The sequence below is a fragment of the Salvelinus namaycush genome, chromosome 34 (assembly GCF_016432855.1).
Source record: "Salvelinus namaycush isolate Seneca chromosome 34, SaNama_1.0, whole genome shotgun sequence".
In the NCBI taxonomy this organism is placed as follows: Eukaryota; Metazoa; Chordata; class Actinopteri; order Salmoniformes; family Salmonidae; genus Salvelinus; species Salvelinus namaycush.
The window spans coordinates 30,405,685-30,467,227 of NC_052340.1; the positions used below are offsets into that span (position 1 = coordinate 30,405,685).

The 61,543-nt window shown below is 44.9% G+C and overlaps 3 protein-coding genes across 3 annotated transcripts; 1 reads left to right on the top strand and 2 right to left on the bottom strand.

The window, feature by feature from the left end:
* Positions 1-20,515: 20,515 nt before the first annotated feature.
* LOC120028481 (2-acylglycerol O-acyltransferase 1-like) lies at positions 20,516-25,583 on the bottom strand. The gene is made up of 7 exons (XM_038973685.1): positions 25,554-25,583; positions 24,161-24,281; positions 23,851-24,029; positions 22,528-22,732; positions 22,086-22,260; positions 21,294-21,493; positions 20,516-20,670 (listed from the first exon to the last, which is right to left on the bottom strand). The coding sequence occupies exons 1-7, from the start codon at positions 25,581-25,583 to the stop codon at positions 20,516-20,518; spliced, it is 1,065 nt and encodes a 354-aa protein (XP_038829613.1).
* A 7,531-nt stretch (positions 25,584-33,114) lies between these two features.
* On the top strand, positions 33,115-43,764 carry LOC120028638 (phenylalanine--tRNA ligase beta subunit-like). Its single transcript, XM_038973852.1, has 16 exons — positions 33,115-33,242; positions 33,751-33,806; positions 33,914-34,068; positions 34,210-34,282; positions 35,593-35,708; positions 36,188-36,338; positions 36,459-36,567; positions 38,081-38,213; positions 38,407-38,458; positions 38,602-38,663; positions 39,677-39,884; positions 39,980-40,060; positions 40,189-40,281; positions 40,528-40,645; positions 40,876-41,028; positions 42,820-43,764. Exons 1-16 carry the CDS (start codon positions 33,185-33,187, stop codon positions 42,969-42,971), a joined length of 1,770 nt encoding a protein of 589 aa, XP_038829780.1. The 5' UTR covers positions 33,115-33,184; the 3' UTR covers positions 42,972-43,764.
* Positions 43,765-44,536: 772 nt separating this feature from the next.
* On the bottom strand, positions 44,537-59,129 carry sgpp2 (sphingosine-1-phosphate phosphatase 2). Its single transcript, XM_038973686.1, has 5 exons — positions 58,878-59,129; positions 51,787-51,948; positions 47,446-47,625; positions 45,621-45,710; positions 44,537-45,082 (listed from the first exon to the last, which is right to left on the bottom strand). The coding sequence occupies exons 1-5, from the start codon at positions 59,127-59,129 to the stop codon at positions 44,537-44,539; spliced, it is 1,230 nt and encodes a 409-aa protein (XP_038829614.1).
* Between the last annotated feature and the right edge of the window lie 2,414 nt (positions 59,130-61,543).

Here is a 61,543-nt window from a genome sequence, read left to right on the forward strand (position 1 = left end):
CAGTAAACATACCAGACAACCACCAAAACAACTAGCCTAATCTGAAACTAAAGGTTCTCTATGATATCTTTCTCTGCCATCTCCCTCACTGCTGAGTGTAGGATACATTAGCCTGGATGCAGGGGTGCAGACCATGACATTTAGCCTATCTATGCCATGCTGACAAGCTGATAGACCTCAAACTTCTGGTTCAACCAAAATATATAACCATACCCTCTGGTGAATGATATGGGCCTATGACCAACCCTCTGAAACCTATTACATAAGAAGAATGCTCCACAGAAGAACACTCCACAGAAGAAAGCTACTGCAGACAGAAACATGGCATAAGAGAGGAGGGGATAAAACTGTGCATCTCTGTGCACATATCCCATCGGACCATCCCTGGCAGACAATAGATAGTCTGTGTATAAGTACAAGCTCTCTCCAATAGACCACCCTGATTTGATTGTAGTTGCTACAAGCCAAGTAAATGACTTCAGCAGTACAAACAAGCTGAACAGTGGACAAGATATTCACAACTTGAGTGCACAACATTTGTCAATGGTACAGTTCAAACTTTGTCAACCAAAATGTTGATTATGGTGTCCATACTAGGGTTGGGGATATTACAATATAATCGTAAATCAACGATGTTTGACAGAAATCATCCATGATATTGTGATGTGACAGACGATAGTTTTATATATTTGTATTTTTTTACAGACAATAGTTTAACCTATTTGAACATGACTGGCACCGCCGGAGTCGGACAGCGTACAACAGTGCAGCTCATAGCCGGGCGACACGCCAAATGACCTATTCCTATTTGCCATAGACTTTCTCAATAGATATGTAGGTAGACTTAGCCTAATAGTAACATAATGCAAGAGCAGGCCTACAATGTACACTCTAAAAATTAGGGCTTCAACAACGGTTCTTCTAAGATCCTTACAGTTCTTCAAAGAACCTTAGGGTTCTTAGCACTGAAAATTGCCCCCAAGAAGTTCTTCCAAGAACCCCATAGGAGGTGGGGTTCATCGAGGAACCTCCTTAGTTGGTGGGGGTTCTTACAGGAACCTAAGTGCCCAACTGAAACACTTGGGTTTGAATGTGAAAGGACAGCAGGTGCAGGCACTTAAGTGAAAAATGTAACGATCTCCTCAATTGAAGGTAAGGTTTGTCCCTTGTATGATCTAAATTGATATTGTTTTATGATTATACCATCTATCTTTTCATATTTGTGCAAATCTTTCTAAAACAGAAAATGGACACAATTCAACAGATAATCAACAAAGAGGTAAGAATATGTAGTCTATAAGAATATGTTGAAGGCTGCGGTAGCTGTATTGGGTGCACATGACTGAACTGCTCAATTTTGTGTCTGTGTCTGCAGGTATACAGACAAGGAGGCGTACAAAGGTATGTCAATTGGTATTGGTATGTTATGCAGATCACATGTACCATCCTCCTCCCTTACCTCTTCAATGAATATCCCATAGGCCTCTACATTATGGACAAGGTGTGTGTATGAAAACCATTATCAAAACTGTTTTTTTCATTCACATCCACTACAAAAAGGTATGAATACTGTTGTGTGCATATTTTGTTAATCATCTGTATAATTACTATTTTTTGGATTCACAGACTTCACCCTCCCTACATCTCTGATGATTAAAACATGAAACCTGTTTGATCACCATGCACTGCAAAATCATTCTGTCTATGGGTCAACATGCCAGATACCCATTGGACTAGGGGCTCTGCTGGGAGTTTCTCATATTTAGATTTTTTTATACTGCTTTGCCACAAAAATCATAATAAACACTGAGAACTAAAATAGTGTATAATTGTTGTTGTTATGAGTATTATTATTCATATTATTAATAATATTAATAACAGGGGTGGGAGTTAAAAAATGTACCCCAAAAGGTTATTCGAGGATCCATTAAAAGGGGTTCTTTGAAGAATCCTGTCAGATCACATTTCTCTCGCTCACCTCTCCAATGTCTGATGATCATGGGCCTTTTGCAGCGGACACTTCGTTGTCTGGCCTGTTTTAAAAGCTTACTTTCCCTTTTTGTCCCAATCCCCATTTTATTTTAATGTGACTTGTTGGTCTAAGCATATCTTTCATGTTCAACTTTCAAATGAATCTAGGAGGCCAGTAACAGAGATCTATCTCAGATAGTTGTTTGTGAATAGCTTAAATAAAAACATGATATTGTAATAATGAAAGAGAACCAACAATTGCTAAATATAATAATCGAATGGGAAGTTTAAACAAACCTTATACGTTTCTGGCCTCCACTTGACGAAAGCTTTAGGAAAAACAAATTGTGTACACCAGAAAACCCTTGCAAAACAAACATCCAATAATATAATATACACTAAATAAAAATGTAATTCAATACAATTTGCAGTAAACATTTGGATTCTGTTCTATTCTGTCAGATAATGAACAAAGGCACATCAGCAAGTAATTATTTATGGAATTATTAATTAAAATCAATGTGAAACTTATTTTTGACCATTTGAAGTCAATGGGCTCACTGCTGACAAATGTTATCTGCAAGGTGTGCCATTTGTACACTCAACCAGCATGCAACAGGGATAATGAAAATCATTTAAAAAGGGAGTAAAATTGGTTGAGCAGAGAAGATACAGGCTTGTCAAAAAGCCATTATCTCCTATCTGGAATATATATTATGTAGCCTACAGATAACAATTTACTCTAGGTGACCGGGACGCTCAGTCTTCCATCCTCTGCTCTGCCTCGTAGCCTACCGCGCGCAGCAACTGGCTGGATGCACAGAATCAAGCACATCAGGACCTCGCCGGCTACCGCTAAGCGCGCATCACCGAGAAAGAATAGTTTATCAAGACACTTACCTTGAATAAAACACCTGGTGTATCAGCGACGAAAGGGAAAGCGTTCTTTTATTTCACCAATTTGGTATACAAATGCACGAATTTCAATTGAATTCCCGCATCGTCCGTCTGGTGATATTGGTCGCTGCTCTCAACCCAGAAGTGACAGGCGCGTCGTCATGGTATTATTGCACAGGAGGCATTCCCTGGCTTTTGATTGGACTCGTTGAGGTGGCGCGTGCTGAGGGCCGGTAGATGATGGAAATTAAAGGTTACTCTCAGTCAGAGCGCACTGAGTGGAAGCTGAGAAGTGTTTCAGACAGTAGCCTACTGTCATAATAAAACGTATTAGACAGACTACACATAGGTTTGTCAATGGTCGGGTTTTTGTACCGCAGAGTGAAGTCATACATATGTGCATGATGCTGCTTTGGGGACACCTGTTGGATTAGATCGACCTTCAAATGCTATCAAACCGGTCAGCAGGGTTGTCACCACAGTTTCAGAACATTCGGTGCTTAGCCACTGAGGTATAGGGCTCAGCCCATTGTCTCATGATAGATGGCTTCACTCCTGCAATAGCTCTTCCCTCAACTGATCTGTCTTGTAGGAGGTGGAATTCATCTCTAAAAATCGAGATTTTGCTAATCTGCCTAAAACTAGTTCCCTTTTTTTTTTTTATAACTCCACTCCTAGGACTCACTGGCTACTAGTACTCTGGCAAAACATGCTCAATCAGCTGAGCAAACTTCTGTAGCTAGCAGCCTAGTGCAAGGCCATAGAATAGCTACTGCTAATGTTCTTTACCATTCGGCCATCAGATTTGCCACCAATGCTCCTTATAGGACACATCACTGCACTCTATACTCCTCATCTCTGTCATCTCTGTATATCCGTTGCAAGACCCACTGGTTGATGCTTTTTATAAAACCTCTTAGGCCTCACTCCCCCCTGTCTGAAATATCTACTGCAGCCCTCATCTTCCACATCCAACACCCGTTCTGCCAGACACATTCTGTTAAAGGTCCCCAAAGCACACACATCCCTGGGTCACTCCTCTTTTCAGTTCACTGCAGCTAGCATGAGCTGCAACAAACGCTCAAACTGGACAGTTTTATCTCAATCTCTTCATTCAAAGACTCAATCATGGACACTCTTACTGACAGTTGTGGCTGCTTTGTGTGATGTATTGTTGTCTCTACCTTCTTGCCCTTTGTGCTGTTGTCTGTGCCCAATAATTTTTGTACCATGTTTTGTGCTGCTACCATGTTGTGTTGCTACCATGTTGTTGTTATGTTGTGTTGCTACCATGCTGTGTTGTCATGTGTTGCTGCCTTGCTATGTTGTTGTCTTAGGTCTCTCTTTATGTAGTGTGTTGTCTCTCTTGTTGTGATGTGTGTTTTGTCCTATATTTATATTGTATTTATTTCTTATTTTTAATCCCAGCCCCCGTCCCCCGTAGGAGGCCTTTTGCCTTTTGGTAGGCCGTCATTGTAAATAACAATTTGTTCTTAACTGACTTGCCTAGTTAAATACAAAACTAAAAAAACTGTAGTTTGCCAGGTTGTTGATGAAGTTATACTACAGCAAAGTTATGGGACTGTTCTCAGAAATCAGTAAGCATGTAGTGCTGTAGAACTAGGTGCACCAATCACAGCAGAACAGATATCATATTTGCGGGCCAAGAAAAAAATGTTATTTTCATCTTGCAATTCCACACGACTGGAGACATTAGAAGGATCTTTTTTAATAGCACACAACTGACCGAAATGACAGGCTACTCTGACACTGACATAGGCTACTGAGATCAACAAAATGAACAACCCTGTCTTAAATGCCAATGAAAAGAGTGGAGACAAATTTTACAGTATGAGGAAATTATAGTCCACAAACCTTCCAGTGGCATTGACACATCTAAACTGTTTTTCCAGCAATTGTATTTTGAAATATTGCAAAAGGCCTTTTAGCTGCTGCCTGCTGTTCATTGACAGCCACAACTGAACAATCAGCTGTTTGATATTTTCCAGGCATGCTGCCCAATTGCAGGTGCTGCCAACAGTAGGCTTACATGTGCCCATGATGTGATAAAACACAATACACAGCATTTTAAAAAACTTCTATTGATCCTCTGTGGCTAAATTATGTTCTTGTGTAGTATTTTCAATGATTTCATTTATTTATGTACAGACAGGAGTTATTATAGTATTTGGCAAATTCATTTCAATGTATCTGCAGCACCAACATGCCACCTTCCCAGGGCTATGTTTTCTTCCATGCGCTGTGCTCTCCCCAATGCCCAAAAATCAACACTTTGTATTACTGATTCAATGGATTGTGGTCAGTAACCCCATATGAGGTTATTGCGTAGGGATACGTAGGCCTAGTGTTAAAATGCTATTTCAAGTAATCAAATCAGCATGTAGCCTACAATTACCAGTGAATAATTTCAGTAAGTCAATGAACAAGTGTTTCTATCTAATCACTTTTCCCCATGTTTAGCCAATAGTGGTTTTAGCTCAATTGTTATAGAAACGATGTGGGCCCAGTGGCCTTTTTAACCATTGTAGCACAGAGACTGCCCCAAGTTAATATGCTTATAAGGCTAATAAGAAAATGTTTCAAATGACTTGAATAGCCTATGGGAAAAGTGTAAAAATGTGTATATGCATCAGTAGGCTAAGTGACTGAAAAGCATCAGAAAAGTCTTGGAAAGTTCAGGAAAACATCATGGAATGAAGGTATTAAGCCTAATTGTGTGTGTAGAGAAGATCTGCATTGCTTTCAATTGTGGTTGTCACAGTGCCTTTAGATTCGTTTTTTATTCAGTCACATGCACCACATAGCAGATGTAATTTCATTGTACAGTGAAATTCTTGAACTCCGAGCTCCACAGTGCAGGTGTGAATGAAACAATAATAGTAAACATAATAATACATACTAATAGTACTACTACTACTAATAATAATAATAATAAACACATGTTTACAACTGTGACAATGACATTAAGGACAGCTGTGCTTTCCATGACATAGATTGACCAGGTAAATCCAGGTGAAAGCAATGATCCCTTATTGATGTCACTTGTTAAATCCACTTCAATCAGCGTAGATGAAGGGGAGGAGACAGGTTAAAGAAGGATTTTTAAGTCTTGATACAATTGAGACATGGATTGTGTAGGCTGGGTGTGCCATTCACAGTGTGAATGGGCAAGACAAAATATTGAAGTGCCTTTGAACGGGGTATGGTAGTAGGTGCCAGGCTCACCGATTTGAGTGTTTCAAGAACTGCAACGCTACTGGGTTTTTCACACTCAACAGTTTACCGTGTGTATCAAGAATGGGCCACCACCCAAAGGACATCCAGCCAACTTGATGAAAGTGTAGGAAACATTGTAGTCAACATGGGCCAGAATCCCTGTCGAACAACTGTAGAGTCCATGCCCTGACAAATTGATGCTGTTCTGAGGGCAAAAGGGGGCAACTCAATATTAGGAAGGAATAAAATGTCCACAGGGAAGTAGGAGTAGTGATGGCTATTCAGCATGATTTTTGTAATTGTGTTTTTTTACTTTTATTTATACAGGGTGGGTCACCATTGAGACCAGGGACCCAGTTGCAAAGGGATGAGTTCAGTCCCAGTGCTGTGAGCTTTATGGTGATCTTAGAGGGCACAATGGTATTGAATGCCGAGCTATAGTCAATTAACAGCATTGTCACATATTCTTTTCTCTTGTCCAGGTGGGTGAGGGCAGTGTGCAGTGCAATGGCGGTTGCGTCGTTCATGGATCTGCTGGGCTGTAGTCAAATTGGAGAGGGTCGAGTGTGTTGGGGAGGGAGGTGGTGATGTGGTCTTTGACAAGACACTCAAAGCACTTCCTGATGACGGAAGTGAGTGCTACGGGTCGGTAGTCATTCAGTTCAGTTACTTTCCCTTTCTTGGGCACGGGGAGGATAGTGGACATCTTGAAGCAGGTGGGTTAACGGCCTGAGCTAGAGAGAGATTGAAAATGTCCGAAAACAGCTAACTGATTTGCACATGCTCTGAAGGGGACGGCTAGGGATGCCGTCTGGGCCGGCAGCCTTGCGAGGGTTAACATGTTTGAATGACTTCCATACGTCCTCCGTGGAGACCGTAAGCACGTAGCCCTCGTTGTCCTCAGCGGCTCTCGGCAGCTCAGAGTAGTTTTGCTCGAAGCGTGAGAAAAAGGTGTTTAGCTTGTCCGGTGGGAGGGTGTTGGTGTCCGCCACATGACTGGCTTTCTTTTTGTAATCCATGACTGTTAGAAGCCCTTGCCATATACGCCTCGTATCCGACCCGCTGAATTGCTCCTCCACTTTGTCCCTAAACTTGTGTTTCGCCATCTTGATCGATCTGCGTAGGTCGTATTTGTACTGTTTAACCATACAATTGTCCTCGGTCACCTTGCAGCGTTCAATAAGCAGCATCTCAATCCTTCAGTTTACCGACAAGGCTGCCATCAATCCATGGTTTTTGATTCAGATAAGTGTATAAAGACACCATCGGTATCACATCATTTATGCATTTTTTTATGACTCCGACAACTGAGTTGGCTTATTCATTGATGTTATCCCCAGAGGCGACCCGGAACATATTCCAGTTCATATGATCAAAACAGTCTTGGAGCATGGAATCTGATTGGTCAGACCAACGTTGTGTAGACCTGACCACCGGAACTTCCTTCTTGAGTCTTTGTTTGAAGGCGGGGAGGAGCAAAATGGAGTCATGATCAGATTTGCCAAAAGAAGGACGGGAGATGGCCTTATACCCGTATCGAAAAGGTGTGTAACAGTGGTTCAGCGTAGAATCTCTGCGAGTTGGACAGTCAATGTGTTGATTGTAATTCGGGAGCACGGTTGGGAAATTACTTTTGTTAAAGTCCCCTGTGACAATGAACGCTGCCTTTTATACGCGGCCTCCAGTTTATTCAGGGTCCAATGAAGATCTTTAAAAGCATTTATTTAGTTCATTATCTTGGTTGTTGGTGCACTGGGGGGTTCTTGGGGGTGGGGAATGGAATTAATTGTATTTTTTATTTTTCTTCTTGGGGGACTGTGGAGGGGTCTCAAATGGTTGAGGGACAGCTATTGGGGAACTGTGGGGGGGATCTTGGAGGGTTCGGGTTCATGTTTTTTGGCCTGGTGGGAGATCTGTCAACATGCCCTTGAGCAGGGCATAGACCCTGGATGCTTCTAATTGTACGGACCAAGGCGATGTACGAGTTTACGTGAGTTTACGTTACATGAAAGGCATTGCAATTTGTGTGAGTAAATGCAACCAACCAACATTGATATGTAAGCAACTCTATCAATAACAAGATTATCATCATTAGCTAAATGCTTGAATCGAACTTACAAACAAATATTTTCCAAGGCTGTGACAAGAAATAACTACACTGAAAGACCTGCACCGTAGCATTGTTTTTAGCTGCTTCTATGCTGCTTCTAACAATTCTCTACTTCCTGTTTGCGTACAGTCTAAGTACCAGAAAGCTCCACTAGGAACACAATGAAAATCCATCTTAATCATTGTAATAAAATAATCTGTTACCTTCTAACAGGATGGCAGCACACTCCCCGCCTGGTATAATGAAATTGTGCCACTATGAAGTAAAACATATCAAGAAACACATAATGTCCTTTCTATTTGTATCTTTTGTCTCTAGGATGCTTCAGAAAGAAGAACAACAATCTCTGAGATTGGTCTCAGAAACACCTTAGCAGCTCCTTGCTTGACAATTTTTAGTTCTACTTTCCTAACCTTTTTGTCAGTACTGGGAAAGGTTTTGACCACAAGCCCAACTGGCCAGTCATTTCTGTGTGCCTGACTGTCTTTCAATAAGACAACGTCTCCCACTTTTACATTTGGCTTTTCTGCTGTCCATTTTCTGCGTCTGCGTGAGGCTCTACAAGGTCAAAATGTATGTTCTCAGGCTCACTTGAGTTTGTTTGGGTCAGGAAAGGTGGACCTGAGAACCAACTGGTGTACTTTAAAACCTGTTATGGCTGCAAGGGAAAGTATTGAGTAGCCAGATAAAAGATGCCCATTTCAAACGGCCTCGTACTCAATTCTTGCTCGTACAATATGCATATTATTATTACTATTGGATAGAAAACACTCTAGTTTCTAAAACCGTTTGAATTATTTCTCTGAGTGAAACAGAACTCATTATGCAGCACTTTTCCTGACCAGGAAGTGGAATGTCAGAAATATATGCTCTGTTCAACTTCCTGCCTATACATGGTCATGATACGTAAGAGTCTACGTACACTTCTTATGCCTTCCTCTGGGTGTCAAGAGGCTGTGAGAGAAGAAATTTTGTGTTTATCTTGGTCTGAGGTGGAATAAAAGCTATTTCTTTGACGTGACCGTCCACTTCCGGTACTCTGAAGCGCGCGACTTAGACAGTGGGATTGCCTTCTGTTTAGCTGTCGTTATGAACGACTAACATCTCCGTCTTAGATTTTATTTGATACATGTGACCATATCATAGTAACGTATGTTTTTTCAATATAGTTTAATCAGATTATTGAAATTTTTTCGGGAGTTTTGCCGTGTTCCGTTCTCTGACTTTGTTTACGTTGGAGAGATCCGTACCACTTGGCAAGTGCCCATGCTAAATGAAGAGGGATATTTGCCGTTCCAGATCAAAACAACGACTCTTCTGGACAAAGGACACCTTGTCCAACATTCTGACGGAAGATCACCAAAAGTAAGAAACATTTTATGATGCTATTTCTAATATCTGTCGTGCATGTGAACTGGTCGTGGGCGCCCAAGTGTTTCTGGCTATTGTGGCTACGCTAATATAGCGCTACATTTTGTTTTCGCTGTAAAACATTTAATAAATCGGAAATATTGTCTGGAATCACAAGATGCCTGTCTTTCAATTGCTGTACACTATGTATTTTTCAGAAATGTTTTATGATGAGTAATTAGGTATTTGACGTTGGTGTCTGTAAATATTATGGCTGCTTTCGGTGCAATTTCTGATTGTAGCTGAAATGTAAACTATGATTTATACCTGAAATATGCAAATTTTTCGAACAAAACATATGCTATACAATAAATATGTTATCAGACTGTCATCTGATGAAGTTTTTTCTTGGTTAGTGGCTATTTATTTCTTTATTTGGTCGAATTTGTGATAGCTAGTGATGGAGTAAGAAACTGATGGAGTAAGAATAGTGGTGTCTTTTGCTAACGTGGTTAGCTAATAGATTTACATATTTTGTCTTCCCTGTAAAACATTTTAAAAATCGGACATGTTGGCTTGATTCACAAGATGTGTACCTTTCATATGCTGTATTGGACTTGTTAATGTGTGAAAGTTAAATATTTTAAAAAAATATCTTTTGAATTTCGCGCCCTGCACTTTGAGCTGGCTGTTGTCATAAGTGTACCGGTGTCGGGCTTGCAGCCCAAACAGGTTAAGAGTGCAGCAAGTATAGGCCTGGTTGCATGGTCTGCTGGATTGCTGTCATTGTTTACATAACACCACTGATCTGGATGGGTAGACTTCCTGATGTGAGTTACCCTATTGGCAACATACACATAGAATCTTTTGGTGACATTGTGGATGTAACCGAGAACTATCTTACTGTCTGTGTAGAACTTGGCCGCATTTACATCAATGTCAATTTCGTCTCTGATCAGTTCATACATCTCAACAGCTAGCAAAGCCGCACACAGTTCTAGGCGTGGGATAGTGTGGGCCGGACGAGGGGCCAATTTTGATTTCCCCATGACAAATCCAACATGGCGTTGACCTTCCGAGTCAATAACTCTCAGGTAGGCTACCGCTCCTATGGCTACTGTAGAGGCATCCGAGAAGATGTGTAGCTCTCTTCTTTGAGTGGTAGACAAGGAGACTGGGATGTAGGTCCGCTGAATAAACATATGTTCCAACTCCATCAAAGATTCCTTCCACATGTTCCACTCCTCTTCTTTTTCTGTGGGGAGAGGGGCATCCCACTCACTCTGATCAGAAGAGAGTTCTCTGATTAAGGCTTTACCTTGCATTGTTATTGGAGCCACGAACCCAAGGGGGTCATAAAGACTTGGCCGCACTGTGGACAGGATGCCTCTCCGCGTAAAAGGCTTCTCATTGTGGGACACCTGGAATGAGAAGCTGTCTGTTTCCAGGTTCCAGGAAAGTCCCAGACTCTGTTGAAAGGGGAGAGGATCCACTCCTAGGTCCATATCTTTTAAGTCTTTTGCACGGTCCTCCATAGGGAAGGCTTCCATAACTGTTTTGCTATTGGATGAAATCTTGTGTAGTTTCATGTTGGACTCCGCCAACATTGCTTGTGTTTTTCTTAGAATTTTGATAGCTTCTTCTGTAGTAGCTACTGATGTCAGCCCATCATCGACGTAGAAGTTCCTCACTACATATTGCTTGGGTTCTGACCCGTGTTCCTTCTCTGTAGCGCTGCTCATCTCATGCAGTAGATGGCTACGGCTGGTGAAGGGCTGTTCCCAAATACATGGACTTTCATCCTGTACTCAGTTATGTTTCTATCTGGGTTGTTGTCTTCATACCAGAGAAACCTTAAGTAATCTCTGTGATCCTCACGTACACCAAAACAGTAAAACATTTGTTGCCGTTAGTGCAATGCAATCCTTGCGGAAACGCATTAGGACACCCAAGAGTGTGTTGTTTAAGTCTGGACCACTGAGCAGAACATCGTTAAGTGACACGCCTTGACACTTAGCACTGGAGTCAAATACTACTCTTATTTGTTCAGGCTTTTGTGGATGGTAAACACCAAATACGGGCAGATGCCAACGTTCTTTGTCTCCCTCTAGTGGCGGAGAAGGTTCGGCTTGGTCGTTATCCAGCATCTTTTGCATGAAGTCAATAAAATGATGCTTCATGTCAGGCTTTTTGTCTAAAGTCCTGCGAAGTGATGTGAGACGGTTCATGGCCTGCTCCCTGTTATTAGGAAGGTGACGTCTAGTGGGGCGAAAGGGTAGTGGAGCCACCCAGTTGTTTCCATCATCCTGGAAAACCTGTTTGTCCATAATGTCCAAGAAGGCTTTGTCCTCCACTGATGGTGCTGGTTTATGATCGTCTTGTGTTTTGTCGAACACGGAACATCCCAGGCTGTCTGTGTTCACAGTTGTGCTTGGATCTCTCGAGTGCACTGTAGAGGGAGAGATGTGTTTCTGAGCTACGCTGTTGTAGTTCTCTTTTACCTGGATGATGTCAGGGCAAGGGCTCAGATAGGATGTGCGACCATTTTGAAGTATGTTTGCCCTGAACACGTTAACATTGGCTGGTCGGTGAGCCATTCCCAGACAGACCTCACCCACGATGACCCACCCAGGTCGAGTCGCTGTGCATAAGGAGTGTCGTGGGGCCCATTGATTTGCTCTCGTACCTTGTGTACCCTTAAGATGTCTCGTCCTAAGAGCAGGAGGATGGGAGCGTCTGGGTCCACAGCTGGAATTTTTTCCATAACTGGTTGCAGATGGGGATGGTGATACGCAATGTCGGGGGAGGGAATCTCCATCCTATCGTCTGGCATCATATCACACTCTATCAGAGTAGGGAGAGTGAGCTGCATGTGTCCATCTATAGACTCCACTATGATGTTGACGGATCTCCTGCCTGAAGTCTCTGTTACCCCAGAACAGGGCTTCATGGTGTATGGAGCAGAGTTGTCATTGATGTTGAAGAGATTGAAAAACTCTGTCTTGGTCAGAGATTTGTTACTCTGTTCATCAAGCACTACATACATTTTGACAGCTTTGCATGACGCACGAGCAAAGTAATACAGCTAACTGCATACATGAGTTAGTACCCCCCCCCCCCCCCCCCCCCCAATTGACGCGCGGCTCCAGCAGCGCACCGACACCGACCTCGGGGTCGACCCGGAGGACGAGGCGCAGGGCGATCCGGATGGAGATGGTGGAACTCCCACAGCAACGAAGGGTCCAAGACGTCCTCCACCGGCACCCAGCATCTCTCCTCCGGACCGTACCCCTCCCACTCCACGAGGTACTGAAGGCCCCTCGCCCGACGCCTCGAGTCCAGGATGGCTCGAACAGCTTACGCTGGGGCCCCCTCGATGTCCAGAGGGGGCGGAGGAACCTCCCACACCTCAGATTCCTGGAGTGGACCAGCCACCACCGGCCTGAGGAGAGACACATGGAACGAGGGATTAATACGGTAATCTGGGGGAAGCTGTAACCTGTAGCATACCTCGTTCAGTCTCCTCAGGACTTTGAATGGCCCCACAAACCGCGGACCCAGCTTCCGGCAGGGCAGGCGTAGGGGCAGGTTTCGGGTCGAGAGCCAGACCCGGTCCTCACTGCGGTGACGGTCGGCGCTCACATTCTGCCGCCTCACGGCCCGTTGCAGGTGCACATGGGCGGCGTCCCAGGTCTCCTCCGAGCACATAAACAATTCGTCCACCGCAGGAGCTTCGATCTGGCTCTGATGCCAAGGTGCCAGAACCAGCTGATACCCCAGTACGCACTGGAAGGGAGAGAGGTTAGTGGAGGAGTGGCGGAGTGAGTTTTGTTCCATCTCTGCCCAGGGGATGAACGCCACCCACTCCCCCGGCCGTTCCTGGCAATATGACCGCAGAAACCTACCCACATCCTGATTTACTCTCTCCACCTGCCCGTTAATCTCAGGGTGAAAACCTGAGGTGAGGCTGACCGAGACCCCCTGACATTCCATGAACGCTCTCCAGACCCTGGACGTGAACTGGGGACCCCGATCAGAGACTGTCCTCAGGTACCCTGTAGTGCCGGAAGACATGAGTGAACAGGGCCTCCGCAGTCTGTAGGGCCGTAGGGAGACCGGGCAAAGGGAGGAGATGGCAGGACTTCGAAAACCGATCCACAACAACCAGGATCGTGGTGTTTCCCTGTGAAGGAGGAAGATCCGTCAGGAAGTCCACCGATAGGTGCGACCACGGCCGTTGTGGAACGGTTAGGGGTTGTAACTTCCCTCTGGGCAGGTGCCTGGGAGCCTTGCACTGGGCGCACACCGAGCAGGAGGAAACATAAACCCTCACGTCCTTGGCCAAGGTGGACCACCAGTACTTCCCACTAAGGCAACGCACTGTCCGACCGATGCCAGGGTGACGTGTGGGCCCAATAGATCAAACGGTCGCGGACAGCAGACGGAACGTACAGGCGCCCAGCTGGACACTGGGGGGGGGGGGAGTGGGCTCTGTGTGTAACGCCCGCTCGATGTCCGCGTCCAGCTCCCACACCACCGGTGCCACCAGGCAAGATGACGGAAGTATGGGAGTGTGATCCATGGACCGCTCCTCTGTGTCATACGTCCCTGGACAGTGCGTCTGCCTTAGCATTCTGGGAACCTGGTCTGTAGGACAGATTGAAAACAAAACGGGTAAAGAACATGGCCCACCTTGCCTGGCGAGGGTTCAGTCTCCTCATCGCCCGGATGTACTCCAGATTGCGGTGGTCAGTCCAGATGAGAAAAGAGTGTTTAGCCCCCTCAAGCCAATGTCTCCACGCCTTCAGAGCCTTGACAACAGCCAACAGCTCCCGGTCCCCCACATCATAGTTTCGCTCCGCCGGGCTGAGCTTCTTTGAAAAGAAAGCACAGGGGCGGAGCTATGGTGGCGTGCCCGAGCGCTGAGAGAGCACGGCTCCTATCCCAGCCTCGGACGAGTCCACCTCCACTAGGAATGCCAAAGAGGGATCCGGATGAGCCAGCACGGGAGCCGAGGTAAACAGAGCCTTCAGGTGACCAAAAGCCCTGTCCGCCTCAGCCGACCACTGCAGCCGCACCGGTCCCCCCTTCAGCAGTGAGGTAATGGGAGCTGCTACCTTACCAAAACCCTGGATAAACCTCCGGTAGTAGTTGGCAAACCCTAGAAACCGTTGCACTTCCTTTACCGTGGTGGGAGTCGGCCAATTACGCACGGCTGAAATGCGGTCATTCTCCATCTCCACCCCTGACGTGGAAATGCGGTGCCCTAGGAAGGAGACAGACTGTTGGAAGAACAGACATTTCTCAGCCTTGACGTACAGGTCATGCTCCAACAGTCGACCAAAACACCCTGTGCACCAGGGACACATGCTCGGCACGTGTAGCGGAGTATATCAGAATGTCGTCGATATACACCACTACACCCTGCCCGTGCAGGTCCCAGAAAATCTCGTCAACAAAGGCCTGGAAGACTGATGGAGCATTCATCAACCCATACGGCATGACGAGGTACTCATAGTGCCCTGAGGTGGTACTAAATGCCATCTTCCACTCGTCCCTCTCCCGGATACGCACCAGGTTGTAAGTGCTCCTGAGATCCAATTTTGTGAAGAAGCGCGCCCCGTGCATTGACTCGGTCGCACTGGCGATGAGAGGCAGCGGGTAGCTGTACCTCACAGTGATCTGATTGATACCTCGATTGTCAATACACGGGCGCAGACCATCCTTCTTCTTCATAAAAAATAAACTCGAGGAGGCAGGTGAAGTGGAGGGCCGAATGTATCCCTGGCCCAGGGATTCGGAGACATATGTTTCCATAGCCGCCGTCTCCTCCTGTGACAGAGGATACACGTGACTTCTGGGAAGTGCTGCGTCTACCAGGAGATTTATCGCACAATCCCCCCGTTGATGGGGTGGTAGTTGAGTCGCCTTCTTCTTACAGAAGGCGAGAGCCAAATCAGCATATTCTGAAGGGATGCGCACGGTAGAGACCTGGTCTGGACTTTCCACCATAGTCGCACCGATGGAAACCCCTACAAACCTCCCTGAGCACTCTCGTGACCACCCCTTGAGAGCCCTCTGTTGACATGAAATAGTGGGATCATGACAGGCCAACCAGGGTAGGCCCAGCACCACGGGAAACACAGGAGAATCAATAAGGAAGAGACTGATTCTCTCCTTGTGACCCTCCTGCGTAACCATGCTTAGTGGAGCGGTGGCCTCCCTAATCAGCCCTGACCCTAATGGTCGACTATCTAGGGCGTGCACAGGGAAGGGCATATCCACAGGAACAAGGGGAATCGCTAAACTATGGGCAAATGAACGGTCAATAAAATTCCCAGCTGTGCCTGAATCTACGAGCGCTGGGAATGTGGGGAAAACTCAGGAAATTTGATAAACACATACATGTGAGCAACAGGGGGCTCTGGGTGAGCCTGGTGCCGACTCACCTGGGGTGACACAATAGTGCCCTGCCTGCTGCCTCGACTCCCTGAGGAACCTCCCCAGCACCGACCAGCAGTGTGCCCTCTGCGGCCACAGATGGTGCAGGGAATGGCCCCTCTGGTCGCCCTAAGCGCAGCACCTCCCAGCTCCATGGGCATCGGAGCGGAGGTGCTGGGGGATGGAACTGACAGGCCCCGATCCGGACGTCCGCGGGTAGCCAGCAGGTTGTCCAGCCGGATGGACAGGTCCACCAGCTGGTCCAACTTGAGGGTGGTGTCTCGACAGGCCAACTCCTGACGGACGTCCTCGTGCAGACTGCACCGGTAGTGATCGATCAGGGCCCTGTCGTTCCATCCCGCACTGGCGGCCAGGGTCCGGAGGTCCAAAGCGAAATCCTGCGCGCTCCTTGTCTCCTGCCTCAAGTGGAACAGATGTTCACCCGCCGCTCGACCCTCAGGCGGGTGGTCGAAAACTGCCCGAAAGCGGCGGGTGAACTCTGCGTAATGGTCCCACTCCAGGGCTTTGCCTGAGAGGCAGGAGACGAGGGCGGACATGCTCTCACGTCCCGAAGGAGCCGGGTGGACGGTCGCCAGGTAGAGCTCAGGCTGGAGTAGGAACCCCTGGCATCCGGCAGCCGTCCCATCATACTCCCTCGGGAGCGCGAGCCGAATCCCGCTGGGACCGGGTGAAGGAGTGGTGGACAGTGGGGCCTGCTGTAGTGGGACTGGTGGAGGTGCTGGACGACCTCCTACTCTCTCCCAACGATCCATCGTTTGCAGCACCTGATCCATGGCGGTGCCCAGACGTTGCAACATGGTCACGTGCTGCTGGACGCGTTCCTCTACGTTCACAGGGAGGGCGTCTGCTCCTGCTGACTCCATTCTTGATGAGTAATTCTGTAATGAGATCTGTGTGTAGCTGGTGTAGAGGAGTCAGGCGCAGAACAGCAGATATGAGTAAATAAACGTACTTTACTCAACATATATAAATGCAATACAAAAAAAAGAGCCCACATTAACGGACCGTACTACATACAAACAATTACTCACAAACTGACATGGGGGAACAGAGGGTTAAATAATGAAAAAGTAATTGGGGAATTGAAACCAGGTGTGTAAGACAAAGACAAAACAAATGGAAAATGAAAAGTGGATCGGCGATGGCTAGAAGGCCGGTGACGTCGACCGCCGAACGCCGCCCGAACAAGGAGAGGGACCGACTTCGGCAGAAGTCGTGACACATAGTCAATGATGTGTTCAATCGAATAATGCATTGAAGAGTTGTTAAATGCCCAATGCATACATTTTTATATCAATATCAAATCATTTCTGAGTATTAAGTGCCTTACTAAAATAGATTTCCATTAAAATGGGCAAAAATAGCTTTTTAGCAAAAAATTATTTTGCTAGGACTGTCTAGGAGTGGTCCGAGTGGAGGGGAAACTGAAAATATACCGGCAGAAAGGTTGGGAAATCATTGTTATTGGTCTATTAACCAATTAACCGAATGGTGATGTCACCATGGAAAGCCGAAACTCCCGCCTTTGCAAACCTGCTGATTAGAAGGTCCTGTGTAGAGTGTATTTTCAACCAGCGACTATCAGGAAATAACACTAATAAAAACAAAACCACACTTTTACAGTGTTAGTTTCTTCAGCTGTGTACAATGTGATACAAAACACAGGGAAACGGAATTTTGACTTCACTGGGCCTTTAAAGGTTTAAGTAAAGAAAATATGTTATGAGTAAATAGATTACAAGAGGACAACTCAAAATCTGACAACAGTATCTTTGTATTTATACAAAATGAATAACATTTGGACTTTAAAACACAGTTATGCACACGTAACAGCCCTACATTAGTTTATTCTCACATCTAGAAATATATTAGCCAATCCATGTCTTGGGAATTTAGTAATATCTTTGAGAGAGTAACCACCTATGACGTCTACACTTTCCACAGAATTCTGTCCATGTCATGATCCACTGAGTCAAAGACTCTACATGTTCTAAATGTTAAATCCAAATCCCATTGCTCAATGTTCAATCCCTTACAATGCAATCCTGACCTGATTCCCTTTCCAATCCGTATTTCATGCCATTAACAAAATCTCACAGCACATTACCTGCGATCTTACAACCTATACTGTATGTGGCACTGTCTATTTATCATACAGGTTTAAGACAATGGCATAGCAGGGGTTCATCTTGGCAGCATCTCTGTGCAGTAGCTCAGACAGTGTGGTCTAAATTTAACGCTAACGTCATGTGACATGAATGTCTGCTCTATTTTAGAATTGCTGCCTGCTCCCCTCAGGCAGAAAGAGAGACTGGGAGTAGAGAGAAGCACGACACACTTCCCAGGACCGCAGAGAGACTAGCACGCAAACATCACCTATGAAGCCCTGCATGCATTCCCTTGGTGCAGCAAACACAACCTGACATACCCCATTTGTGTCTTGAGGTTAGCAGGAGGAAAGAGCTGGTCATGAATGGAGCGTGATATCAAATGATTTTCACCCAACTGTACAATATTTCTCTACACTATATACCTATGCGGACTGTATAAGAGAGCGAAGGATCAGAGTGATGGCCTTTTGACTGTTTATATGTGTGCAGACAGTGCATATGGAAAGTATTCAGACCCCTTGACTTTTTCCACATTTTGTTACGGTTGAGCCTTATTCTAAAATGTAAAAAAAATCCCCCTCATCAATCTACATACAATACCCAATAATGACAAAGCAAAAACAATCTTTTAGAAATGTTACCCCATCATTTTTACCCCTTTACTCAGTACTTTGTTGAAGCACCTTTGGCAGCGACTACAGCCTCGAGTCTTCTTGGGTATGACTCTACAAGCTTGGTACACCTGTATTTGGGGAGTTTCTTCCATACTTCTCTGCAGATCCTCTCAAGCTCTGTCAGGTTGGATGGGGAGCGTCACTGCACAGCTATTTTCAGGTGTCTCCAGAGATGTTCGATCGGGTTCAACTCCGGGCTCTGGCTGGACCACTCAAGGACATTCAGGGACTTGACCCGAAGCCACTCCTGCATTGTCTTGGCTGTGTGCTTAGGGTCATTGTCCTGTTGGAAGGTGAACTTGTGAGGTGTGGAAACACTTTGTTGCTTTTATGGATTTTGTCTTGTTGCTTTTTCTGCTATGTTCTCTGTCTGTCTGCTACATCTTGCTTGTCCTATGTTGCTCTGCCTGTGCTCACTGCTCATTGATTGTCTGTATTGTTAATGTAATTGTTTTTAATAACCTGCCCATGGACCGCGGTTGAAAATTAGCTGGCTGGCTAAAACCGTCACTTTAACTGAAACGTTGGTTAATGTACACTGTCCCTGTAAAAATAAAAATAAACTCAAATAAACTCAAATCTTCTTTCCCTCGATCCTGACTAGACTCCCAGTCCCTACCGCTGAAAAACATCCCCACAGCATGATGCTGCCACCACCATGCTTTACCTTAGGGATGGTGCCAGTTTTCCTCTAGACGTGACGCTTGGCATTCAGGCCAAAGATTCAATCTTGGTTTCATCAGACCAGAGAATATTGTTTCTCATGGTCTGAGAGTCCTTTAGGTGCCTTTTGGCAAACTCCAAGCAGGCTGTCATGGCTTCCATCTGGCCACTACCATAAAGGCCTGTTTGGTGGAATGCTGCTGAGATGGTTGTCCTTCTGGAAGGTTCTCCCATTTCCACAGAGGAACTGGAGCTCTGTCAGGGTGACCATCGGGTTCTTGCTCACCTCCCTGACCAAGGCCCTTCTCCCCCGATTGCTCAGTTTGGCCGTGCAGCCAGCTCTAGGAAGAGTCTTGGTGGTTCCAAACTTCTTCAATTTAAGAATGATGGAGGCCACTGTGTTGTTGGGGACCTTCAATGCTGCAGAAATGTACCTCTCCCCAGATCTGTGCCTCGACACAATCTTGCCTCGGAGCTCTACGGACAATTCCTTCAACCTCATGGCTTGGTTTTTGCTCTGACATGCACTGTCAACCGTGGGACCTTATATAGACAGGTGTGTGCCTATCCAAATCATGTCCAATCAATTAAATTTACCACAGGTGGGCTCCAATCAAGTTGTAGAAACATCTCAAGGATGATCAATGGAAACAGGATGCACCTGAGCTCAATTGAGTCTCATAGCAAAGGGTCTGAATAGGTGTGTTTTTATTTTTAATATATTTGCAAACATTTCTAAAAAACTGTTTTCGCTTTGACATTATGGTGTGTTATGTGTAGATTGATGAGGAAAAACACTTATTTAATCAATTTTAGAATAGGGCTGTAAAGTCACAAAATGTGGAAAAGGTCAAGGGGTACTTTCTGAATGCGCTGCACAATATGTGTGTGCAAGTATGCACATGTGTCCATTTTCTGTGTGTGCTTATATGTATGTTTGCATTATGTTTGTTTGAATGTCTGTATCAGTGTATATGGGTCAGGAGCTGGTTGAATGGTCCAATCCTACAGTGTAGGCTATCTGAGCTTATCTGGTCTGGTCAGGTGAAGATGAGGTGCTGGTTCTCTAGGATCCCGTACTCAGCCTTGTGCTGCTCAAACAGCTTAGCCAGCGCCCCCAGGTAACAGCCATGCAGCCTGTCCACCTCATCAGACGAGGGGCTCACGTTCCTTTCCACCACTATGGGCTCTCCCACTGAGAGAGATAGAGGGAGGAAGGGAAGGGGTGGAATGGAGAGAGGTAAGGAGGGAAAGATCGAGTAGAAATACAGAGGGGATTCAGTGAGAGCAGAAAATGAAAGGCAGAGGAATTATAGAATGTTCAAATGTAGTGACTCAGAGGAGGAACTGGAGAGAAAGGGAGAGGAAGGATAAAGGAAGTGGAACAGAGGGCAAGACTGAGGACAAAACACATGAGGTTACAGCTCTGAGGTAATTTGATTGGCTGTAGCCCAGTGACCCTTCACCGTGGGTGGCTCTGTTCCAGCTGGTCATGATGTCCTGGCTGACAGCTGCTGCCACAGTTACTGTTACCCATAACACAGTCACCTATGAACCAGTTTACCAGTTTGTCATATGTCGGCTGTTCTCTCAGTGAGCTTTTATTTGACCATCTGGGTGATGACTAGCTAACTAGAGGAATTCATACAATCAGAGCACTGTGACTGCACATTGTTTCTGAATGTTGTTTGTAAATAGTTTTTGGAATATGTTTCCCCATAGACAGAAATGGGTCATATTTTAGTCTCTATTCCCTCTCGTCACCCATCTCTTCCCGTCACTTTCCACCCATATTATCTCCCATTCCCCACCACTCACCGATGGTGTAAATGGGTTGTCTGAAGGGCATGAAGCCCAAGCTGTACTGGAAAACCCCCCGGGCGTGGAACAGAGGCAAACTGAAGCCCAGGGTCTTCCTCATGCCCTCCTGGATGGTACGGACCAGGGAGCCCTTTGGGTTCTTCAGCTGATTAAACAGATCATTCTCCCCAAAAGAGAACACTGGCACCAGATGAGCTCTGCACACAGGAGAGGGTGAGAGAAGTCTGCATTTTTACCAGCGGCATAATTTCACGTTTGACTGCAACCTTGTAATTTTACATTTGTGGTTGTTTGCAAAATCTATGTATTTAAATGAGATCTGATCCTTTTTGGATGTTTTGTTATTAAAAAGAATATATGTTCCTGTCATTATTGCTCCAACTCCAAAGTCATCTTCGGCTCACACCAATCTATCTGAAGTGGAATGTGGAGTGCCTACCCATAATCCTCCTGACCCGAGTGTATCTTAGTTCTGTTTTTAACAACTAAATGCCGAGTCAAATTAATGATTCTTTCAAACCTCTGAGCGGAGGCATAAATCTTTTATTTTAGCAGGTGTGTGTGTGTACAGGAAATATTACAGTGCATTTCCTTTCACCTCAACACATCTGTCATTAAAAGCCCTGGGGTTAAGATTCATAGTTCACTTCATGGCCTACAGTACATTCAGTAATGGCCCTTACGGAGGAGGTTTCAGTCAACATGAACATTTCTAATACTTGATTATAAACGAGACGGTTATAGATGAGGAGTAGTTGATAGGAAATAAGGCAGGAACGATGCACTCACCCACACCTGAGAGCAATCTTGACGAAGCCCTTCCTGTTGAGGGCCTCCAGGACGAGGCTCCCAGGCCTGGCCTCCAGGGACTCTGCCGCCCCACCAATCACTATGATTGACACGTTTCCCCCTCCCTTCTGGCTCAACACGTGGGTAAGACTCTTCTTGGAACAAGAGACAACCCCTTAGGGGAAGTGCAGCACAGTATATTTAGAACAAATGTGGGCCAGGATTTTTTTTCTTCACATGACAGGGTTTATTAGAAAAAACTTCTAATATCTTCAATATGAAGAAAGAATTGTTGACAAACTAAAACTGCACTACAGTGTGCACACACAATGTTTGGACCTTTAAATGTAATTTAACAAACCTTAAAAGCCTATTGATAGTGTTTAAATCAGAAAAAACAGAAGCATTGTGGTGGAATAAATAAATCCCTAACAAGGTTCACCTGAGGACATGAGATAGTCCCGGAAGAATGGGAAGCTGAACCAGATGCCGAGGGTATGCAGGTAAGGAGTCATTCCTGGATAGAGCTCCCGGAAGCCTGTGTATTCAGTACAGAAATTCCCAAACGCTCCGGCGACCAGGATTCCGTGAGGATGGAACCCCATCAGGTAGTTCCTCTCTGGGTCTAGGTCACATGTCTTAATCAGCTGACCACAGACAAGACATGAATAGTGAGAGGACAATGGATAAGACACAGGTTGAGTTCCTGCCTGACTAGATGTTAGCTAATATGTTAAATACATAACCAGGCCTTGTAAGATCAGCGGAGGCTCCTCAGAGGAGGAAGGGGAGGACCATCCTCCTCAGTGAATTTCATTTAAGAAAGTGATAGTTTTAGATAAAATTATACTAAATATATTCACGTCACCAAATAATTGATTCAAACTTACTTAGCTATCAAATGCAGCTAGCTAGTTTAGGCTTTGGCTTGGAAAGGTTTTTTCACCTGGTCACATATGCCTGGTCACATCAAATGTTGTGCATTGAAGTCCACAAGCGAAGGGAAAAGGTAAGAGGAAGGGAGCGCATTGATGCGAGAAGGAATACAGTGTGACTGTTATGAAAGTGAACTGTGTTTACGTGTGATCAGGGGTGTATTCATTCCGCCAATTCTGTTAAAAAACTTTTCTTAAACAGAACGAAACGGGGATAAGCATACCTGTTTTTTTCCATTAGAAACTTTTGTTTGCAACTGTTGGACTAATGATTACACCCTAGATCAGCTAGGTGCAGGCATGAGTGTGCAAGGCGGTATTTATTGTGTCACTGTCTGTCCATGTGTCACTGTCAGTCACCTCAAATGTTTTTACACTGCAATGTAGTCGGGCAGGAACTCAACCACAGAATGGCTGGATGTGACAGGGGGCTGGGCCTTTAGCCATGGAAATACCATGATGTACTGGCCAATGACCTCTTTACAATGGCTTTGACCTATTTGAGCTATTAATACACCAAAGGGCAGTGGATAAAGAGTAGGTAGGCAGTCATGCTTGCTTTGAGACAAACGTCCTCAATTATATTTTCATCAGTCAGTTAATCGGCATTTGTATACAAATTTTGTTATTGTTGTATACAAATTGTGTTATTATTAATCCAACATGGAATTCAATAAGGAATTCTGAGTGTCTTTACACAGTCTAAATTATAAAAAGAATGGTGTTATAACCTATTACTGTTGATAATAATGAGGCTTTATATTAATTGGCCTCCATGCATCATAAAATGCATTGGCTAAACAACCAGAAAACGTCATAAGCCTACTTACATGGATGGGGAAATAGTCTCCGAAGTGTTTCCACACGGTCCAGTGGCGTACCCAGTCAGACCTGCGGCCCCCAGCCTGAGGTGTGTCCCAGTCCAGGTAGAGCCACAGGGCATACAGAGCAGCCACGTGCCAGTATCCATTCAACACGATCACAACGTACACACAAAAACAACACTGCGCTAGACAGATGGATGTGCAGAAAAATATGGGCATCACATAAGCAAGCACTGACTTGAATTGACCTCAACCCTAGGCCACTATGGTTATGATTTGCTGAAGATGAGGAAGTGCGCAGTAGCCTACCAGTTACCTCCAAAGAGAAAGCAGAAGACCCATTGAAGAACTGCAGCTGTCTGGAAACGTCGGTTGAGCGGGATATTCAAGGGTGCAAACTCAATCTTCACCATGTCTGCGTTTCCCACTCCCGGGTTCTAAAAGGATATCAGGGGAACAGAGCAGAGGAAGGGTCACAATCTTATGCCCCTGTCCTTGCCAAAATCTTTTTATACTTAGCAGCTCTAACAAGGCGGTCGTCCAAGTTCGTGGCATTTTGGCGAGACTTCAGGCGCAGGACTATTCAAGTCAAATACAAATGATAGGCTATACTCATTCTTGTGTGCCTGGGTGCTTACAATACACTTTACTTTATCAACTTCCAAAACACTACTCTAAACGTGATTGCTAGATCAGGCTTCGGCCTGTTGTTCTAGCATCATCTTGTGGAAAATGTGAAGTACAAGCAAACAGTTTAATTAAGTACACCCAGAGAAGAAGAGGCGAAGCAAGGTTTTACTCTGCCTAAACTCTGTCTACAAAAATAAGCCCACGAATGAGGAATTTTTGAATGGAGGTCAATGAGAGTGTGTCTAACTTGGTCTAGAAAAATGTAATTGCCAATTTGCTAGGGGAGTCTTATTTGATTGAATAGAAGTTTCGTAATGGTTAGGTTGTTATGAATGCATTGATACACTTGGCATTTTGGCGACTTACCCAAAAATGACTTTATATCGGAGTTGTACCTGTTGTCATCATGGATATAAATCATTTTAGCATGGACATTGTCATTGAGGGCTTCCACCATTTTAAAGTAGTCAATTGGGTGGGGATTCCTACGAGTTGAGAGCATTCAGCCAATGAAGAAGAAATTGACTACATTAAAATGGAGAGGGTATCAATGGCACTGTCCATACTGTCACAGATGCTATAATGGCACAGACATAAAGATGAGTTCTCTATCAATTTAATTCAAATGGCTTTATTGGCATGGGAAACATGTGCTTACATTGCCAAAGCAAATGAAATAGATAATAAACAAAGGTGAAATAAACAATTAAAAATTAACATTACGCTCACAAAAGTTTCAAAAGATTAGTGACATTTCAAATGTTATATTATGGCTATGTAGTGTTGCAACAATGTTCAAGTAGTTGAAGTACAAAAGGGAAAATAAATAAATATAAATATGGGTTGTATTTACAATGGTGTTCATTGTGTGTTCAACAGGTCACAAATCTTGATGCTGTGATGCCACACCGTGGTATTTCACCTAATAGATATGGAAGTTAATCCAAATTGGATTTGGTTTCTAGTTATTTGTGGGTCTGTATAATCTGAGGGAGATCTCTGTCTCTGTCACGCCTACTCCCGCTCCCTCTCTCCCCCCATCATTACGCACACCTGGACTTCATCATCACCTTGATTACCTTCATCAGGAAGTATTGGTTTGCTTTCATGTTCAGTACACATCCAGTACACTGCTCCCGCTACCCCTCCCTACCGCTCGAGGGCGCCAGGCTGCCCATCATTACACCCACCTGTCACCATCATTACGCGCATCGGCGCTTTATTGGACTCACCTGGACTCCTTTACTTTAGTGATTGCCCCCTCTATATCTGTCTGTTCCTCAGTTTGATCCCGGTGTCAGCATTATTGTCGTTATGTTTTCCTTGTCCAGACGCTGTCCTTGTTTTGTTTCATATCCGTTATACATTAAATGTTCACTCCCTGTACTTGATTCTCAAATCCCAGTGTCTGTCCTCACAGTTTAGTTCATTTGCCTTGCATCATTGTTACTAAACTCTCCTTCTGCACCTGCTTCCTGACTCCCTGCATAACAGTCTCTAATATGGTCAGACATTTGGCAGGAGGTTAGGAGGTGCAGCTCAGTTTTCCCCTCATTTTGTGGGCAGTGTGCACATAGCCTGTCTTCTCTCGAGAGCCAGATCTGCCTGCGACGGCCTCTCTCAATAGCAAAGCTATGCTCACTGAGTCTGTGCATAGTCAAAGCTTTCCTTAATTTTGGGTCAGTCACAGTGGTGTGCAGGTGCGGGTTCCGTACACAGGGCCTGCTGTATGTCGGCATCTATGTCCCACACCACTAGCGCGATGATACGGAAGGGAGGGATGATGGAGGTCTCCTCTCCCTGCCTCTCCTCTGCATCATAGAGGTGAGACAGGGCGTCCGCCTTCATGTTCTTCGAGCCTGGCCTATAGGAAAGTGTAAATTGTAACCTGGCGAAGAATAGAGCCCACCTGGACTGTCTCGGGTTTAGCCTTTTTGCTGCCCTGATGTACTCCAGGTTGCGGTGGTCCGTCCACACCAGGAAAGGGTGTTTGGACCCCTCCAGTCAGTGCCTCGATGCCTTCAGAGCCTTCTTAACCGACAAGAGTTCCCGGTCCCCTACGTCGTAGGGTCCCCCTACGTCGTAGTAAAAGGTGCAGGGTTGCAGCTTTGGAGGGGTTCTGGTGCGCTGGGACAGCACTACCCCGACTCCTACCTCGGAGGCATCCACCTCGACGATGAAGGGGAGTGAGGGGTCGGGATGTGCCAGCACGGACGCAGAGGTGAAGCGTGCCTTCAGCGTCTAGAACGCTCTCTCTGCCTCCGCCGTCCAACGAAGCCGCGGGGGACCTCCTCTCAGCAGGGAGGTAAGAGGCGCGACCACCGAACTGAAGCCCTGGATGAACCTCCGGAAATAGTTGGCGAACCCCAGGAATCGCTGGACTGCTTTCACAGAGTTAGGGATGAGCCATGACCTGACTGCGTTGACGGGTTGCTCCTCCATCTCCACTCGCTCCGTGGATATGAGGTAGCCCAAAAAGGACACGGACGGCTGGAAAAACAAACATTTTTCTTGTTTAACATATACAGTTGAAGTCGGAAGTTTACATACACCTTAGGCAAATACATTTCAACTCAGTTTTTCACAATTCATGACAATTTAATTAATCCTAGTAAAAAATTCCTGTCTTCGGGAAGTTAGGATCACCACTTTATTTTAAGAATGTGAAATGTCAGAATAATAGTAGAGAGAATTATTTATTTCCGCTTTTATTTCTTTCATCACATTCCCAGTGAGTCAGAAGTTTATATACACTCAATGCGTATTTGGTAGCATTGCCTTTAAATTGTTTAACTTGGGTCAAACATGTCGGGTAGCCTTCCACAAGCTTCCCACAATAAGTTGGGTGAATTTTGGCCCATTCCTCCTGACAGAGCTGTTGTAACTGAGGTTTGTAGGCCTCCTTGCTTGCATACGCTTTTTCAGTTCTGCCCACAAATTTTATATAGGACTGAGGTCAGGGCTTTGTGATGGCCACTCCAATACCTTGACTTTGTTGTCCTTAAGCCATTTTGCCACAACTTTGGAAGTATGCTTGGGGTCATTGTCCATTTGGATGACCCATTTGCGACCAAGCTTTAACTTCCTGACTGATGTCTTGAGATGTTGCTTCAATATATCCACATAATTGTCCTGCCTCATGATGCCATCTATTTTGTGAAGTGCAACAGTCCCTCCTGCAGCAAAGCACCCCCACAACATGATGCTGCCACCCCCGTGCTTCACGGTTGGGATGATGTTCTTCGGCTTGCAAGCCTCCCCCTTTTTCCTCCAAACATAACGATGGTCATTATGGCCAAACAGTCCTATTTTTGATTCATCAGACAAGAGGACATTTCTCCAAAAAGTATGATCTTTGTGCCCATGTGCAGTTTCAAATCGTAGTCTGGCTTTTTTTATGGCGGTTTTGGAGCAGTGGCTTCTTCCTTGCTGAGCGGCCTTTCAGGTTATGTCGATATAGGACTCGTTTTACTGTGGATATAGATACTTTTGTACCTGTTTCCTCCAGCATCTTCACAGGGTAATTTGCTGTTGTTCTGGGATTGATTTGCACTTTTCGCACCAAAGTACATTCATCTCTAGGAGACAGAACGCATCTCCTTCCTGAGCAGTATGATGGCTGCGTGGTCCCATGGTGTTTATACTTGCGTACTATTGTTTGTACAGATGAACGTGGTACCTTCAGGCATTTGGAAATTGCTCCCAAAGATAAACCAGACTTGTGGAGGTCTTTTCATGAGGTCTTGGCTGATTTCTTTGGATTTTCCCATGATGTCAAGCAAAGAGACACTGAGTTTGAAGGTTGGTCGGAAATACATTCACAGGTACACCTCCAATTGACTCAAATGATGTCAATTATACTATCAGAAGCTTCTAAAGCCATGACATAATTTTCTGGATTTTTCCAAGCTGTTTAAAGGCACAGTCAACTTATTGTATGTAAACTTCTGACCCACTGGAATTGTGATACAGTGAATTATAAGTGAAATAATCTGTCTGTAAAGAATTGTTGGAAGAATTATGCAAAATTATGTAGATATCCTAACCGACTATAGTTTGTGGTTGAAAAACGAGTTTTAATGATTCCAACCTAAGTGTATGTAAACTTCTGACTTCAACTGTAGATTATGCTCCAACATTCTTCCCAGAACAGACCTGACTAACGAGACATGCTGGGCGCGGTCAGCAGAATAGACCAAAATGTTCTCTATATAAACCACTATGCCCCTTCCCAGCATGTCCCGAAACTCTTCGTTAATAAAGGCCTGGAAGACGGAAGGAGCATTAGACAGGGGAAGGCCGTTTTACATTTGTCGCCTGCACAAATGCGCATCAGATTGTTGCCGTCCCTCAAGTCCAGTTTCGTGAAGTGCTGCGCCACATGCATTTGTCCGATGATGGTTGGGATGAGGGGTAAAGGATAGCTGAACTTCACGGTGGCTTCAGTGTTCGATAGGTAATGCAGGGGCGCAGTCCCCCATCTTTCTTCTTAACAAAAAATAAGCTTGAGGAGGCTGGTGATGTAGAGGGGTGGATAAAACCTTTCTGGAGGCTCTCCTGTATGTAGGTCTCCATGGCCTCTGTCTCCACATTTGAGAGGGGATAGACGTGTCCTCTTGGGAGGGCTACGTCAGACAGCATGTCAATGGCACAGTCCCAGGAGCGATGAGGAGGCAGGCGTGTAGCCTGGGTCTTAGATAAAACCCGGTGCAGATCCTGGTATTCCTCCGGTAAATCCACTTGAGGGGCGTGGTCTGGAATTTCCACAGTAGTGGTGTTGACAGACACTGCGAGACACCTCCCCTGACACTCCTGCGACCAACCCAGCAGTCTCCTCTAGGACCAAGAAATAACAGGGTTATACCAACTCAACCAGGGGAGACCTAAAACAACGGGGTGCGTGGGGGTGTCTTTAATCAAAAAGGTGACCTGTTCTAAATGAGTGTCATGGGTCAGCAGAGAAATGGGAACAGTGATGTGATGTACGAGCCCTGTCCCTTTTGGATGATTATCCAGGGCTCAAACCGGAATGTGTGACTGTCGGGGAACCAAAGGAATGCGTAATGCAGTGGCCAGTGCTCTATCTAAAAGATTCCCGGCAGCTCCGGAATCAATCAGAGCTAACGAGAGTGAGAGGCTAGGGTATTCAGGAAATTTAATGGGGAAACACACTAGTTGAGTTGACAGAAAAGGAGAGGAGATCTTGCCTCCTACCTGGGTTGGAGTAGGGGAATTCCCTGGTTTGTCACCTCACCTATTATTGGATAGAGGGCAGGTAGGGGAGAAATGACCCATTTCTCCACAATAGGAGCAGAGGCCCAGATTCCTCCTTCTCCTACGCTCTACCTCGGGCAAACGTGCAGAGCCCACCTCCATCTGCTTTGAGAACAGAGCAGGTGTAGCCATGGGCTCCGGATTCCCGTGCAGGTCTTTGGCGGACCGCAGGAGGTTGTCCAACCGGATAGCCATGCTGATGAGCTGGTCAAGTGACAGATGGTCATCACGGCAGGCTAACTCCATCTGTACCTCCTCCCGCAGTCCGCTGCGGGAAACGGTGACTCGTTCCATCCGGTGGAGGCCGCGATTGTCCGGAAATCCAGGGCGAACTCCGAGGCGGTCCTAGATCCCTGGTATAGTCGGAGTAGGCGCTCAACCCCCTCTCGGCCCTCCACAGGATGATCAAACACCGAGCAGAAGAGGAGAGTAAAGCGCTCATAGGACTCGACCTCGGGTCCACCCGTCTCCCAGACCGCGGCACCACAGTCCAGGGCTCGTCCTGTCAGTGCCGAGATGACAGTGGCAACCCTGTCTCTCGCAGAGACAGCCTTAGCGTAGGGAGCGAGGTACAGGTCGCATTGCGGAATCCCTTGCATCTCGCTGGCGCGCCGTCAAGTGCTCAGGGGTATTCCGCGAACCGGCTCAGATGGGACAGGGGCAGGTAGTGGTGGTGTGGAGGTTGGTACCAGAACCAGTGCTAGAGACTAGAGGGACTGTACATTACCCTCCAAACGCAGGATGGTTGCCAGCACGCTGTCCATAGCGCTGCCGAGTCTGGAGAGACAGTCCTCGTGATGCTGGACTGTCCCTACGATGGTCGCCAGCTCTGACTTTCCCGCTGTCTCCATTTATATTGGGTCGATCATTCTGTCGCGTTGCATAAGGGTGGGAGACAGGCGTAGGAATACGTTTTTTTTTTTTAAGTCTCTACCCAAAACAAAAGAGCTAGGTGTAAACCTCTAAATAATTCACAGGACGAGACCCGTAATAACAAGTGCACAAAATACACGTAACACCAAAAACCCAAATAAAACAGAGCACAGGTACTCACAAGACCAACGGGCATAGGACAATGATCGACAAGAACAATGGGGAACAGAGGGCACATATATACAAATACTAATCAGGGGGAATGGGAACCAGGTGTGCATAAAGTCCGGGGTTGGTGGTGATGATCCAGTTCAGAGGCTGATGACGTAGACTGGAGCTGGAGAACGTAGACTGGAGCTGGAGAACGGAATGAGCAGCAGTAATGGGGGGATCCATGACAGTTGGGGACAGATGCACCAGATCAGCAAACAGTAGACATTTGACTTCAGATTCTAGTAGGGTGAGGCCAGGTGCTGCAGAGTCTTCTAGTGCCCTTGCCAATTTGTTGACAGAGCTATATGTTGAAGAGGGTGGGGCTCAAGCTGCATCCCTGTCTCACCCCACGGCCCTGTGGAAAGAAATGTGTTTTTTGCCAATTTTAACTACACACTTGTTTGTGTACATGGATTTTATAATGTTGTATGTTTTTCCCCCAACACTGCTTTAAATCAGTTTATATAGCAGACCCTCATGCCAAAGCATGAGAAGACTTAGCTTTTATTTTGGTTTATTTGTTTGTCTATCTATCTCTATGCCCTGTTGTTCACACGTATCTGCCGTCTCATTAGCTAGAATGGTCCCACCTGACCTCACCTCCTCCTGCCTGCCTTCCATCTTTGAGGACATGCATTTCCATTGATAGAGCAGTCACTCAAATATCTTGTCAATATAATAGACAATCTTTTGTACACCGCACCACTTTTCAGCAAATAGGTGGGGTATATTATAGTAGTAGGGGCCTTGGTCACACCTACAATTTTTGACACCAGCCTCCACTGGTCTTCAATAGGGCATAATCTAACCGCTTTTACTATCACAGTCAGATGAATTAGGCTAGGCATAATCCAGTGTGATTGTGGATTAAGAAGCCTAATATTTGATAGCCTATCGCAATTATATAACATCAAATATGTTCCAAATACCCGTAGCAATACATGGCTTTTGTTATGAACTGTTTGGTGTAACTGTGTTAGCCCTACATTTCCACAGTCGGCCTATTCCTAGCCCAGTTTAGACCCCAGTGGGACTCTGATCTATCCTTATAACACCACCTTGAGAGTTATTTACCGACCCTTGCCTCTGCCTGTTTGGCAACACTTTTCCCACTTCCGAAGATATATCTGTAATAGGTTGAAGGTTCTGATTAGGAGGTTGTCAATTACTTCGCCGAGTGGGTGCCCAGGAAATAATGAAATACAATTGTTAGATGCTACCACCCCCCTCAAAATCAAAGCCAAACATGGTTTCCATGTTGTGTTTTCACTTTGCGTACACACACCTGTCTGTCCTAGCTAATCAGCCTCGCAATACGAGCACCATGCTACCGCGGACAGGAAGCAGAAAAGAAGTAGAATGAAGCGTGTGCGTGCAAACATTGACGTCCATGGCTGCTTTCAGTATAAAAAAATGTACAGCAATGTTCAATTAAACGGAAACAGTGCTGTTCTGTACGAACAGTTGAAAAACAGGTGGATTTTGGGAACGCTCCGCTGCCCTTTAAATAGGATGCTCATTACTTCAAGCTACACCCTGCCACATCCATGTATCTGTCTGTTCAATAATGTTTTGAGGGAAACTTGTCATATGGGGATGATTTCTGTATTTTGAAAGTTACATAACTTGAAAACTTGATTGTTGACAAGCAAAACATTTTGGGACTATGTCAACAATGGACTAATGAAACAAATACCAAAATATAGTTTTTGGCAGCCCCCACACCTCTCTGATTAAGAGGGGTTGGGTTAAATGTGAAAGACATTTCATTTGAACGCATTCCGTTCTGCAACTGACTAGTGCCACGTTCAAAACAACTGGGAACTGGGAAATCGGAAATCTCCAACGTCCGACTTGAGTGCATTTAAGACAACTGGAACATCGGAAAAAAACGAGCTCTGACTGGGAAACATCTTTCAAACGGTCATCCGACTCGGAATTCCAACTCGGGAAGTCAGGCCTCTATCTAGAGCTCCGACTTTCCGACATGAAAATCACTGACGTCATGGTTGGACCTCGTATTTTTCCGAGATCCCAGTTGTCTTGAAGGCACCTTAGGTATCACCTTACCCTTCCCACCTGGCACTGGCAGACCAACAAAGGTGCGTTCACAATACATAAACGGTTCAACACTGTTATACTTGATCTTCGATAATCCAGTGTGACTGTGAATTAAATATTTGAAATGGCCATTTAATTCGATACCAAATGTCAATTTGAGACTTTTGGTACGAGTAGTACTTTATACCAATAATTCAGGCTGGCATTATCTCGGACAGCTACAGCTGGCTTCGGTGGGTCCTTCAGTCTTGGAGGAAAGATTAGTAGCTAGCGGTTAGTCGTGGTCAACATGCCGACTGTCAGTGTCAAAAGGGATCTTCTGTTTCATGCATTGGGCAGAACATACAGTAAGAAATGTTACTTACCTTTTTAAGTAATATATATTCAGTAAATTGTAGAATTAGAACTTTTAACTAGTTTCTGCGTTGTATTTTCAGACAGAAGGTACCTATATATATATATAGCGAGATAGCTGCCTAAGTTAGCTACTGTGGCTACCTAGCTAAGACAGTGGCTGATGCCGTGGCAATAACAGCATATCACGCTTTTTTTGTGGGTTGTTTAACAACAAATCACATATGTTACATACAAAACGGCATATACTCTGTCTCTACTGAATAGTGATTGAAAACATGATTTGATAGTTGACAGAACTGATGATGCTTGTTATTTCACGACGATTGCATCATTTCCCTATCCAGACCTATCCTACCCTGCTAAGTTACTGTACTGAACACCACATAGCTACGTCCATTTAACTAGTAAAATCTTATTTAAATTAAGAATGGAGGTGGGACCATAATATACGAATTATTCCAACATATTAAAATGCTATTTTCTTTCCCTTCATTTCAGCTGATGAAGAATTTGATGAGTTGTGTTTTGAGTTTGGGCTGGAGCTCGATGAGATTGTGAGTAGAAGACAGTGAGGATGAACCTCAGCCATATCCAATTGTTTGTGTGATATCCCAAAAACAATACATTGGTTAACTATTCTCCCCCTAACCCTGTCCTTCAGACCTCAGAGAAGGACATCATCAGTCGTGAGCAGGGGGACACCAAGGCAGAGGGGGCGTCTGATGTGATTCTGTATAAGATCGATGTCCCAGCTAACCGCTATGACCTTCTGTGTCTGGAAGGGCTGGTCAGGGGCCTGCAGGTCTTCAAGCAGAAGTATGTAAACACATCTATATGGAGAATTGTGTGCTTAAACATGACTTTTACATTGCCAAAGTACTTCAGCTTGTGCTGCTTTATTGTGTGTGTTGTGTGTTCAGCTGTGTATTGACATGTCCATGTGTGTCTGCGCTCCAGGATGGAAGCCCCTCGCTACAGGCGTGTGAGTCCAGCCAGCAGTGAGCCTCAGAGGCTGGTCATCACAGAGGAGGTGGGTGGAAAACACGGACCAGACTCGGTTTAATGACCTGGGTTTGGGGCAGAGTGTAGGGTTGGGTCATTTGATCATCACAGAGGAAGGGAGGGAACATCAAATCAAACTTTATTTGTCACTTGCGCCGAATGCAAAGCAGTGTGACAAAAACAACACGGAGTTAAACATAAACAAACATACAGTCAATAACACAAAATAAAATAAAATCGAAAAATCTATGTACAGTGTGTGCAAATGTAGGGAGGTAGGCAAGAATAACAATAACGAGGCTATATACAGGGGGCACCGGTACTGAGTCAGTGTGCGGGGGTACAGGCTAGTTGAGGTACTCTGTACATGTAGGTGGTGGCGAAGTGACTATCCATAGGTAACAAACGAACAGCGAGTAGTAGCAGTGTACAAAAGGGATTTTATGAATTGTTCAGCAGTCTTATGGCTTGGGGGTAGAAGCTGTTGAGGAGCCTTTTGGGCCTAGACTTGGCGCTCCGGTACCACTTGCCGTGCGGTAGCAGAGAAAACAGTCTATAACTTGGGTGACTGGAGTCTCTGACAATTTTATGGGCTTTCCTCTGACACTGCTTATTAAATAGGTCCTGGATGGCAGGAAGCTTGGCCCCAGTGATGTACCGCACTACCCTCTAGCGCCTTGTGGTCAGATGCCGAGCAGTTGCCATACCAGGCGGTTATGCAACCGGTCAGGATGCTCTCGATGGTGCAGCTGTAGAACCTTTTGAGGATCTGGGGACCCATGCCAAATCTTTTCAGTCTCCTGAGGGGGTACTGAAAAGGTTTTGTCGTGCCCTCTTCATGACTGTCTTGGTATGTTTGGACCATGAGAGTTCGTTGGTGATGTGGACACCAAGGAACTTGAAACTCTCGACCCGCTCCACTACAGCCCTGTCGATGTTAATGGGGGCCTGTTTGGCCTGCCTTTTCCTGTAGTCCACAATCAGCTCCTTTATCTTGCTCACATTGGAGCATACTCTCTGTTTACTGACCTGATTTCGGGCAGAGTGTAGGGTTGTGTTCATTTGGTTGTGGGGAAGGGGGAAACATGGAGTGGACTGTTTACTGACCTGGGTTTGGGGCAGAGGGTTAGGTTGGGTCATACATCTTGTCATGAATGAACCACCACAGCAGTCCTTTGTGACAAGATGATGAATTAAGATATTGAGCTGTTGATGATTTCCTCTACATTTGTTGAGGCTGTGCAAAGGAGGGTTTGTGTTGGAAGTAAGATATAGTTTTTAGAGATGAATGAGATAATCCTGACCGACTGTGGGTGCCCCTGTTTGTGCCTGTCGTAGACAACTGTTGTGCGACCCCACGCTGTGGCTGCAGTCCTGAGGAACATCACCTTCACACAGGAACGCTACGACAGCTTTATCGAACTACAGGAAAAACTCCATCAGAACGTCTGTAGGTTAGTCAGACACCTAACACATCTCTACCTTCACAGAAAAATATATACAACACACACAAGTTTGACCAACTCAGTGGCCTTGAGGTTAGTGTCTGCCCTTAGATTGGAATGTTGGGGGTTCGGTCCTTGTTTGAGTCATACCAAAGACTGATGGCTCTATGCTTGGATTGTGGGTAAGGCCCTGCGACAGTTTAGCATCCAATTGGTGTACTTGTACATCAAGCTGCCTTGCTCTACAAAAAACAGGAGATAGGCTCCTGACCCTATGGGCCATTCTGGCTCGGACAAGGCTTACTTATTACACACACAATTTCACCTCTGCATATTTATTGTCAATGTTTTGGTCAGAGACCTTTTTCAATACCATGCCTCATACTTCAGTGATGTCTTTCAGTGTGTTCTTCTCTGGTAGTCTCTGAGATATTGTCTCAGTGGATGTTGTGACAGTGTGTGAATTGACTGTAATCTGTGCTCTGTAGGAAAAGGACTCTGGTTGCCATCGGCACCCATGACCTGGACACCATTTCAGGCCCCTTCACCTACACAGCCAAACCACCTGGTGACATCCGCTTCAAACCTCTCAACCAGGCAAAGGAGTACACCGCACAGGAACTCATGATTCTCTACAAGGTGAGCAGGGATTGGCTACAGAGATCATGAACCTCTAACATGAGTTGTGATTGTGTATGGCTAGAGATCTTTTATTTCTGTCATCCAATCTTTCAATTTGTTTGTATTTCTCCCTCTCAGACAGACAGCCACTTGCGACACTATCTACACATCATTGAAGACGAGGCTGTATATCCTGTCATCTATGACAGCAACGGCATTGTACTGTCTATGCCTCCAATCATCAATGGTGAGGACACACACATACAGTGCATTTGGAAAGTATTCAAACCCCTTGACTTTTTACCCATTTTGTTACGTTACAGCCTTATTCTAAAATTGATTAAATTGTTTGTTTTCTCTCATCAATCTACACACAATACCCCATAATGACAAAGCAAAAACTGATTTTTAGAAATGTTAGCAAATGTATTAAAAATAAAAAACCTAAATCACATTTACATTTACATAAGTATTCAGACCCTTTACTCAGTACTTTGTTGAAGCACCTTTGGCAGTGATTACAGCCTCGAGTCTTCTTGGGTATGACGCTACAAGCTTCGTACGCCTGTATTTGGGGAGTTTCTCCCATTCTTCTCTGCAGATTCTCTCAAGCTCTGTCAGGTTGGATGGGGAGCGTCACTGCACAGCTATTTTCAGGTCTCTCCAGAGATGTTCGATTGGTTTCAAGTCTGTGCTCTGGCTGGGCCACTGAAGGACATTCAGAGACTTGTCCCGAAGCCACCCCTGCGTTGTCTTGGCTGTATGTTTAGGGTCGTTGTCCCGTTGGAAGGTGAACCTTCGCCCCCAGTCTGAGGTTCTGAGCGCTCTAGAGCAGGTTTTCATCAAGGATCTCTCTGTACTTAACTATTTTAGTCTTTCCCTCAATCCTGATTAGTCTCCCAGTCCCTGCCGCTGAAAAACATCCCCACAGCATGATGCTGCCACCACAATGCTTCACCGTTGGGATGGTGCCAGGTTTCCTCCAGACGTGACGCTTGGCATTCAGGCCGAAGAGTTCAATCTTGGTTTCTGAGTCCTTTAGGTGCCTTTTGGCAAAGTGAACATTGGGTTCTTTGTCACCTCCCTGACCAAGGCCCTTCTCCCCTGATTGCTCAGTTTGGCCGGGCAGCCATCTAGGAAGCGTCTTAGTGGTTCCAAACTTCTTCCATTTAAAAATGATGAAGGCCGCTCTCTTCTTTGACCTTCAGTGGTACCCATCCCCAGATCTGTGCCTGGACACAATCCTGTCTCTGGGCTCTACGGACAATTCCTTTGACCTCATGGCTTGGTTTTTGCTCTGACATGCACTGTCAACTGTGGGACCTTATAGACAGGTGTGTGCCCTTCCAAACCATGCCCAATTAATTGAATTTACAACAGGTGGACTCCAATCAAGTTGTAGAAACATCTTAAGGATGATCAATGGAAACAGAATGCACTTGAGCTCCATTTCGAGTCTCATAGCCAAGGGTCTGAATACTTATGGAAATAAGTTATTTCTGTTTATTTTTAATACATTATCAAATATGTCTAAACCTGTTTTTTCTTTGTCATTATGGGGTATTGTGTGTAGATTGATGAGGAAAAACACTTGAATACATTTTAGAATTAAGCTGTAATGTAACAAAGTGGAAAAAGTCGAGGGGTCTGAATACTTTCCGTATGGACTGTATATGCCAAAACGATTAACCTCGTAGACTTCCAATATTGATTTACCCATGGTATGTTGTAGATACTGTTCTGTGTCTGTTGTTTTTTAGGGGACCATTCCAAAATCTCCTTGAATACAAAGAATGTTTTTATCGAGTGCACAGCCACTGATCTTACCAAGGCAAAAATTGTGTTGGACATGATGGTGACGATGTTCTGCGAGTATTGTGAAGAGCCTTTCACGTGAGTCCAGGCAACAGCTGTTTAGATTTCTATGATTGAAATACCTAATATGTTATTGTGTGTAAAATAAGACCATGAATTAGTAGGAATCTGTTATAGTTGGAATCTGTTATAGTAATAAGAAGTTCCTTTGCCCTGCCCCACTTTAAAAGACTCCTCTTGACCTATCTCACGTTCTGTCGCTCTCTCTCAGGGTAGAGGAGGCTGAGGTGGTGTACCCAGACGGAAGGACCTGTCAGTACCCGGTACTGTATCCCCTCACCATCACCCTGCAGTCTGTTTCCTTTTGTGGGAAAATATATTAGAACCCACTGGTCAATATGTACATTCTGATTATCCCCAATCTATTTGTAACCCTCAACCTTTCTGCTATACCATGTGACCTCAGGAGCTGGCTTACAGGAAGGAAACTCTGTCGGCCGACTTCATCAACCGCAAAGTTGGCATCAGGTAACAAAGTGGCTTGAAATAATATCCAACCTTGTTCGTGTAGAGCTACCCTCCTGTAGGGTTTCACTCCAACCTTGTTCGTGTAGAGCTACCCTCCTGTAGGTTTCAACTCTAACCCTGTTCCTGTAGAGCTACCCTCCTGTAGGTTTTAACTCCAACCCTAATCTAGCGCATCTGATTCAATAATTAGCTTGTTGATCAGCTGAATCAGGTTAATTACAACTGGGGTTTGAGTTATAACCTACAGGAGGGTAGCTTTCCAGGAACAGGGTTGGAGTTATAACCTACAGGAGGGTAGCTTTCCAGGAACAGGGTTGGAGTTATAACCTACAGGAGGGTAGCTTTCCAGGAACAGGGTTGGAGTTATAACCTACAGGAGGGTAGCTTTCCAGGAACAGGGTTGGAGTTATAACGAACAGGGTTAGTGTTATAACCTACAGGAGGGTAGCTTTCCAGGAACAGGGTTGGAGTTATAACCTACAGGAGGGTGGCTCTCCAGGAACAGGGTTGGAGTTATAACCTACAGGAGGGTAGCTTTCCAGGAACAGGGTTGGAGTTATAACCTACAGGAGGGTAGCTCTCAGGAACAGGGTTGGAGTTATAACCTACAGGAGGGTAGCTCTCCAGGAACACAGTTGGAGTTATAACCTACAGGAGGGTAGCTCTCCAGGAACAGGGTTGGAGTTATAACCTACAGGAGGGTGGCTCTCCAGGAACAGGGTTGGAGTTATAACCTACAGGAGGGTAGCTCTCCAGGAACAGGGTTGGAGACCTCTCCTCTAAATGCTAAGCAGAATGCTACCAAAATCCTTACATTTACATGACTCTCTTATCCAGAGAGTCTTACATGAGCAATTAGGGTTAAGTGCTTTATCAATGAATTTTTTAATAATCACCTAGTCGGCTTTGGGATTCAAACCATCGACCTTTCAGTTACTGACCCAATGTTCTTAACCGCTAGGCTACCTGCCGATGTTTAACGTTTGTAATGCTTTAACGTTTGTAATCCCCAGTGAGTCGACTGAGCATATCGCTCAACTGTTGACCAAGATGTGCTTGCGCTCAGAGGTCATGAGTGACGGCGAACAGATCGAGGTGGAGATCCCGCCCACGCGCTCTGACGTCATCCACGCCTGTGACATCATGGAGGACGCCGCCATGGCATACGGTTTCAACAATATTCCCCGCACCACGCCGCGCACATATACCGTAGCCAATCAGGTGAGGTTGATTGGTTGTTGACTGGAGCTGCTGGTTGGGTGCTATTAAGTGGTGAGGTCTTATTTTCCCTCTCCTCATGACTGTTGTGTTTTTAGCTCCCACTTAATAAGCTGTCAGAGCTACTGAGACAGGACCTGGCTGCTGCTGGATTCACGGAGGCCCTCACCTTCGCCCTGGTAATGACCACACTCTCTACCTTTGTGGACCCCAAGAAGAGTAGTTGCTGCTTCTGCAAAATCTAATGGGGATCCAAATAAATAAACACACACACATTTTCATGTGTTGTATCTGTCTTCCTGTGCAGTGTTCTCAGGAGGACATAGCTGACAAGCTGTTGAAGAACATCTCAGAGACCAGAGCATGTCACATCTCCAACCCCAAGACAGCTGAGTTCCAGGTGGACCACCATTACCCTACATTAATCATGTCTCTCTGATAACATTATAAACTGCCCCCCTTTGGTCTTTGAATGATCTCGTACAGTTGCTATACACTACAGCCATTTTGAAGTTAAACAGTTGACTGGATTCTTTCACCCTCTATTGATGTGAGGGTTTTTCTCCACTAGAGGGTGCTGTGTGACTGGGTGGGTGTGTCAGAGGCTGTTGGTGGTGTTAACAGCAGTGCTCGTCTTCTCCACCAGGTGGCGCGCACCACCCTGCTCTCAGGCCTGCTGAAGACTGTTGCTGCCAACAGGAAGATGCCTCTGCCTCTGAGGCTGTTTGAGATTTCAGACGTGGTGCTCAAGGATGAAACCAAAGGTGTGTTTTTGTACGGGTGTGACCTAAGTATTCATAATAGACAGTATTCATGGATATGTGTTTAAGTAATGTCATTGTATGCCTGCCTATCCAATTTCTTTATTAGGACAAACATTAATTTACATATTGATTCCCTCATACTCAAGAATACACACACTGTCATTATCCATTTTTAAAGACATCCTACATTATATCCTGATGCCTACGTTGTCCTCTGCTCTCCCTCTCAGACGTGGGGGCCAGGAACAACCGTCGCCTTTGTGCTGTCTACTACAACAAGAGTCCGGGGTTTGAGGTGATCCACGGTCTGATGGACAGGGTCATGCAGCTGCTGGAGGTCAAACCAGGCCAGGGCAATGGCTACCACATCCAGGCTGCTGACGGTAAAACAACTAGGGAGCCATCTCAGTGGTTTAAACTGGACTCTGTTTCTTTCAATGGCAACTGATTGGTGAAAGCTCTGGATAGGTTTTCAGTTTTCACCATGGTGCTTTCAACTGACGTGTCAAACCAGTCCAACTAGCCTCCCGAGTGGCGCAGCGGTCTAAGGCACTGCATCGCAGTGTTGTGGCGTCACTACAGCCTGGGGTTCGATCTTGTGGCTGGTCATCTGCAAGCTGATTTCGGTCATCAGTTGAACGGCGTTTCCTCAGACACATTGGTGCGGCTGGCTTCCGGGTTAAGCGAGCGGGTGTTAAGCAGCGTGGTTTGGCGGGTCATGTTTCAGAGGACACATGACTCAACCTTCGCCTCTCCCGAGCCCGTTGGGGAGTTGCAGCGATGAGACCAGATCAGAACAGGATGTCACGAAATTGGGGAGAAAAAAATTCATAACAAGCTTGTCCAACTCAGTGGTCATAAAGGAAAGGAGGCAAGGAAGTGGTATAAAACTAAAACCCATATCATGGTTTCACAGTTCACACCTATCCTCAAGCTACAGTACAGCTGTGGCTGTATTTCCAGTGGAAATGATTCTAGGGGGTATTTTGTTCACTAGTGAAGTGAATGTTTTCCCATTGCACTCATGAAACTTGTTCCACAAATCAGTGTTTTTATGAGCTGTGGGTTCTGCAGGGCTCAATTAGCTCCAATCCCTCCCATCTCTGTGTCTCTCACTCCACCTCACTTAACTCGCCACAGGATGTGCGTCTCCTGTCACAATCTGTGGGGAAATCGATGGGCTCAAGGACCACAGAAAGAGAGGGATGAGGAGGGGGTGAAGAGGGAGTGCAGGGGTGTGGAGGATAGAGAAACGGGGAGATGGAGGGTAAGAGAGCGTGTCGTCAGCAGTGGGAGTCAGACTGCATGTGAGTCACGTCTGCTGCTGCTGCAGTGCGCCTCCCTGGGTTTACAGGGCGATCCATGGGCATTTAGACTGCCTGAAACAAACACTCACAGCTACAGAAAACACGTAGACTGTCACATTTACACACTATTATGCAGAGAGAGAGCGAGAGCTGTCAGTTGTCTCACTCATAGCCATGCGGTGTAGGGCTGAGTGGTTAGGGAGTTAGCGGAAGGAGAGCAGATGCCCACGTTTCACTTAACAACTGTGTCAAATTCAGCCCTTCCCATTCACTGTTAAAGGCATGCTGTACCCTCCTGACTGTCTGGTTAGTGTTGACCTTGGCTCAGTGAGAATGAATCTGAAGAGGGTTTTCACGGTTGGTGGAATAGGTTGTCACTTGTCAGGCTGGCTGTCTGGCTATTAGTGTAGCATTTTTAATGACTGGTTGTCATGGTGCTGCCCTGGAAGACACACACACACAGATCATGCAGAGATTTTTCTGTTGCTAGTTATGAGTAAGTATCTGAACGGTGGCTCAGGAGTACATTAGCTTTTAGGAGCAAAGCAGTGTGGGAAGAACTGAAGCACCATGGGAGCAGAGAACAGAACAGCATTGTAACATGTCTGTGGAACTGGAGTTATGGCAACCCTGAGCCTAGCTGGTCTCTTCCTTGAACAAGCTCTAGCAGTCAGTGTTTTAAAAAACAAATCAATGAGTTGTCTCTCACATCTGAGAATAGTTCTGTCTCGTTTTGGCTTGATCTTAGGTGTCTCGTCTGTGTAGAAACATTTATTCAGAGACTACATTTTTGATGTTTATTTTCAGTGGACCACTGAGATCCTCTCCTTCCTTACCACCCCCTCTGTTTCCCCTCTTTTCTTTCAGATTCCACCTTCTTCCCTGGTCGCTGTGCTGAGATCTTTGCGCGCGGGAAGAGCATAGGACGCCTCGGGGTCCTTCACCCTGATGTCATCAACCGCTTTGAGCTCACCATGCCATGCTCCGCCCTGGACATCGACATCGAGCCCTTCCTGTGATGTCACACGCAGACACACGCCTGAACCTGTAACACCACCAAACTCATCTACTCATGCTCAGTCCATCTCAACACAGGCTTTCCCAGCTCCAGCAGAGTACAGCCCAACCTGCCGCAGCTGAGCTCACATTTTCACGCAAATCTCCCATTGACATCACATTGCAAGCTTGAGATATGTGCGAAAGTAAGGATTCGGCCCCAAATTAATTGTTCAGTTTATATCATGCGTGGTATTTCTGTTGACAAATGTACAACAGTGTATGAAGTAACCATAGAAATTGTAGGCTGGTATATACAAAAGATGTGGCTGTATTTTTATCTCCATGGTAATTAAAGTGAATATGAGATGTCAGCCTGTGACTGTCCTGTGTTTCTGAATTCATCTCAGTCCTGTGTTTCTGAATTCATCTCAGTCCTGCATCATTTGAGCTTTAACCAATATGCTGTACTATACCATTTAAAGACATTACTCTGAGCAATTGTATCGATTCAGGTCATTTACATTTTAAAGGTTTGTCATACAGCGTATAGGCCTAATGCACTGTATGAGTGTAAATAACAGGAAGCCGCAAAGCTGTGGTTCAACAGGTTTCCTTGTGGTGTGTCCAACTGGTATGGTCTTGTTCGGTGGGTTAATGGTCCTGGGCGGAGCTTCATCTACTTGATACAACAGGACATGAACTCTGACATACGATACAGTACTGTAACTGCAGGTGTTGCTTAGGTCTGTTTCCGTGTGATGGTGAGGAAGTCAGAAAGGCAAGTAACACGTTAAATAAAATCAGTGTAATATTGAGTCTTCATTTGTCTTCAGGATTTCAAAGTTACATGATGTGTGAAAAATATAGAATCAATGTCAGATGTATTAAAGATGTAAATGTCAGAACATTCTTACACAACACTTGAATGATGACAGGATCCTATAATGTTTTATATATACACTACCGTTCAAAAGTTTGGGGTCACTTAGAAATGTCCTTGTTTTTGAAAGTAAAGCACATTTTTTGTCCATTAAAATAACATCTAATTGATTAGAAATACAGTGTAGACATTGTTCATGTTGTAAATGACTATTGTAGCTGGAAACGGCAGATTTTTAATGGAATATCTACATAGGCGGACAGAGGCCCATTATCAGCGACCAGCACTCCTGTGTTCCAATGGCACGTTGTGTTAGCTAATCCAAGTTGATCATTTTAAAAGGCTAATTAACATTAGAAAACCCGTTTGCAATTATGTTAGCACAGCTGAAAACTTGTTCTGATTAAAGAAGCAATTAAACTGGCCTTCTTTAGACTAGTTGAGTATCATCAGCATTTGTGGGTTTGATTACAGGCTCAAAATGGCTAGAAACAAAGACCTTTCTTCTGAAACTCGTCAGTCTATTCTTGATCTGAGAAATGAAGGTTATTCCATGTGAGAAATTGCCAAGAAACTGAAGATCTCGTACAACGCTGTGTACTACTCCCTTCACAGAAACTGTTTGATACTGTTTTCTAATTTCTAAGTGACCCCAAACTTTTGAATGGTAGCGTATATATTTTAACAGTTCATAAAAGTATTGGGTCATAGCAGTCCCAGTACTATGAACAGTCTATTGACCAGAATAGAGTGGACCAGGCCTATAGATGTATAGGTGGTGAATTTATACGGCACCTCGATCTCCTTCCTTCTCCTGGCGTCTATGTCTTTGACTGACACTCCATACCAGGAGCACAGCACCCACAGACTGGCTGTCTTCATTATCTGTCGAGTCGCCACCAACGCCACGACACCCACCACAAAGCGGGAGCTGGCCAGGGCTAAGCCACCCAGTGTCAGTGCTGGCAGGGGTATGGGTAGCACCCCCTGGGGCTCAAATGTCTCCCCCAGCCTCTCATTTACCCAGTAGCCCACAGAACAGCCTGCACCCACCCCCAGGATGGTGGTGGTGTCCCCCCGCGTGGTGGTGTAATGGTCCAGCTCAGGGTAGGTGTAGCTCAGGAAGAGAGCCAGTACCAATGCCCCGACGGGGGAGAGTGGGGAGGTGAGCTGGAGCCGGTCGAAGGTTTCCCAGTATGGATAGGTGACCAACATTAATGTGGCTGAGATTAGAGCACCACAGATCACGTCCTGAAACCAGCAGGGAGTGGGAGTATATACATACATGTATGTTATACATTTTTGTAACTGCTTAGACAGATCTATTCATAGTTGATTGAAGGGTGATGTGGTCTTTATGGTGATGAAGTGCTAGTCTGAGTCAGAGGAGGCTGGTGGGAATAGCAATAAGAGGACAGCCTCATTGGAATGGAATTAATGGAACAGTCATACATGTGGTTTCTATATGTTTGATACCGTTCCATTTCTTTCTTTCCAGACATTACAATGAGCCTGTCCTCCTATAGCTCCTCTCACCAGCATCCTCTGGTCAGAGTGTTGCTCTGGAACCTCCGTTATCTCATATTTACTCCAAAAACTCTTTACAGGTCATAATGAACTACTTATTCTTATGTAAAGGCATGATGAGTGTCAAAGTGAAAGGCAGGTCCCCCTAGCTAAGAGTGCCAGCCAGACATACAGTATGAATAATACATCCTGCATTGGGTCTGAATGTTTTATACAGTACTTTTTACAGTACTGTCGGGGCAGAGCAGCAGAAGAGACTTACCAGAGCGGAATGCATGCCTGTGTACAGACGACTCAGACACACCAACACAGACAGCACCACCGCCACAAGCAGACCCACTTCAAACTGGAACTGTGGACAGAAAATAGAGGTACACACAAATCACGCTCTGACAACCTTAATCGGGGAGGACAGGCTTGTGGTAATGGCTGGAGTGGAATCGTATCAAACACGGTTTCTATGTTTCTGATAACATTCCATTCTCTCCATTCTTCCCCTCAGCAGCCTCCACTGATTCAGACGTGGGTACACACGTGTGTGAGTGCACACACACTACTACAAAATACACAACATTCTGATAAGAGACTCTCTGATACTCTGATAAATGATGGATATGATCTGAAAACCTCATCAGCTTGGGACTGTCAGACTAGATGGTGAAAGAAAGAAACTCCCAACATCTCCCTAAGACAACTACATCTTCTATCTGTCATCCATCTACATCCCACCAAAGACAATTACATCTTCTATCTGTCAACCATCTACATCCCCATAAGACAACTACATCTTCTATCTGTCATCCATCTATTCTGCCACTTTGACATGCCTTAAAGACATCCTCTGTTTTTGCTCAACTGTCTCTGTCCATCTCCCCTTCCCTCTCCATCCTTTTATATCATTTACCCATTTGTGTTTTTGTTTCCCTCCATTTCAATGACAGTGAAGAGAACCTATGTCATGTGTATTCATTGACCTCCTTTTCCCCTCCCTCCCTCCCTGCTTCTCTCTCTGTTTCCTGTGTCTGTTCCTTTCCCTTGCAGTTGGGGGGCCTTTCAGAAGAAGTTAATGAAGAATGGACTCTGAATGGACACAAAGGATGTTGGGATGGAGGGGCCACTGTGATTGACTGTCCTGACCTTTCACCCCTCAGAACCTGAGAGATCGCCTCAGGCCATTCAGACCACTAAACATCTATAGCTATGTACCCTCTCAGAAACAGAAACTAAGTCACCACATGCATAGCTATGCATGCTCTCTCAGAAACAATGTCACCACTGCAGTACACTACCACTGTATCTGAGGCTGGTGTTGTTTGAGTAGCTGGTTGATTGATTGTTCTGTGTGAGACAGAGAGAGAAGAGAGAGAGGAGAGAGAGAGAGAAGAGAGTGAAGAAAGAGAGAAGAGAGAGAGAGAGAGAGAGAGAGAGAGAGAGAGAGAGAGAGAGAGAGAGAGAGAGAGAGAGAGAGAGAGAGAGAGATTGACAGTCATTTACTCTAGTCTATCAGAGGAACAAAGCAGCTGTGTGGGTGTGTCTGATGGTGACTGTTGGTGCCTGATGGTGAATGATGGTGACTGACCACTCCGCCCCTCCCAGCACATTGCCAGGAAGGGCAGTCAGGGTCAGGACTTAGGGACTCAGGAGAGACAAGCCCCCTGAACAGAGATGCTTACACCTATTTCAGGTCCTTCAAATCTGCATACACTGAAGGTCTAGAGGCAAGTCGTTTTTTTTTTTCAGACAAGGCTGTACAGAGTCCGGCAAACTACACTGAACAAAAATATAAATGCAACATTAAAGTGTTGGTCCCATGTTTCATGACCTGAAATAAAAAATCCCTGAAATTTTCCATACGCACAAAAAGCTTATTTCTCTCAAATATTGTGCACAAATGTGTTTACATCCCTGCTAGTGAGCATTGTAGGGAATAACTATGTTGGCACCAAACTCTCCATATTTATTTTACATCTATAGTTCTGTACAGGCCTGGTCCCAGGGGAGTGAGCAAGTGATGAGTCTCTCCCAAGACTGAGTAGCAGAAGCTTGGCAGGGGACCCAAGAGGCTCAGGGTGCTGCATGGGCCTCACTTGAACCCTGGAAGGGGCGCTGAGGAGTAGGGTGAAGAAGATGGCGGTGGTGGCCATGACGTGGGTGGAGGGAAGGCCATACTCAGCGTCCACACGCTTCTCCAGCTTCACCACTGGGGGCGATAGAGGACGTGGCAGCTTCAGCACATCCTTCAGGGCCTGGCCGATGTACATAACCATCTGGAGGAGAGAATGAGAAGAGAGAAGAGGAGGAGAAAAGGAGGGCAGAGGAGAGGACAGGACAGGAAAAGAGGAGGCGGAGAGGAGGGTAAATCTTAATAATGGCTTTACAAATACATTTGATTGATTGGATGGAACTCTACACTTTTACTGTGACAGAATAAATCAAAAACATTCTAATGTATGAAGCTAACCTGATTGTTCAATGCTCCATTAAGAATGGCCACACAGTATCCTATAAATAAGTAATCATTCAGTCTGTAGCAACCAGTTTGCAAGAAGATGCAAGACACACTTCTATAAACGGAGCACAGTCTGCAGTTGCCCAGTAACACAATCTACTTTAAGAATCAAATACAGCCGTAAGCTAAGCTGCTGACACAGTCTCTTCGGTTGATGGTGACTGTCTCTACACCTACAGGAACACAGACACACTCCACTTAGGCCCAGTACACACTCAGGTTCTTTGACAATGGTTGTGAAACAACTGATATTTTAGTGATACAGAGTTGTACATCAGTTGTGCAACCTGAGTACACACTGACTGTCTACTACACATCCTTAGGAGACGGTGCAAGTGGGACACGGGGGCTGCCCCTCCACCCTGGTTAGAGTTGTATTTAGCTCTGCCTTTTATATTTAATGAGAGAGAGAGAGAGAGAGAGAGAGAGAGAGAGAGAGAGAGAGAGAGAGAGAGAGAGAGAGAGAGAGACAGAGACAGAGACAGAGAGAGAGAGAGAGAGAGAGAGAGAGAGAGAGAGAGAGAGAGAGAGAGAGAAAGGGGGTAGGAAGGAGTATGCGAGCGACAGAAAGAAAGATATAGAGGTGGTGACTATTCCTATTAACAGGATGGGGACACTATAATCAGTGAGTGTTTCAGTAACCATGGTCTATGAGAGATAAAACTGCCTACAGGCTTCTTATCCTCATGGTTAACATAGCAGCCAGAGATTAATACTGAAAGAGAGCAGGAATAGACGAGGAAGAGGGAGGGAGGGAGGGAGGGAGGGAGGGAGGGAGGGAGGGGGGGAGGGAGGGAGGGAAGAGAGTCACTATCACTTTAGCAATCAGCCGCTTGTTCCCTCGGAAGAAATACTGTCCCTGATCCTACTGCCTCCAAGACATGGGCACCATTTACTCTGCCTCCACCCCAATGGACATTTATTTATTCATCACTGCTACAGTTATGAAATATATAGTGCTATTTCTGTTTATATTGTTGTTGTTTTTTATGACAATTTTTATTATTTTATTTCACTTGGTCCTGCATGTTGGAGCTCGGAGCCTAAGATTTTCACTGTACCCTGCAATCACACCTGCAACTCTGCACATGTGACTATTAAACACACTGAATCTGAATCTGAATAATATCGTACCCTGCCCTTGTTAACAGTCCACCGATCATATCAATCTCACTGGTACTGTCCTCAGATCAACCTATACAGTGGGCCAACACATCAGGCTCTTTGTGTGGGCCACATCAAAGGACTGGCCAGGCACCATCACATGAAGAGATGAGTTACAGATGATCCAGGTCGTGAACAGATAGCAGCAGTGCAGATTTAGCTGAATGAATGAGAGTATTGATCGGACCCAGTGTCACTCTGGACTTTGATCAACATGGGAGGGTGGTGGGAAAGGAGAAATGGTCTGTTTCCCTTCAGAATCTGATATATTATGCATGAAAGTATATATTTATTAATGCCGCGTAGTTACAGGGTTAAAACAGAAACCACTCAAAGGGTAACAGTTTAGGCATTGATTATGAGGGGTTGAGGTTAGGGCTATGGTTTGGGGAAGGCTTAAAACAACATAATAAAAAACAACTATCATGAATTGACAGCTTGCCAGAGCATTGTAAACTTGGTGGTGCAGTTGTCTAAGCTGTGTACTCCATGTCTGAGCATCACAAGTTCATGTCTGAGCATCACAAGTTCATGTCTGAGCATCACAAGTTCATGTCTGAGCATCACAAGTTCATGTCTGAGCATCACAAGTTCATGTCTGAGCATCACAAGTTCATGTCTGAGCATTACAAGTTCATGTCTGAGCATCACAAGTCCATGTCTGAGCATCACAAGTTCATGTCTGAGCATCACAAGTTCATGTCTGAGCATCACAAGTTCATGTCTGAGCATCACAAGTTCATGTCTGAGCATCACAAGTTCATGTCTGAGCATCACAAGTTCATGTCTGAGCATTACAAGTTCATGTCTGAGCATCACAAGTCCATGTCTGAGCATCACAAGTTCATGTCTGAGCATCACAAGTTCATGTCTGAGCATCACAAGTTCATGTCTGAGCATCACAAGTTCATGTCTGAGCATCACAAGTTCATGCCCAGTGCTGGGCAATTGTTTTGTTTTTTTTTGGGGGGGGGGGGGGGGGGGGGTTCGTCAAGGAAGGCATATCAACATTCTGGGGACCTTTTCAAATGTCCGAAATCAAAGTTTATTTCTAGTGATCGGACTGGTTACAGGGGGAGAACACATACAGTAGTTGGTTTGAGTATGTAATAGAGTATGTAATAGTATGTAGTAAATGCTATGGTAAGTCTTGTCAATACAGCATGCTTCAGGAAGAGGACCAGAGTGGAGAGGGTCACAGTCTGTAATTCAGTGGTGTTAGTTATGATCATTAAGAAAATATGTGTGTTACCCTGTAATAAGGTGCGTGTTGTGATCAACGAGAGGTGTGTGTGTGTGTGTGTGTGTGTGTGTGTGTGTGTGTGTGTGTGTGTGTGTGTGTGTGTGTGTGTGTGTGTGTGTGTGTGTGTGTGTGTGTGTGTGTGTGTGTGTGTGTGTGTGTGTGTATAAGTGTGTGTGTGTGTATAAGTGGGTGCGTGTGCACGTGCTCGTGGTTACGTGCGTGCGTGAGCAAGCAAGCATGTGTGTTGGAGTTTACAGGTGGCTGGGTGTTCAGAGTTCTGGGGCAGAACATGGGCAGGTCGCTCAGAGGTCATACACCTGCACTGGAGGAAAGGACACACAGTGCACACAAACTCACTGCCACTCAAATCAGAGTGTGTATGTGTGCATGCGTGTGTGTGTTTGAGCTTCATGGTCAAAGCATACCTAGATGCAGGAACATGGATGATCTATGAGTATTAACGATTCATTATTAGATGTTTATAACTCAGTAATAAACAGTTATAACACTGGTTGAAATTGTGGGATTGTTAATTGGTGCTTGCCAAATAGTGAGTAATTTAAGGACCCTCCTGTTCTGTTCTATTGCCTGTCCCATCACCCTGTAGCACCAGTCCACTTGGCCCCTGTGGTCCCTGTGGCCTGGGGACATGGTGGTGTCAGAACCAGGTCAGAGAGGGGTAAGGGGGACAGGGATGAAAGGCTGGGTCAGAGAGGGGTAAGGGGGACAGGGATGAAAGGGTGGGTCAGAGAGGGGTAAGGTGGACAGGGATGAAACGCTGGGTCAGAGAGGGGTAAGGGGGACAGGGATGAAAGGCTGGGTCAGAGAGGGGTAAGGGGGACAGGGATGAAAGGCTGGGTCAGAGAGGGGTAAGGGGGACAGGGATGAAAGGCTGGGTCAGAGAGGGGTAAGGGGGACAGAGATGAAAGGCTAGGTCAGAGAGGGGTAAGGGGGACAGGGATGAAAGGCTAGGTCAGAGAGGGGTAAGGGGGACAGGGATGAAAGGCTGGGTCAGAGAGGGGTAAGGGGTGAGAGGAGGTGAGGGAGAAGGAGAAGAAGAGCTTCATTGTCTCATACACTCTCTCTCTTACACACATGATAAAACATGAGATTGTATGGGATGTTCAAGCAAGGCATCAGTCTGTGATGCTGCTTTGGTATACCATATCGGTGTGGGTATTTCCAGTTAAACATTTATTTTCTCTAATGAAACCGCAGGTGTGAATTTAATAGGTAGCAGTGGAAGAGAGAGAGAAAATCTTTATGTCTGGGAGGATGGTTTGAAGAGCAGAGAAGACTGTGTCTGCATCCGAAATGGCACCCCAATCCCTATACAGTGGGTCTTATGGGCCCTGGTCAAAAGTAGGGGCCTATATAGTCCACTTCTTTTGACCAGGTCACATAGGGCCCACTATATATGGAATATGGTTCCATTTGCTACCTTCTCTGTTCTTCAAACCATCCTTACTCACATAGATATTTTCACTCTTTTTGCAACCACAGGTGACTTACGGTCCAGATGTTGACAAGGCGTCTGCAGAGGAAGGGGTCCAGGTTCCAGTGTAAGCAAGGCGGGAAGGTGATGTAGAAGACCTCGTGACCCAGCCCGGCCGACACCAGGAACAGGAAGTATAGAAGCCGGTTCCTCACCTCATACTGGGGCCTAGCAGACACCTGTGGGTGGGTACAGAGCTAGTAGTCTCTCTAGACAAACAGGTTGCCTCCCACAATGTAAGATCAGGGATATCTGAGACTAGAAAAAGAGGGAAACCTTATTAATTACAGTAAACGGTTTATGCCACTCATTCACAGTGTAAAAGCAGAGTAGCCTACAGTATAATAAGAAAAAGGAGGCTCATTGCAGGTCATTGTCATTCCAATCATTTTCACTCCTCTGTAACCATATGCTGAACAAGATAACCACTTGTAGCCTCAAATGAACATATAGTGAAATTAACTATTTGTATATGGCCTTGGCTCAACCTGTATAACTTGTACAAGTTAGCAGGAGCAGACGCGTAATAGACCATGGAGCATTGTTATCAATTCCAACTTTTGGACAGGGTTGTCAGTTGAAGTCTTTATCTCACGAGTCACATGGATAGCCTATGAAACGCAATGAATGGCAGTTTACTTCTGATATCAATTTAGAAAAATATTTTGTCTTTTGGAAAATAATTTGACAAACATGTTTTAGGCACTTCCATTTCCGGCAGTCACCATCAGGACCGCCAATGTGTGATGAAGGGAAAAGAGAAACAGAGGCACGTCTGATCCAGTTGTGACATCGTCCTCATCCGCGCCAGCTTCATCATGATGGTGCCGACGAAGATGGCAGCATCGTGACTAGCTCTTAAGCAACTCTGCAGTATTTTGTTTGTTTATGTACTATTTTTTACATTATTAGCTCAAGAATTGTTTTGTGTCATACACACAGCCGGGAAGAACTATTGGATATTAGAGTGGCGATAACTCACCAGAACTTCCAGCATTACAACCAGGATTACGACTTCTCTGGAGCGGATCCCTTGTTTGCTCTCCCCAGAGCAATCGAACATATTACGGATGCTGACCCAAAACCACGCCGGAGAAGGAGAGGTACTCAAGGCAGTCTTCTGGTCCGATTTAGGAAGCCTGCACACCACCCACCGCTCCTGAGTATTTTACTCGCTAATGTCCAATCTCTGGATAATACAATTCATGAGCTCAAGGCGAGAGTTTTTTTTCAGAGAGACACCAGGGATTGTAACGTACTTCACGGAAACACGGCTTTCTCAAGATATACTGTCTGACACGGCTAAAACCAGTTGGTTTTTCAGTACATTGCGCCGACAGGAACAAACATCTCTCTGGGAAGCAGAAGGGTGGAGGTATATGCTTTATGATTAATCACTTATGGTGTAACTGTTCGCCTCCAAGTGGATAACACAAAGGCCCTCAAAGAACTTCACTGGACTTTATGCAAACTTGAATCCATATATCCTGAGGCTGCATTTATTGTAGCTGGGGATTTTGACCAAGCAAATTTTAGGAAAAGGCTCCCGAAATTCTATCAACATATTGATTGTTGTACTCGTGCTGCTAAATCCCTCGACCATTGTTATATTACCTTCCAGAATGCATATAACGCCCTCCCTCACCTGCCATTCAGCAAATCGGACCACAATTCCATCTTGCTCCTCCCCTCCTATAGGCAGAAGACTCAAACAGGAAGCACCCGTGGTGAGGACTATTCAATGCTGGTCTGACCAATTGGAATCTTCGCTTCAAGATTGTTTTGATCACGTGGACTGGGATATGTTCAGAGTAGCTTCAGAAAATAATATTGACACATATACCGATACAGTGAATGAGTTTATCAGGAAGTGCATTGGCGATGTTGTACCCACTGTGACTATTAAAACCTACCCCAATCAGAAACCATGGACAGATGGGAGCATTCGCGCAAAAACTGAAAGCGTGAACCACCGCATTTAACCAGGACAAGAAGACTGGGAATATGGAAGAATACACACAGTGTAGTTATTCCATCCGCAAAGCAATCAAGCAGGCTAAACGTCGGTATAGGGAAGAAGTTGAGTCCCAGTTCAACGGCTCAGACACGAGACATATGTGGCAGGTTCTACAGACAATCACGGATTATAAAGGGAAAACCAGCCATGTCGCGGACACCGACGTCTTTCTTCCGGACAGGCTGATAACCTTCTTCGCTCGATAATACAGTGCCACCGACGCAGCCCGCTATCAAGGACTGTGGGCTTGTCTTCATTGTGGCCGACGTGAGTAAGACATTTAAACGTGTCAACCCTTGCAAGGCTGATGGTATGATGGTATCCCTTGCCGTGTCCTCAGAGCATGCGCAGACCAGCTGTCTGGTGTGTTCACAGATATATTCAATCTCTCCCTATCCCAGTCTGTTGTCCCCACATGCTTCAAGATGACCACCATAGTCCCTGTACCTAAGAAAGCAAAGGTAACTGAACTAAATGACTATTGCCCAGTAGCACTCACTTCTGTCATCATTAAGTGCTTTGAGAGACTAGTCAAGGATCATATCACCTCCACCTTACCTGCCACCCTAGACCGTCTTCAATTTGCTTACCGCCCCAATAGATCCACAGACAATGCAATTGCCATCACACTGCACACTGCCCTATCCCATCTGGACAAGAGACATACATATGTAAGAATGCTGTTCATTGAGTATAGCTCACCATTCAACACCATAGTACCCTCCAAGCTCATCATCAAGCTCGAGGCCCTGAGTCTGAACCCCGCCCTGTGCAACTGGGTCCTGAACTTCCTGACAGGTCGCCCCCAGGTGGTGAAGGTAGGAAACAACACCTCCTCTTCGCTGAACCTCAAAACTGGGGCCCCACAAGGGTGCATGCTCAGCCCCCTTCTGCACTCCCTGTTCACCCATGACTGCGTGGCGAAGCACACCTCCAACTCAATCATCAAATTTGCAGACGACACAACAGTAGTAGGCTTGATTACCAACAATGATGAGACAGCCTGCAGGGAGGTGAGGGCTCTGGGAGTGTGGTGCCTGGAAAATAACCTCTCACTCAACGTCAACAAAACAAAGGAGATGATCGTGAACTTCAGGAAACAGCAGAGGGAGCACCCCCTATCCACATCAATGGGACCGCAGTGGAGAAGGTGGAAAGCTTCAAGTTCCTTCGCGTACACATCACTGACAAACTGAAATGGTCCACCCACACAGACAGTGAGGTGAAGAAGGCGCAACAGTGCCTCTTCAACCTCAGGAGGCTAAAGAAATGTGGCTTAAAACCTAAAACCCTTACAAACTTTTACAGATGCACAACCGAGAGCATCTTGTCAGGCTGTATCACCGCCTGGTACAGCAACTTCACCGCCCACAACTGCAAAGTTCTCCAGAGGGTGGTGCGGTCTGCCCAGTTCATTACCGGGGGCAAACTTCCCGCCCTCCAGGACACCTACAGCACCCGATGCCATAGGAAGGACAAAAAGATCATCAAGGATATCAACCACCCGAGCCACTGCCTGTTCACCCCGCTATCATCCAGAAGGCGAGGTCAGTACAGGTGCATCAAAGCTGGGACCGAGAGACTGAAAAACAGCTCCTATCTCAAGGTCATCAGACTGTTAAACAGCCATCACTAGCGGCTACCTATAGACATAGATTAGGAATCACTGGCCACTTTTAGAAATGGATCACTAGCCACTGTAATAATGTTTCCGGATCTAGCATTACTCATCTCATATGTATAAACTGTACTCCACACTATTCTACAGTATCTTAGTCATTTTAAATTGTGTTTACATATTGCATCATCCATTTCATATCTATATACTGTATTGTATTCTATACTACACCACTGATTGTTAAACAGCCATCTCCAGCACATCAGAGGCTGCTGCCTATAGACATAGATTAGGAATCCCTGGCCACTTTAAGGAAATGAAACACTAGCCACTTTAATAATGTCTCCGTATCTTGCATTGCTCATCTCATATGTATATACTGTATTCTATACTATGTCACTGTATCTTAGTCCAATGCCGCTCTGACATATATGCATATATATTCTTAATCCATTCTTTACTTAGATTTACGTGTTTTTTGGGGTATATGTTGTGAAACTGTTAGATATTACTGCACTGTCGGCGCTAGAAGCACAAGCATTTCGCTACACCCGCAATAACATCTGCTAAACACGTGTATGTGACCAATAAAATCTGATTTGATTTGAAGGCCTTCAGCGGTCCTCATCAGGTTGGAAATGCTTTCGATATTGAATGTCTGTTGTATCTAAGTTTAAAGTAGCTTAAACGAAATAATAGCCTAGGCTAAATGCTCAAGTCAGGTCATAGGCTATGTAGCCTATGTTACGTCCCATTTGAATAGCCTAACAAACACCCCAGAACAAACACGGATGTTGGGTTGTTTGTTTAGACTACTCATAGCCTACTTGGTTTCATTCTTCAAAACAAATGCAATGAATAAGACTGCAAAATACATTTTGACCATTGGATAATCAATCTGTAAGCAATCTCTACCTTCAATCAAAGAAAGCTGGACTAACAAGAAAAGCCTGTCGGAAGGTACAGGACCGCTGTCAGAACTAATCAGTTTCCATAGGGGGCACATATTTTTCATGGGACAATTTTTTTTAATGGGTTTTATAGTAAAGACATCTACATGATTAAGAGTCTATTGATGCACCTGTGCATCAATCTAAGTAACATAATACAAAAATCCCCATCAAAATATGTCAGTTTAAGCTCCAGATATTTGCATGGGCTGAGTCTCAATCCACTGCATCTGTATATGTCGGCCTTCCACATCTGCAGTGGAAGGTGGCCGAGCTACAGCGGTGTTTGTCAGACCATGAGACATCCCGAAAATTGGTCTTCTCGCAAAACTGTCTGTAGTGTTTTAACGGTTACAAATTAATATGACCACTCTGTGGAAAGATGAGACTCTCACGAACAAGATGGTGATCTCCATTTTTCTCTATGACCCCCACAAGCTCCATGGACTCGTCTAAAGGTAACCCGGTACCAGTTAAAAAATGTATGAAAGTATGGAGGTAGTTTTGTGCCAAATAAAAAAAGGGGTTAAATATGTGTCCAAAAAACATTAATATTTCCTGAGCTTTCTTATATCTCCTAGATATAAGGACAGACAATTAAAAAAAACTAATTTCTTATGGTTTCTTTTTTTTATGGTCTGTTTTGCCATTTATGAATGTGTTCTGTATTGCATTCTATTGGCTATAGTAGTAAAGGCCAAATTTAATATTTTATCAAATTATTTGTTAAAAAAAATGTTTATACCTACAGGGGTCCTAAAATTCAGAAAAAAAGAGCTAAATGATTCACCATCTTAAAACAGTTCAATATGTTAGCCTAGTAACGTGGCATGAACACAACCAGTCAATTTGTTTTCATCTGATTGTCAAACAAATCACTTTGTTTGTTTCAAGTTTGGGGAAGCTTACAATTTATTCTACCATTTCTACCAATCTGTGTGCCAGTTATGATTTTCATACATGCATTTTTGTTGATCCGGTTCATTTCACTAATAATGTTTTCATTTCTCAATATCATTATGACTTGGTTAATCATAAAATCTGAATTAATCTCTAAATTCAAATTTAACTACTGTGAGAGCACCAGCCCTTGCCATATGGACACATTGATACACCGTGATCCATTGGCAGCTAAAGAAATGAGTGCATGCATGGAACTCAGAGATAGCCTATAGACCAATGTAGCAGTAGGCCTATAACTTCCATGGTCAACAAAGTAAAAATACATAAAGCCGATAAATAAATAAAAATTAAAAATTAAAATCGCATTCATCTCTCTACTCCGGCTGTCTGCCTCCCTTTTCATCTTTCTTGACTTGAACTATCCCTAGTGAAGTGCAACATTGTATCAAATCAATCAACTGGGTCCTGCCCATTTGGGCTCATCAGATCATGATATTTTGCCACTTACACCGAGGCTTGGCAATTAGTCCACAAACATTTTCCTCCGCATTTCCCTTTTAAGCCTATTGGATGTGCTATTCAAAAAGTAAGTTATCTTCACAGGTTCTTCAAAAATAATTCCAGCATCCGAGCAGTGCACTGTGCACCCGCCAACTTTCCTTCAATTTGCATGGCTGAAAAACTATGTCAACGAAGAAAGCATCCGAGTGAGCAAAACAGCGCCCCTATGTCTTACAATATGTAACCCATGTATCTGATTCTGTCAGGCCAAAAAGAGTATGACATGCCATACTCTTTTTGATCAGACAGCATCAGATACATGGGCTAAACATTTTTTTTATTTTGTATTTATTTAACCTTTACTTAACTAGGCAAGTCAGTAAAGAACAAATTCTTATTTACAATGACAGCCAACCCTTGCCAAACCCGGACAGCGCTGGGACAATTGTGCGCCACCCTATGGAACTCCCAATCACAGCCTGATGTGATACAGCCTGGATTCGAACCAGGGACTGTAGTGATGCCTCTTGTACTAAGATGCTGTGCCTTAGACCACTGTGCCACTCGGGAGCAAACTGAGACAGAGGGTTGCAGTTTAGTTTGTTCGGATGCTTTATATGATTGATGAGTCCTTCTGTTGGTGTGCGTTTCAGTCATATCAATGGTCAATTTTAAATATTTTATTTGGATGGGCAAGGAGATATGGAATAGAGGCTATACCTCCCCAAGGCCAGCCCATAACGCCAGCCCTGGGAAGGTAGCCTATAGCCCACTGGGCACATACATCAATTCAAAATCTAGTTTTAATTTACATTTGGTTAAGTTGTCAACTAACGTGGATTAAAAATGTCAAATCTACAAAAAAATTATCGTGTCATTGGATTTACAGTAGGTTAAAAGTTAGGTGAAAAAATAAAAAATTATTTTACATTGATTACTTTTTAGTTTTTGCAAATCCAATCAGTTTTCCATGTTGATTCAACATCATCGCGTTACATTTTGGGGTTGAAATGACCTGGAAACAACATTGATTCAACCAGTTTTTGCCCAGTAGGAGCCTACATTCTTCTATTTCTTCAACTCAATAACTCAAACTCTCATAGAAAAGTTTACACTTACACCAACACTGTATCCATTTTCCTTGTGTTTGTCATTTGAGTTGCTGTCCTTTTCATTGGTAATAACGTGTCCATTACCGCACCGCAGTCGAGCAAGTTGGTGAGGTGCTTCCGCGTCTATGAGCGGCGTCTCCCGCGGAGGGTGCACCCAGTTTCCGTTCTGATGCGCGGCTTCGATGAGGAACAGACCGCATGCCCTCTGGAACTTGGCCACAAGCTCCGAACCATGCAGATATTTAAGCAATTTGAGCATCGCAACTCTCTCAATAGTAGCCTATGAGGTGTATGAGAACAGACAGACAGGTACAGACTAAGACAGAGCGCATTACCCACCCTTGGGCTCATCCCACACAGAGGTGTGTTTTCTGTGCGTGCAGGTGCGGTTTGACAGGTGTGTGTGGGATACGCCAGGAGCACCGAACTGTCATAAAGCCAGACAAATTCACCGACCTTTAGACTACGTGAAAAGATCAACCACTATTTTTGAAACCCTTATATTAACTTTTTTTAAAAAATTGTCAATGTATTCTAATAGTCTATAACAATCGGCCTATAATTTTGAGATAACTATGTAACCATGTAGCCTGTGTTTATCTGCAGGGCCTGCGTGTGTGGTGTGTGTGTGAGTGTGTGTGTGTTGTGTGTGTGTGTGAGTGCGTGTGTCTTTATTTTTTTCTTATTTTTAAGTATTTTGTTCAACATATAGCCTAATGAGGCCAAATGGGCTTAAGGTTATACTATATGCCTTTATTCAATAAGTGATATTGAACCTGAAGACTTAATGGGTCAAATAAAATAAGTATCTACTTTAGGCCTGATACAGAATAATAAGTCTGCAATATTTCCAAAACGGGATAAGCTGCAAGGTGCAAATTGCCTATGTCGGTTTAGGTTATAGTCTTTGCTAGGTAAAGCCCTCTTATCTCAGCTCACTGGTCACCATAGCAACACCCACCCACAGCACACGCTCCAGCAGGTATATTTCACACGCTCCAGCAGGTATATTTCACTGGTCACCCCCAAAGCCAAAACCCCCTTTGGCCACCATTCCTTCCAGTTCTCTGCTGCCAATGACTGGAACGAATTGTAAAAATCACTGAAGCTGGAGACATATCTCCCTCTCTAACTTTAAGCATCAGCTGTCAGAGCAGCTTACCGATCACTGTACCTGGACACAGCCAATCTGTAAAAAGCACACCCAACTACCTCATCCCCATATTGTTATTTATCTTTTTGCTCTTTTGCACCCCAGTATCTCTACTTGCACATCATCATCTGCACATCTATCACTCCAGTGTTAATGCTACATTGTAATTATATCGCCTCTGTGGCCTATTTATTGCCTTACCTCCCTAATCTTCTACATTTGCACACACTGTACATATATTTTTCTATTGTGTTATTGACAGTACCTTTGTTTATGTGTAACTCTGGGCTGTTGTTTTTGTTGCACTGCTTTGCTTTATCTTGGCCAGGTCGCAGTTGTAAATGAGAACTTGTTCTCAACTGGCCTACCTGGTTAAATAAAGGTTAAATATTTTAATTTTTTTAAGTAATATTATAATATCCTCCTGTTTGCGATTGTTTTAGTTTTTTTACATGACATAAGTGTTTGGGGCGAAATATAAACATGTTACCAAGAAAAAAATGTGAACAAATATTGTTATTTCTGTTTTATTGTAAGTGCAAAATTGTCCTCTGTAGTGGTCATTTTGACATACGTTACATTACAACACAGTTTCTAAACCAAGAGGCGCAACATCGCGAGGCTTCCGGAAATGCTTGGGAAACAGACCAAACAGAACAGGCCAGGGGTTTGAGAAGTCAATGGCGGAAGCGAACAATTCTTTCTTTGTTGTTAATTTTCTCGATCTCTAAAGGCACAACCTAGATTCGAGCCAATGTTTTAAGTAGTTGAACTCCAACATCGTGAAAGTGACAAACTGACACGTTTTCATTTTCGTCAAAACAACTTTATATTGAAGGCGTGCCTTTGATTTGACTGCTTGCACATGCGCAGTTTGGCGCGAGACGACCATTAGACCGGATGAAGTGTTTCTACGCATGACGTCGCCTACAAGTGTGATCAGCCTATCTTCATACTGGGCTGTCTTTGATTACGGTCAATAGGTACAGTAGGTAAAACACATAGTTGTGGCATCTGGTAGTCCACTACAGAGGATATTTCTTGATAACCTCGTATTTAGCATTCTCATTTAATGTGCTTTTTTTTACACAGTCCTGACACCTCACTTAACTGTTGCTGAGATATTCACTTAGGCCTACCAGAAACCATTTGAATTTCAAACTCATAAAAAGTATCATTAATAATTAGCCCACACGCACTTCTTTTCAAATGTCCATAACATGTGCTAATTTTAATGGCAGACGTTTTTTTTAGAACCAGGAAGTTAAAGTTTTCAAAGTCACACATACGACATCACTGAAAAGCCCAGAATGTCCTCTCAAAGGGACAACAGGACTTGTATGGCCTCAGAGATGCGGACCAAGAACGGATGACCACTAGAGAGGACAAAAATTAATTGCTGGGTCTCAGGAGTATATTAAACAAAACAATAGGATCACAGTTTATATGAACACAGTTTATGTCACAGTGGACCTTTCAACTTTGCCTTTTTGACAGAGTCTCGTTTGAACTCATGAGAT

Excerpts from the sequence above, each read along its gene's own strand:
- LOC120028638 (XM_038973852.1), top strand. The coding sequence starts at position 33,185 with ATGCCGACTGTCAGTGTCAAAAGGGATCTTCTGTTTCATGCATTGGGC. Across the intron at positions 36,568-38,080 it reads TATGCCTCCAATCATCAATG|GGGACCATTCCAAAATCTCC; the intron begins GTGAGGACACAC and ends GTTGTTTTTTAG. Across the intron at positions 38,664-39,676 it reads AACCGCAAAGTTGGCATCAG|TGAGTCGACTGAGCATATCG; the intron begins GTAACAAAGTGG and ends TGTAATCCCCAG.
- LOC120028481 (XM_038973685.1), bottom strand. The coding sequence starts at position 25,583 with ATGAAAGCAAACCAATACTTCCTGATGAAG. Across the intron at positions 24,030-24,160 it reads CTTCTGCTTTCTCTTTGGAG|CGCAGTGTTGTTTTTGTGTG; the intron begins GTAACTGGTAGG and ends CCATCTGTCTAG. Across the intron at positions 21,494-22,085 it reads AAGATTGCTCTCAGGTGTGG|AGCTCATCTGGTGCCAGTGT; the intron begins GTGAGTGCATCG and ends TCCTGTGTGCAG.
- sgpp2 (XM_038973686.1), bottom strand. The coding sequence starts at position 59,129 with ATGCTCAAATTGCTTAAATATCTGCATGGTTCGGAGCTTGTGGCCAAG. Across the intron at positions 47,626-51,786 it reads GCCTTGTCAACATCTGGACC|ATGGTTATGTACATCGGCCA; the intron begins GTAAGTCACCTG and ends TCTCTCCTCCAG. Across the intron at positions 45,083-45,620 it reads CAGGCATGCATTCCGCTCTG|GACGTGATCTGTGGTGCTCT; the intron begins GTAAGTCTCTTC and ends TGCTGGTTTCAG.